Source organism: Notamacropus eugenii, chromosome 3, assembly GCF_028372415.1.
Source record: "Notamacropus eugenii isolate mMacEug1 chromosome 3, mMacEug1.pri_v2, whole genome shotgun sequence".
Taxonomy (NCBI): domain Eukaryota; kingdom Metazoa; phylum Chordata; class Mammalia; order Diprotodontia; family Macropodidae; genus Notamacropus; species Notamacropus eugenii.
This window is the reverse complement of record NC_092874.1, coordinates 297,251,223-297,321,135: the sequence shown is the minus strand read 5'-3', so window position 1 is coordinate 297,321,135 and position 69,913 is coordinate 297,251,223. Positions and strand designations below refer to the sequence as shown.

Sequence of the window (69,913 nt, the reverse complement as noted above, 5' to 3'; positions counted from 1 at the left end):
GAAGGGAGAGTGAGGTTAATAAACCTTTGCCTCTATGCTTCTAACTTAAGGGGGGAGTGGTGGGGGGGAAGAGTTTAAAAAGGAAAGTAAGTTAATCTGGGTCCTACAATTACCTAAAGGTAACCTGTCCAATCCAGTAGGCAGAGATGCAGAGATTTTACAGAGCTCTAGGGAGCCCAGCCTCTTAACAGGCATGACCTGGATGAAGATCCCGACCAGGAGACTGAGAAAGGGCAGTCAAACATGAAGGATGAAAAACAGGTGAGGTTGGACTCATGAAAACCTGGAGAGAAAAGAGTGGGAAGGAGAAGAAGACCCTGGATTCAATCCTGGGTCCGTTACTCTTCTCTCTTCATTCTACTTCACTCAGTGATCTCATCAGCTGCCATGGATTGAATCACCCTCTCCATGCTCATGATTTCTCAAATCTACCTATTCTGCCTAAAACCCTGTGCTGACCTCCAGTCTTTCATCTCTCGTTGCTTTGTTGATGCCACAAATTGGATGTCGTGTAGACATTTTCAACTCAACATGTCCAAAACAGAACTCTTCATCTTCCCCCTATTCTTTCCCCTCCTACCTTCCCTATTACTGTAGAGGGCACCACCATCTTCCAGGCTCCTAACCTTGGCATCATCTTCAAATCCTAACTTCTGTCCAAGGGATTGCCAAAGATTGTCCAATTTACCTCTGCAACATCTCTTGTGGATTTCAGCTTTGCAGCACCTCTCATCAGTTTCACCTCTCCAACATCCCTTGCAGATTTCACCCTTCAACATCTCTCAGATTTCAGCTTTGCAGCATCTCTGATCAGTTTTACCTCTCCAACATCTCTTGTCCATTTCAGCTTTGCAACATTTGTCATCAATTTCACCTCTCTAACATCTCTTGTCCATTTCAGCTTTGCAGCACCTCTCATCAATTTCACCTCTCCAATATCTCTCACAGATTTCATCTTTACAGCATCTCTCATCGGTTTCACCTCTCCAATATGTCATGCAGATTTCACCCTTCAACATCTCTTGCAGATTTCACCTTGGCACCATCTCTCCTCAGGCTCACCTCTGCAGCATCTTTCAAAAACAGAACTTTCTTCTCTGATGCTGCCCCTACCCTAGTCCAGGCCTCATCTCCTGTGCACTGTTGTTTTCTTATGACTCACCATTTATTTTATTTGTACAAAGTAGTGAAGAATCATACCATGGCTGGGGGAAAATGATGTTTTAGGATTTAAACAAGTTCTTTCATTTTGAAACATCTCTTTTGAAGGCTTGGGACTAGTAATTTTAGCTCCAGCATCTTTGGGTTTGGACTCAGCAGGCTTCCCAGCCTTGGAATCACTGGGCTCTGTATCCTTAGAATCGGACTTGGCTGCCGTGGGATCATACTTGGTGACCTTGATGGCAGACTTGGTGACCTTAAGGTCAGTGCGCTTTGTAGCCTTAGAGTCAGGCTTCATGATCCTGAAGCCTGGACGTTTGGTGGCAGCCCTAGGGCCTGGATGCTTAGTGGCCATCTTGTGGCCAGCGTGCTGGGCACTCGCCTCAGGGATCTTAGCCCTAAGAAGTTTGACCTCGAAGGCCTTGGTGGCTTCATGGCTTCTGCTTGGACCTTGGGAATTGTTTGGTTTTTTTGGTTTACATCTTCTTCAGCTCCTTCTTGTGTTTCTTGGCAAAGCATGTGTTTCTCAGAAACTTGGAGTTGACCCATCTCAGAGACATGTATCACCGTGACTTAGGTTTCCTGATGCCATTTCTGTGCCATTTTTGTGATTGGTTGTGGCTAGTATGGTTCTTAGACTTAGCCATCTTTACACAACAACCTTCACTAACAGGCATTCCACCCACTAGAAGAAGTCAAAGCTAGAGACAGGAAAGGTCATGCCTGCACTACTGCAGTATTTCCCGGTGGATGTGCCTCCCTCAAGTCTCTCCCTCCTCCTTCCAGTTGTCAAACTGATTTTCCTGAGGTGCAGGTCTATGCCACTCAACTCCTCAATAAACCTGTGACTCTCTATTGCCTCCAGGATCAAATACAGAATCCTCTCTGAACGAGAGTTCAAAACCCTCCCTAACCTAGCCCTCTCCTGCCTTTCCACTCGTCTCCCACTTCACTCCCCACTTCTTCAATCCAGTGACACTGGCCTCCTGACTCTTCCTTGCACATGACCGTCCATCTTCCATGCTGGGAATGTTGTCCCTCCTTTTCTCTGCTTCCCTAGCTCCCTTCAAGCACCAGTTAAAATCTTACCTTCTACAAGAAGCCTCCCCCAACTCGCCTTCATTCTGTCTTCTGCTGACTTTTTCCTCTTTTTCAGTACATTCTTTGTACTCATTTTTTGCACGTTGTCTCTCTCATCAGATTGTGAGGCCCTTGAGGGCAGGCACCCTGTTTTTGTCTTTCTTTCTATTCCTACCTTTTAACACACCTGGTGCATGATAAGTATTTAATAAATATTTATTGACTGAATGATCCTATTAAAAGCTGCAGAGCGATGGATGGAGGATGAGGACTGAGAGAGGACTGAGAGAGGATCGGACAGTCAAGAAGTCACCAGTTTGGGTGGAATAATGAGGTTGGAGGCCAGACTACAGAGGGTAAAGAGAGTGAAAGAAAGGAAGTGAATGTGCCTCTTGTAGACAATGTACCCAATCAATAAACATTCCTCAATCCGGCAGAGTACATGAGGGACAGAAACATCCAAATGTGGTCAATGGTAACCTCATTTCTTACAGAAACACCAACACATCTGTTGCATTTTTAGTATTTTTGTTGTCTCCTTGGCAGTTTCGTTTTTGATATATACTCTCGGGGTGGTTCAATCTCACACCTAGATTGCTGGAAATTTAGCTTTTCCTTCCACAATTTTTCTTCATGATCTTCCATCGCCCTAATTCAGGTTTTGGGAACGAGGTCATGTTCTAAACCTGTGTTGCCCTTGGTTGCTACATCTCTATTTGATAATGGGATCAGGTGGTGCTTGGCTAAATATTTTCTAGGATATTTTGACCTCCTCTAGGTGGCAATTGCTTTATGTTGATTCAATTTCTGCCCTTTCCTTCCTCTGTTTCCTACTTTTCACCACTTTTCACTTACTTGAGTGGGTCAAGTTGAAGCTATTTGGATTGCATGCCATCTTATCTTTCTCTCTAATTTGGGGGTTTTGTCCTCTGCTTTAACAAGATGATTTGACTGCAAAGATTATTCAGAAATGATTCCCACATCGATAACCAATCATTTCTTATCCATTAAGATACATTTTAGGCTGAGATTGTTTGGCATTTGCCACATCCAGGGATTTCCTACACTCATGTTTTTTGTTTTTGTGTTTTAAATTAATTTATTTATTTAACTTTTAACATTCATTTTCACAAAATTTTGGGTTCCAAATTTTCTCCCCATTTCTCCCCTTCCCCCTAAAACGCCAAGCATTCTAATTGCCCCAATCACCAGTCTGCCCTCTCTTCTTGCCCTTCCCTTGTCCCCATCTTCTCTTTTGTCCTGTAGGGCCAGATAACTTTCTATACCCCATTACCTGTATTACTTATTTCCTAGTAGCAAGAAAAATACTTGACAGTTGTTCCTAAAACTTTGAATTCCAACTTCTCTTCATCCCTCCCTCCCCAACCATTCCCTTTGGGAAGGCAAGCAATTCACTATAGGCCATATCTGTGTAGTTTTGCAAGTGACTTCCATAATAGTCGTGTTGTGTAAGACTAACTATATTTCCCTCCATGCTATCCTGCCCCGCATTGCTTCTATTCTCTCTTTTGATCCTGTCCCTCCCTAAGTGTTGACTTCAAATTGCTCCCTCCTTCCACTGCCCTCCCTTCTATCATCCCTCCCACCCTGCTGATTCCATTCTCCCCCACTTTCCTGTATTGTAGGATAGGTTTTCATACCAAAACGAGTGTGCATTTTATTCCTTCCTTTAGTCGAATGTGATGAGAGTAAGCTTCATGTTTTTCTCTCTCCTCCCCTCTTTTTCCCTCCACTGAAAAGTCTTTTGCTTGCCTCTTTTATGAGAAATAATTTGCCCCATTCCATTTCTCCCTTTCTCCTCCCAATATATTTCTCTCTTGCTGCTTAATTACATTTCTTTAAGATATGATCCCATCCTATTTAATTCACTCTGTGCTCTGTGTGTGCGTGTGTGTGTGTGTGTGTGTGTGTAATCCTACCAACTCCCGAAATACTGAAAAGTTTCAAGAGTTACAAATATTGTCTTTCCATGTAGGAATGTAAACAGTTCAACTTTAGTAAGTCCCTTTGACTTCTCTTTGCTGTTTACCTTTTCATGCTTCTCTTCATTCTTGTGTTTGAAAGTGAGATTTTCTTTTCAGCTCTGGTCTTTTCATCAAGAATGCTTAAAAGTCCTCTATTTTATTGAATGACCATTGTTTCCCCTGAAGTATTATACTCAGTTTTGCTGGGTAGGTGATTCTTGGTTTTGGTCCTACTTCCTTTGACTTTTGGAATATCATATTCCACGCCCTTTGATCCCTTAATGTAGAAGCTGCTAGATCTTGTGTTATCCTGATTGTATTGCCACAATATTTGAATTGTTTCTTTCCAGCTGCTTGCAATATTTTCTCCTTGACCTGGGAACTCTGGAATTTGGCCACAATGTTCCTAGGAGTTTCTCTTTTTGGATGTCTTTCAGGTGGTGATGGGTGGATTCTTTCAATATTTATTTTGCCCTCTCATTCTAGAATATCAGGGCAGTTTTCCTTGACAATTTCATGAAAGATGATGTCCAGGCTCTTGTTTTGATCACGGCTTTCAGGTAGTCCCATAATTTTTAAATTGTCTCTCCTGGATCTATTTTCTAGGTCAGTGTTTTTCCAATGAGGTATTTCATGTTATCTTCCATTTGTTCATTCTTTTGGTTTTGTTTTGTGATTTCTTGGTTTCTCATAAAGTCATTAGCCTCCATCTGTTCCATTCTAATTTTGAAAGAACTATTTTCTTCAGTGAGCTTTTGGACATCCTTTTCCATTTGACTGATTCTGCTTTTTCAAGCATTCTTCTCCTCATTGGCTTTTTGAACCTCTTTTGCCAATTGAGTTAGGCTATTTTTAAAGGTGTTATTTTCTTCAGCATCTTTTTGGGTCTCTTTTAGCAAGGTGTTGACCTGCTTTTCCTGTTTTTCTTGCATCTCTCTCATTTCTCTTCCCAGTTTTCCCTCCACCTCTCTAACTTGATTTCCAAAATCCTTTTTGAGCTCTTCCATGGCCTCAGCCCATTGAATGTTGATTTTGGATGTTTGGGATACAGAAGCCTTGACTTCTATGTCTTTCCCTGATGGTAAGCCTCGTTCTTCCTCATCTGAAAGGATGGGAAGAGATGTCTGTTCACCACGAAAGTAACCTTCTCTGGTCTTATTTTTTTTTCCATTTTTTGGGCATTTTCCCAACGAGTTACTTGACTCTTGGGTCCTTTGTCAAGAGTAGGGTATACTTTGAGAATCTGTGAGATCTCAGTTGCTCCAAGGTGGCACGATCAAGCATGTGCTGCTCTGGATGCAGAAAGGGATTTTTATGTCCAGAATCTTAGCAATTACCTCTCCACAGCCACCTAGCCTCCAGTTCCATCAAGTCAGCACTGGGGGCTGATTTTCAGATAAGCTGTATGGGCAGGTGTAACGGGACGAGTTAGAGCCAACCCCTATCCATTTCAGGACGCCACACTGAGAGCCTGCCTAGATAACCTAGGGGCTTGTCAGTAGGGGTGGAACTAGATGGATTTCAGGAGGAAGGGTCTCGTCTTTGTTTGCAACGTGGCAGTTCTTTGTCCTGGCTCCGGATGTCCAGTGGAGAAGACACCCATATAAGGAAAGGTGATAGGTGATAGGTTCAATGTGAAAGGTGATAGCTGATAGGTTCAACGTAAGGCTTAGGAATGTTTTACATAAAGACTACATATGCATGTGAATGAGATGAAATACACGGAGTCTTCACCACCTTTGTCTCCCGCCCCATTTCATTACTCACGAGATCAAGGCCTCTTGCTGGACAAGAGCCTTGGGTCGCGGTCAGGGGTTCCCGTAAATGGTCTAGGGGACCCCAACAGGCAGGGTCGCCATTCAGTGTGAGACAAAGACCAGCTAGGCCAGGTCCTCCACCCAGGGCTGAGGTAAGACTCAGCTCTTCAGTGCCCCCAGGGGTTTTTACGCTGTATGGGCTGCTGTGCACCCTCTGTGGCTGCTGCCTGCTGCTGGAGCTATAGGAAGGCCCTGCTCCCTTCCTGGCCAACTGAATAAACCACATCACAGATCTTTGGCGCCTGTGGGTTGAGGGATCTGAGAACCTGCTGCTGCAACTGGAGATTCCACAACTGGAAATTCCACTCCTGAGGTGTCCTCCTTCCAGAGTCTCATCGCGTTGCTCCACGCCACATCAGGCGGGCAAGGCCAGGCTGGGCTCCACGCTCTGCTCAGCGTCCAGAACAAACGATGTTTCTGTGGGCCTTTCAGGTCACCGTCGGCTGAAAATCTCCTCCACTCTGTTGTTCTCCACTTCTGCTGCTCCACGATTTGTTGAGAGTCCCTCTCTACAGGTATTTTGTGGGCTGTGTGGGGAGACCCTACATAAGTGTGTTTTTCTAGTCCCCCATCTTGGCTCCGCCCCCCCACTCATGTTTTTTCATATTAACGAAAATCCACCTCTGGTCTCCCTTATCTATAGAAAAAAAACCCCTTATAATAAATATATACAATTCAAATTCCTGCAATTAAATTTTTTTCAATTCTTCTAACTCTTCCTGAAACAAGTATTTCTGCTACATAGATGACTGAACTCTTTCCTTTCCTAATCTTAGGTTACACTTTGCAATGTCTTTTTTGCCATTTTCTCTGCCCACCTTTGCACTGAAATCACCAAATATCAAGGTGTATATTGACTTCATCTGGAGAAATCTACCGTTTTTCTCCATAGAATTTCTTGTCCTCATCTTTTGCTCTGATGTTGACTCCAAAGCTCCAAGGAGGTTTCGGGAGCTGCTGTATTTGTGTTTGGCTAGTGAGATCTGTAAAGTAAGTAGGCTGAATCACCTGAGTCACTTCTTGTTTGTTAGATCCAATGATATCAATCCTTTTCTTGATTTCTCAAAGAGCCTGTGAGCCATCCTTCCATTTCCTGATTTCTGTGGCTTCATTTATAGCAAAAATGTCAATATTGATACACATGCTATCCTCCAATGGAATGCTGAATAGGAATCAATGGAGAAGGATCTCACATTTAAGGAAGTGCAGTTCAACTGAAGTTCAAACTATACCCAAAGGACTATACAACTGTGTTATATGTACCCTTTGACCCAGCAATACCACTACTAGGTCTGTATTCCAAAGAGATCATAAAGAAGGGAAAGGACCCACATGCACAAAAATGTTTATAGCAGCTTTTTGTGAGAGCAAAGTATTGGAAATTGAAGGGATGCTCATCGATTGGGAAATGGCTGAACAAGCTGGGGTGTATGAATGGAGTGGAATACTACTGTGCTATGAGAGTCATGAGTAGGCTGATTTCAGAAAAACCTGGAAAGGCTCACATGAACTCATGCTGAATGAAGTGAGCAGAACTACAAGAACATTGTACACAGTAACAGCCACTTTGTGTGATAAGTAACTTTGATAGACTTCGTTCTTCTGAGAAGTACAAGGCTCTAAGACAATTCCAAAAGACTCGTTGGAAGAAATGACATCGACCTCCAGACAAAGAACTGTGAAGTCTGACTGCAGATTTAAGAGCACTATTTTTCTCTGTTTTTCTTTCTCGTTTTTCCCTTTTCTTCTGATTCTTCTTTCACAACATGACTAATGTGGAAACGCGCGTAATATGATTGTCCACATATAGCCTATATCAGAGCGTTTTCTGTCTTGGGGAAAGGGAAGGGGAGACGAAAGGAGAAAATGATTCTGGAACTCAAAACCTTATAAAAGTGAATGCTGAAAAGAAGTATTTTTTTAAATAGAAAAGAAAATGAGGTTCAAAGCTGCAATTTCATAGCCACCTTCTGCTTCCTTTTCTGACACTGTCTGTTATCACTGGAGTCCTGCAAGAGGGATGCCCACAAATTTTGTCTTTTTGTTTTAGGAATTGCCATGGCCAAAAGTCACCACCTGGTGGCGAGCCCATAGCTAAGACTGCTCAGGATCCTCATGCTCCTATCTCAGCAGCCTCCTCTTGTCCGATGCCTTCCCTGCCCCAGTTGTCAGGGTTCTCGCCATCCTCATACTGACTCATTCATGTACACGGAACAGAAGAGACGCTCTCTGAGGACAGAGGCCACTTCACTGCTCTTTCTGTATCTCAGTCCCTACAATGTAGCAAGAACTTCTCAGATTATACAGAGCTGAATGGACTTACCACCTCCACACTGATCTGGGGCTTCCATTCCCCATTATCCATTGTGGTGTCCGATCCTTCCTATCCCAGAGATCATTCTCCTCAAAAGAGAAAATAGAAGTAAAGGAGAAGATTGTATCAGCTCATTTATGCCAATCCCTTCCTTGTACTTTCTCTTACCTGCAACATAGCTTGCTTGCAATGCACTCGCACGCACGCACACACACAGACACACACACACACACACACACACACACACGCAGAAATTTACACTTGAATCTAAAATATTGAAGCGAGTTAGACCTAATTATGGGAAATCGAATGATTCCAACCATTCTCAAGTTATTTCCATTTTTTTAAGAGCTGGAGCGGGAGGATAAGAAGGTAGTCTAATCGGCAGCCAAATAAAGGATGTTGAGAAATAAAACAGGTATTAAGGTATTTGTGGAATTCACACACGAGGTTTACGTGGACCCACTCCCCGCGCGCGCCCCCGCCCCAGCTCGCCACCGCTTTGCCCCCGCGCCCCATTGTCCGCCCGCCCCACGTTCGCCCCGCGTTCCCCCAATGTTCCTCCCGCGTGTCCACGGTAGCGGCCGACGCGGACGCGATCGCGGCTGGCGGGCGGGGGAGGGTCGGAGCCGTTTCTGCAGGTACCTTCTCTGCATGTACCCGGGCGGGTCAGGGCCGGGAGAGGAGGGGCGGGGGAGGGGCCAGGGCTCGGGCACGGTGCCCTCCTCTGTGCCAGGACACGGCCGCCCCCCCAAACCTGGGCACAGAGGCGGCCCCTCCCCTTGTCTGCCCCCCAAACCTGGGCACAGCTCTCCCGCCAGAGTTGCCCCTGGTGCAGCTGCCTCTGGTTCATCCCCTAACCTCTCCCCCAAATCCCCAGCATCCAGGGATGTCGGTAACCGAGTTGGGTCCCTCGGTGCCAGGCCTGCTTGCCCCCTTGCTTCCTCTCCCCACAAACAACCCCAAAATGGAGTTGCCCAGGCCCGGACTCACTTCCCAGTGCCAAGGCCTGGCATGCCTTTCCACCTCCCTCTGGGCCAAAGTTGTGTTGATTTTCCCAGTGAGTGTGTGCATACACGTGTCTGTGTGACTTGTGTGTATTTGGAGAGGGTGGGAGAGCTGGCAACAGTCCCGTGCCCAGACCTGATGCACCCTGTCCCCTGGCCCCAGATGCCCCCCTTGGCTGGCCAGACTGGGACTCATCACCCACTCTTTGCCTGGTCTTGGCCAGGCTCATCCTCCCAGTGCCAGAGGCCAGCTGCCCTCCAGCTTACCCTCTAACGTGGGGCAACCCCAGCCCGGGGATGATCCTCCCAGGATGAAGGCCCTGCTGCCCCTGGCTCACTGGGTGACCCTGCCGGAGCATCATGGCCCCCTTCCTAGTTCCTCCCTGAAGGAAATCCTCTCAGGCCACTGGCCACTTCCCTCCACTTCCCCTGAACTTTGCAGAGCTGAACCAAACTCAGACTCCCGGCACGTGCAAGTGATCCCTTTTCGTTGGGTTAGCAGCTCCTGAAAAGGACTGTGGAGGGTGTTGTGGGTCATTGCTGGGCAGATGAGAGAAGGCCAGGCTGCTCCACGCTGGAGCTATTGAAAAGTGTCAATGTTTGTGGTTGAAACCTTACCAATCCCCCAGGCCCTTTCTGGGCAGCCTGGAAGAGTCTGTCCATCTCTGGCCCTGCAAATTCTGTTCACAGTCTGGGCAGATCCTGTGTGCTCACCAGCCTGAGCCAACAGGAGTCCATCCCTGTGGGTCAGTGACTGCCAGAGCAAGACAGTAGGTGGCCTTCAGATGAAAGTCACTTGGCTGGGGAGGCATGTGAAGGTTCAAGGCAGGGGGATGGTAGCATCTTGGCCTGACAGTCCCCAGGAGACTGTGGGAGACTAGTGAGATTCTGGGTAAAATCAGCTCTCATTTGCACATAACAGGATGGAGTGGGGTGAGTCAGGATAAAGCAGAGGGATGTAGGGGGCAGGTGCCCCAGGTTCCAACACCACCCTGGCCCTGCTGGTGACCATGTGATGGCAGATGAGGCAGTATCTTTCTAAACTGGGCTTTTATCCTCTCACATGAAAACAAAGGACTCTTCTTGATGAGCGCCACCTTATTGGGGGCCAGTACTGTGACTGCCTCTGAAATCTCCAAGGGCCCTTTCAATACTCATATTCTATGGTTGTAGGTCAGCATAGGAAGTAGTAGCAGAGAGAGAGTTCTGCCTTTACTGGGCCTGCAACCATGCCTTGTGCTGTTCAAAACATGGGGGTTTTTTGAGGGGGGGAGGGCAGAGCAGGGATTAGATTATGATGACAGAGGGTAGGGTTGGCTTTTCCCTTTGACTGTAGAATTCAGAATAGTCAAGAGCTTAGATTCTCTGTCTTTATGATACTGGAATGCTGAAGATAAGGCTACCTGGCAGACCGGGGGCTTTCCTTGGCAATTTGGGGGGTGCCCATACAGCCTTTTCAGGCCTCCCCTGGGATGTGGTTAGGTTTGTATCCACAACAGCCTGACTACTAGCTGTACTGCTTTGTTTGAGGCCTCGGGCAAAGACTCCACCCAAGCATGGGGGAGGGAGGGTGAGAGCTGATGCTGATGCCCGAGTGGGTGGGCATTCAAAGACTCCAGTGGGGCAGACTTGATTACCATGTGGGGGTGGAAGCTAGCAAGGGACATCAGGCCAGCTGTCTGCCTTGGCTGCTGCCGATTTCCCTCTTCCTGTCCTTGCCAAGTGGGCACCCCATCTTCAGAGAAGCTCACGGGTCGACCAAATGGGCTTCCTTAGCCAGGGAGACATGTGGTTTCTTGCTTTTTAGGACAAGTCTAGTAGGAACTCTCCCTGCTAGCCAAACCAGGCCTTCTTGTTCTCCCAACTGGCAGAGACATCCATTGGGGTCTCTGTCCCACGACCCAAGCAAGCATCTTGGAAATGAAAGCAGTAACCCCCAGAATACAGCTTCTGGCAAAGGTCACAGGCCCTCCAAAATCAAGGTTGGGTATATTAGAGATGGTTTTATAGCATGGATAGACTAGGAAACCAAGCTGAGATCCCCTACAACCTGGTCTCGTCTGTAATCTGAGTTAGGGGTGGTCTAATTCATGTTCATGACATCCATGTCTCCTAAGGCTGGGACAGCCTCCCTTTTGTATCAGCCCTCTGTCACTGAAACTTTGCTTGTGCAATCCTTGACAATTCAGAAATCCCTGAGGAGGCAGTGAGGTTGGAGCTGAGGGAGCTGGGGGACAGGAAGGCCCAGGGCCTGCTTTGGAGGCTCTTCCTCCAAAGAGGTATGGGGACCCCTGGAGAATTTACCACTTGTCTGTTTACTCATTTGTAAAATGAGTTCAATAATCCAGTTGTCCATTGAGGGCTCTTACTAAAGAAACACATGACCTAAGGGGTGGGGTTAGTATCTGATGGTTAGCTTGGACCCCATCCACCCTCCAGAATGATCACAGAACTGGGTGCTGTTGGGGATGAGGGGAAACAAAGACATGGAAGGGAAAGCAGGCCTTTCCCTCAGAGTTAACAACTATGGCGAGAAGGAAATTGTGTGTGTGCGAAGCGACCTGAGAACAATCCCAAGGCAAGTGTCAAAACCCCAGATTCAGTAAAGACACCAAGGGAGACATTCCAAATGGAGGCTGGAGAGAGAGTGGGGGCAGCGCTTCACCAGGGAAGCCACCTGCAAGAAGATGTCACGGCCAGCTCAGGCACAAAGCTGGCAGGCTTGGCCCTGGTGAGCAGCCACCCTCAGCGTCTGGGAGACACTTCAGAAACTCTTTAGGAAAGCGCCTCTCTGTCCCAGTGCAGCCAGCTTTCCTTTTGGAGGAATCCATCCCTCCCCTTCAACGTCTCCCCCATCAGGCTCTTCTCAGGGGGTCCCAGAAAATCACACCTAGTCAGTCAGTAAGCACAGCTTCTCATTACTTTTTGCTTCTTCCAGGAATTTCTAGTACTTCTAGAGTGAGATTTTGATGATGTCTCGACGCAGTCAGCGCCTGAGCCATCGTTACCATGTTGATGATGATGGAGGCAGCAGCAGCAGCAGCAGTGGAGGAAGTTCCCTGGTGGCTGGTCAGCACACTGCCTTCAAGGACAGCCCCTTAAGGTAAGCCACTCCACAGCGACCCTAGGTCATCTTCCAGATCACAACCACTCAGGGCAGCCAAGGGCCTGGCCAGCTTCCATGTGCACCTTTCTTTCCTGCCCCCATCTTTGGTGGAAACATCACTCTAGTGCTTTCTTTCCCCACAAATGCGAGAATTTCCTGTCCCCAGCACCGTCTCTTCCCCTTCTACCCCAACCTGGGCTGCTGCTGCCTTCACTCTCTGAGAACAGGAACTAGGGAGGGGTGACTTTGAGCATTGAGAGGGCCAGAAACTGAGGCTTAAAGCTGGGCAGGGAACAACCATCATGTGGCCCAGTACCCACGGTTTCTGGGGTGAGCTGCAGGGCCTAGCAAGAGCATAGGAAGCCATGGGGGTGATGGACCTGTGGGGGAGGAGACAGGTTCAGGTGGCTTTAGCTCCTCTTGTACCTCATCATGGTGGTTCCATTTGGAAAGAGGCCCTGCCTGGCCCATGGGAGCTGGGGATTTGTTCCAATGTTATAAAGGATTCATCTGTTGAAGGACTAAGAACAGAAGAGGGCTTTGGGGATCATTTCTTTTCATCCTAGAAGCTCCTTGAAAGTCTCTTCCTCCTCCAGGCCTTTCTCCCCCTGTTTTTCTCCTGCTTCATCTCCTTCACCCTCTTTCCTTTGCTCTTCATGCTTGGCGCCCCCCAGGACTCTGAAGAGGAAATCTGGCAGTGTGAAACGCCTCTCACCAGCCCCTCACCTGGGCCCTGCTTCCAATCCTCACACTACCTACTACAGTGAATCAGTGGTCAGCGAGTCCTACGTCAGGGGCCCCCGGGTCGCCTCGGTGGACAAAAGCTCCATCCTACAAGATCAGCTGGACAGCGATGTCTACTGGAGTGAACGTGGTGAGCTCTGGCCAGAGCTTGACAAACCCGAGGGCTTGGGCTGGGGAGAAGGAAGGAAGCTCCTCCCTGTCTTCTAAAGATTCCTAAGGAGGCTAGTGTCTGTTGGGAGTTACCTTACTCCTCCAGGTTGGCTCATCTCCCTGGATCCTCCCAGGTGGGAGATCCTTCCATTCTCCTGAAGCCCCTCAGTCCCACAGATGGCACTTTTCCAGATCTGGCTGACAATAACCATGCCTCCTAAGGCAGAAGGCCACCTGGTTTTGTGCAGCCAATGAGCTAAAAATCATCTTTACATGTTTCAGTAAAGTTCCATTACACTTAAAAACATAAAAAGTGTTCTTACCTCATACAGAAATAGGAAGGGGGCCAGATTTTGCCCTTGTGCAGAACTCCATTCCTGCCCTAAACCACATGGGGGGGGGCTTCTGGGTTCAGACCCCCAAAGGGGTGGGAAGTCTGAATTCTGAAAAGTTCTGCCAGGTGTTCCACCTCTGGCAGCTGCTGTTGCTGGAAGCCTGAAGCTCCCTGCTTATCAGGCACCTCCATGCTCTGTGCAGGTGGGGACTTGGTGAGGAGGAGGAGAGGCCCGGGAGGTGCTGAGAAGAGTAAGATCAATGGACTGAATGAGGGCAAAGTCACCTATGATATCTATGGATCTTCCTCAGGATACTCCTCGGAGGATGACTCTGCAGGTAGGCAGCACTTCCTGCCTACTGGAACTCCATCCCCTGGACGCTGCCCTGTGTACTTTGAAGGGTGCCCCATCCAGGGGGGATGGGGAGAACATAGATTTCAGATAAAAGGATAGAGAACTCTGCAGTCTGGCTCCAGGTGGGGGTTTGGAGGTTGGGAGGGCCCAAGCCTCAGCATGGTAATGGGGATGCCTGAGGCCCACTTGTGTCTCCTTCTGGGTGGCTCCTCATGTCTTCACTTTCCTGCAGGGCACACACTTATGGACCAGCCTGGCTCAGCATCCTCATTAAGGAATGCTGCCTCCCAAGTTGGCGCTTTCTTGTGGGTGGCCATCACTTTTCCAGGTGGGTTCTGGGAGTGGGTGGGCACACTGCCCAGGGCAGTCCCTGCTGTGGGCCCATAAGAGCTTCCTCATTCCTACGCTGGGGCACACCAGGCCTGGGTGCTAACCCTAGGACAGTGTGTGGAGACAGGCTTTTATGGCAGGATCCCCAGGCACAGCTAGAAAGCCTTGGGAGATTCAAGGAGCAGCTGCAGAGTGGGCAGGCTGGGAGCAAGCTAACTCTGGGATAGGAGGGCGAAGCCTTTGAACCCCTCTGCTGGGACTTTTACAGGTTGGCTCTTTGGCCTGTTCTACTGGTGGCTGGGCACTACCTGCTACCGCCTGACCACAGCTGCCTCCCTGCTGGACGTCTTTGTCTTAACCAGGTCAGTGAGGCCTCCCTGGGCTCTGCCAGAACCAAAGAACCCATGCTTGAAAAAGCTTCACCACGCTTGAGCTCAGTTCAGCTTTTGAGACTTTTGTGCCATGAATCTTATGACAGAAGGTCAGGTCAGGGTCAGGGGTGTGCTGGAATCAGCTGGAACCAGCTTGAACCTGCTCCTGAGTGTCAGCTACCAGTCAGGGCTCCTCTGGGTATCTAGACTGAAGAAGAAGATGGGACAAGTTGTGTGTGCCTTCACCCCCTTCAGAACTGCTTGTTAACCCTTCCCCAGCACATGCCAATCCCCATGAGCACAGGTGCTGCTCTATTCCTGAGTATCTTGGAGGAGCTGTCCCCTCAGTAGTTCCTGCCTCTCATCTCCACTGACTCTGGTGGCTTCACCTTGGCCAGTTGGAAAGTCCTGAGCTCCCAGGGGTTGTAGTCTCTTCCCAGTCCTTCGGGTAGCCAGGCCATCCTTACAGTTTCTCTGTGGGGGGTCATGTCCAGGTTTCCAGGCAGCCTCCAGGGCTGTGTCCAGGAGCCTCTAGAGCAGGGGTAGGGAACCTGCGCTCTCCAGGCCACATGTAGCCTTCTAGGTCCTGGGGTGCAACCTTTGGACTGAGGCCAAGTTTTACAGAACAAATCCTTTTCTTAAGGAGATTTGTTCTTGGAAGTCTAGATTCAGTCAAAGGGCCACCCTTGAGGACCTCAAGTGCCACATGTGATCTCCAGGCTGCAGGTTCCCTATCTAGCTCTGGATTCTTGGGGCCACAGGCTAGGCCCAGGGAGACTAGCCAAACTTGTCAGGGCTTACTCCTTCCAAGTCCCAATTTGACAAGCACTGAAATGATTTAGCCAAAAGAAGCCTGCCCAATTCACTAGCATATAAGCACATTCCTGAGAGCCCTGGGAGGGAGATGCCTTCCACCAGCCCTGTCACCTTTCATAACAACATTCACACATTTGACCAAGGTCAAATTTTCTCCTTCCACTTGACCTCGAGGGCTGTCCATAAAAGCCCAGAGCTCCCCATCGTAGCTGTCCCAGGGTGGGGGCACACCCTTTGTTGGTTTCCTCAGCAGCTCAGGGAGGGTCGCACAGGAATCTGGTGGGGAAGACCAGGCACTAATGTCTCCTCCTTCATCCCCATGAAATCCAGGAGCTTTTCAACTCTGAAGAAGTTGTTTCTGCTTCTCTTGATGCTGTTGCTTCTGGCTTCGCTGGCTTACGGTGAGCCTTGCTGAGTCCCCAGGGCACCCTGCCAGCCCAGACAGACAAGGGCTTGGGGGCAGGGCTGCTGAACGCAAGTCTGGAAGACAGAGCTTTGAAGGGGAGCCTTTAGCCTTTAGGGGAAAAGGGACCCAGGCCTTGTATGGGAAAGTTCTTGTGCCTGAAATGGGATAGACGGCCTGTGTCTCCTCCTCTTGATCCAATCCCACAAGCCTTTCTTGTGCATCTTCTGTATGCAGGCCTCCCAGACTCATGCTGCATGCCTACTATGACAGTGCTGGCTTTACATGGGTGTTTGATCTGCCCCCTCAGTGGTCACTGTCAAGGCACTTGAGGGTGGGGGAACTGGTAGAAGAGCTGAGTCCACAATGAATGGGTTAGCTGGGCAGGACACAGCCAATGCCAGCTCTGGAGGCCTTTGCCCCTTCTCACTGGGGAGAATGGACAGGGTGGTCCTCCCTGGATGGTCCCAAAAGAGCTGTACTCTGTTCAGGAACCATGACATCACTTACCCCCTACTATGAGATGAAGCCCAGCTTGGGAATGGTGACACCACAAGCTGTCAGTTACCAGGACCTCTATTCAGCTGGCATCTCCTGAAAGCACTCTGATCCTCCAGAAGAGACAGGGCTGTATGTGGACCAGGCTTGGGACCAGGAGGCAGGACTTCTCCATGTCCTCTCCCCAGCTGCTTCTTGTCCCTCATTTTTCTCATAATCCAAAAGTGTGTAATGACTCCTGAAAGGATCATGAGAGATGCCTTTCCTGAAGGGTCTTGCCTTCCAGATCATGGGGCCCATAATGCATGCACCTTCCTTGGGCCAGGGTCTGAGCCCATGTGGATGTGACACTGCCAGACACAGTCCAGGTGTAGGTCCTCATCCTGGACATGTTTCCCTTCTGGTGCCTCAGCCTCTGCCTTCATTAGCCTTTCCTCCCATGTGCTAGGTGCTTGGTATTTTTACCCCTATGGACTACAGACATTCCACCCTGCTATGCTGTCCTGGTGGGCAGCAAAGGGCAGCAACAGGAGAGAGGAGGTGTGGGAAGCAGGAGAATCCACCCCATATTTCCAGGTGAGTGCCTGGGTGAGTGCCAGGAACACTTTGTGCAGGACAGGCAGACAGTCTGCTCACAACCAAGTCTGTTCCAATCAACCCCAGAATCACTCAGTCCACTACCATTTCTTAAGTTGGCCTACTGTGTGTCAGGCACTGTGCTAAGGGATGGGAATTCAAAGAAAGAATTCAAACCCAAACAAACAAGCCCACAGTCCCTGCCCTGAAGGAGTCCCCGAGTCATGAGGAAACAACTAGGTACAATGGAGATCTACCAGGACAGATGGGAGTGAAGCAGTAGAGGGAGTTGGCTATGCTGTTTCTTCTATGGCAGCCATACAGACTATTACCATACCATCTTTGAAGACAGTTCTGGCCTGGCAGGATCTTCCAGGTGGTGTCCTCTCCTAGCGCTGTCTTTGAAACAGCTCTGCAGCACTATGAGGCATCAGAGGAGGGGGAAGCAGGATTAGCCAGAGGAAGCTGCTTTTGTTTCCATTTTGTAATGAACAAAAGTCTGTTTTATTTCCCTTCTCCCTCTCCCACCCATTCAGAAAAATGAAAAGCAAACCACTTGTAACAAATGTGCAGAGTTAAGCAAACCAGTCCCTTTTTGGCCATGTCTAAAAGATCTATGTCTCCTTCTGCCTCCTGAGGCCATCTCTCCGTCAGAAGTTGGGTCATTTTCCAGAAAAGTACTTGGTCACTGCATCGATCAGAGTTCTAAAGTCTTTCAAAGTTGCTTCTTTGTGGTTCTTCTCACTCTGCTCTGCACCAGTTCATACAAAGTCTTCTCAGGTTTCTCTCAATACCACCTATTTCATTGTTTCTTAGAGCACGGTTGTATTCAATCCTTACACCATAATTTATTCAGCTCTTGCCCAGTTCGGGGGCAAGCCAGTAGTTTCCATTTCTTTGTCTTTGCTGTTTGGGTGCCAAGTGTGTGTCATGCAGAAGATAGGTCATTCATCTCAGTGGTGACAGTCTCTTCTTAATGGTCTGTGCTGTGGGGCAAGAGATGAGAATATAAATCCAGGCTATAATGAAGCCTTCATTTAGTAACCTCGATTTATCCATGGATTTCCATCTCCAAACTCATCAATCTTTGCCCCAGGGCCACTCACAAGCAGCATTAGGAGACTCTCTCACCTTGGATATGCAGATCCCTGGGGAGCCAGGGTCAGAAAACCTGGGCTCAAGTTTGAGCTTTGCCACTTGCTAGCTTTGGGACCTGGGGCAGTTCAATGCCAACCTCTCAAGACTCAGCCTCCCGCGTTCCCCCGCTGCCTTCAACTGAAATCATAGTTGCCTCCCCCAAAAGGCCTTCCCTAACACCTTGTCACACAGTGAAGTGATTCTGGAGGGGGGGGGTCTCCAGAAATTGGTAGCAGAGCCCAGACTATCAGAGTTGATCAAGCTGGGAAGACTTGAAGGCTGTGTGCAGATCCTGGTGTCTGCCCACCAGAAGCTTGGCCACCAGGTGATTGGATTTGGGGAGTCATGATGACTTGGGAAGCAGATAAAAAGACCAAACAACTTTTGCCTTCTGCAGCCACCTTCTGTTTGTGGACAGAGGTCAGGGGACCTCAGAGAAGGACAAAGAGTACTTGGTCTCCCTCAGTCCTCACACAGTCCAACCACAGTCTAAGTGGTTGACATTATTCCAGTGTAATCTGAGGGGTGACATGGAGTGGTGGGATAAAGGACATGGCTCTAGAAACAGCAACAGATGAGGTGCTGGATGTCAGATGCACAATGAGGTCCACGATTTTGGACACAGCCAGTGTCAGAATTTGATTTGTCTGACTTCTCATGTCAGCTGCAAGGAGTTTTTTTTTCAGATGTGGGGGGGAAAACAATCAGTGGAATGATCACTCACAGGCAGAAGAATTTGGAGGAGGCAAATCAGCCTCAAGGATTAGATTTCATCACATTTTTAAAGGCAACTAAAAAACCCCATAGTTGCTATTCCAAATGAGCATAAGGCAACAGAGGGCAAAGGAAGTCCAGGAGGAAGCTGAGAAGATCATTTTGTCCTTGTGACCCCAACACTCGGCATAGCCTGTTACACTTAGTGGGAGTGTATCAGTGTTTGTTGGCTGTCATTGTACTAAGTCCACAAAACAACGTGCAAGGGAAGAAGACACAACTATTATTTGTCAGTAAGAAAGTCCCCAGGCACAGGATACATGATCAGCACCAAAAGATGTCACAACGAAACCAAAGGACCATCTTCACGGAATGAGAAATGCTGGTTACACGAATCATTTCAGCATCAAGGACCAGATCAGTGACTGGGCCCCACAAAGGTCAAAATCCAGCAAGTTAGAAGAAAGGGGGACAAAAGGGGAAAAAACATACCGTACAGCTCCAACAGCTCCAGTCCTTCCTCTTCAGATGTGTCAACCACTCAGGCACGGCAAAAGGAACACTGACTCATAGCATCGTTTCCTAAGGATGTTTGACTGCTGCCCCAAAACATCACATTCCAGTGAGAAGGCCAGCAATCCTAGAGGCTGCCTCCCTCAGAGACCAGCGGCTCTTGGCAAGCAAAGAAACCAAAGGCAACACTGGATCTGAAAATAGGCCACTGGCGCAAGAGAAGAAGAGGGTGGTGACTAAAGGATACAAACAGTGGCCCCGTGAAACGGCAAACATCAGGAAGGGCCCTCAGCCTCCCTCTTCAGCTCACTCCTGAGAGTGGAGGCCCCCAAATTCTTGAGTCAGCTCCTTCCCCTCTCAGTGACTCACCTTGTTAGGAAGCTGTTCCTGCCTCTGAAATGTGCCACAACTTCTACCTTGCCAGGACAAGCAAAGCAACTCTAACCCTGTCCATGTCCACAAAGTCTGAAAACCATTTTCACGTCTCCTCATCGTGTTGTGTGTTTCCAAAAGTTTTCTTGATATCATTGGTTTTTACTTAACCTACCTTTCCCAGTGTGTCTTCTCAGAAAGAGAAGCAGGGAATTTGGAAAAACCCTGCAAAGCTTGTGTGATCTACTAGTGAAAATCATTTTGAATTAGGTACATCTTTACACACACACACACACACACACACACACACACACACACACACAAACGCACACATCCCACTGACTTTGAAGACTTGTCTCTAGCTTTTGCTTTCATGTGACCCACCTTGCTCAGTGTATCCTTCCCATTTTGCCCTCCCACAGAGCCAGCCCTTAAGCAAAAGAATAAACCAAAAAGGGGAAGAAAAGTTCAGCAGAACACAGCAGGCGAGCCCAGCATTAGATGCAGGTTCCCTGCCAGTATTTCCCACCCTAGCCAGGACGGGAAGGGAAGAAGATCCTCATGGGTCATGTCTGTTCTTTCCATTTCCATGGTTGTCTGTGGTGCTTGTTTTCTTGTTCTCCTCATTCATTTATTCCACTTTTCCCCAGTTCATGTAAGTCTTCTAATTAAGCAGAGTTGTGGCTTCGTACAGCATAGTCATATTTCCTTGTATCCATAAGCCACTCCTCTGTCAATGAGTTCTTTGCTACCAAAGAACTTTCTTAGTGGTTCAATTGGTATGGCACTGAATAAGTTAATTTAGGTAGTTTTATCATTTTTATGCTACTGGCTTGACCTACCCACGAGGAGTGAGTACATCTCCAACTGTTGAGATCTCTACGTATGAAGAATGTTTTGTAATTGTGTTCATATAGTTCCTGTGTGTGTCTTGGCAGGCAAACTCTCAGGTTGTATACAGTATACAATTGTATACAGTTATTTTCAATGGAATTTCTCTTTCTATCTCTTCCTGCTGGATTTTCTTGATTAATATATAGAAATGCTGATGGTTTTGATGGGCTTCCAACTTTCTTTAAGTAATTGTTTGAACTGGTTTTGTTTTAAACTGGTTTTTTAGATGACTCTCTAGGGTTCTCTTGGTAAACCATTGTATCATCTACCAAAAGAGATAGTTTTGGTTCCTCATTGCAGTTTTTTCCCTTCAGTTTCTTTTCTGCCTTATTGCTATATCTAGCAGTTGCTGTAACTGGTACAACACTGAATAGCAATGGTTGGCAATGGACTTTCTTCCTTTACCGTGATCTTACTGGGAAGGCTTATCCCCATTACATATCATGCTTGCTCTTGGTTTTAGTTAGATAATACTTATTTTAAAGAAGACTCCATTTATTCCTGTGCTTTCTAGTGTTTTTCAACAGGGATGAGGTATTTTGTCAAAAGCTTTGTCTGCACCTGTTGAAATCATATAAATTTGTTGTTTATGTTATTGATATAATCAGTTACATTTATAGTTTTCCTAATAATTGACCCAGGCCCAACTTCTTGGTATCAATCCAGCTTGGTCACAGTGTCACAATATATCTTTGTGATATATTCCTGTAATCTCCTTTCTTAGCATTTAATATTTTTCATCAATATTCATTAAGGAAATTGATCTATAGTTCCCTTTCTTGGGGAGACGTGACTCTCCTTGGTTTGGGTATCAAGATTATATTTTTGTCATAGAAAGAATTTGATAAGATTCTATCTTTACCTGTTTTTCAAATCGTTTATTTAGTGTTGGAATTGATTACTTTTTAATCATTTGGAAAAATTTGATTTAGTCCTGGGGTTTTTTCTTAGAGAGATCATTTATCGCTTGTTTCGTTCCTTTTTCTAAGATGGGGTTATTTAAGGGCTCTGTTAAACAGGACTATTTATATTTGTAAAATTCATTTCATTTAGATTTTCATTTTTATTATTGGCATGTAGTTGGGCAACAAAGCTCCTAGTAATTACTTTTATTTTCTCTTCATAGATTGTAAATTCACTGTTTTCATTTTCTGATGTAATAATTTGGTTTTCTTTTGTAAAAATTAAATTAGCCAAGGATTTATCTATTTAATTGTTTTTCTCAAAGCTTATAGTTTTATTTATTAGTTCATTGGGGTTTTGTTCTTTCAATTTCTTTCATCTTTCTATCGATTCAAGATTTTAATTTTGGTGTTTAATTGGGAAGGGATTAATCTGTTGGTTTTCTAAATATTTTAGTTGCATGTCTAATTCTTTAATCTGTTTCTTTGTCTCTTTGATTGATGTAAGCATTTGAAAATATACATTTCCCTCTAAGTCCTGCATTGACTGCATCCCCAAAATTTAGTTATGTCATTGTCACCATGAAATTGTTAACCATTTCTATGATTTGTTCTTTGACTCATCCATTCTTTAGGATCCATTCTGTAAGATCCATTCTTTTTCTCCAACTCCTCTATTTGTGTATCTTTCTGTTTCAAGCATATTTCTTGTAAATAACATATTGTTGGATTCTGGTTTCTAATCCATTCAACTGTATTCTTCCATTTTATGAGTGAGTTCATCCCATTCCCATTCACAGTTGTGTTCATTAAATGTATATTTTTTTCCATGCTATTCTTTTACACTCATCCTTTTGTTTTTTACTCTGTCCCTTCTTCAGTAGTCTTTTGTTTCTGACCTTTGCCTCCCTTAATCTATCCCGTCATTCTTCCCTCCCCCTCACCTTTCTCTTAGACGCTTTTCCTCCTACTTCTCCTTGCGTAAAATGAATCTCTCCATCTCATTGTGTGTGTATGTGTATTCTTCCCTCTTTCAACCAGTTCAGATGAGAATAAGGTTCGTGTTGCCTGTTCCCCTCTTCTGTCCCTCCCATTGTATAAACTCTTTCTAGTGCACCCCATTTATGAGATAACTTTCCCCATTCTTTCTCTCCTTCCCCACAACCTTCCAGTGCATTTCTCTTCTCCACCCTTCCATTCTTTTGAGATCCTCACAACATAATACAGTCATTCAGGTCACTATCTATTTAGACTGCTTCTAGGACCCGTGGTGATCATAAAATTCTGAAGTGGTTACATGTATCATCTTGCCACACAAGGGATCTAAACAATTTGCCCTTTTTTAGTGACTTGTGATTTCTCACTCATGTTCACCTTATTATTCTTCTCCTGAGTTCTGTGTTTGAATGTCAAATTTTCTATTCTGTTCTGGTCTTTTCATCAGGAATGCTTGAAAGTTCTCTATTTCAGGAAGGGTCCTTATTCCCCTGTAGGACGATACACAGTTTTGCTGGGTAGTTTAATCTTATTGTGGGCTCTAATCCTAGATCTTTTCCACTCCAGAATATGATATCCCAAGCCCTGTACTCCTTTAATGTGGAAGCTTCTAAATCTCATGTGTCCTGACAGTACTGGATTATTTCTCTCTGGCTATTTGCAGAATTTTCTCCTTGACCTGGCAGTTCTGGATTTAGAACAGTTGCTGGGAGTTTTCATGTAGGGGTTTCTTTCAGGAAATGATTTGTGGTTTCAAGTTCTACTTTGCCCTCTGATTCTAACACATCTGGGCATTTTCCTTTGTAATATCTTAAAATATTATGTTGAGCTCCTTTTTTGTTCCTGGCTTTTGGATAGACAAATGACTCTCCAATTCTCTCTCCTCAATCCATTTCTAGGTCATTGGAGTTTTGTATGAGATCCTATACATTTTCTCTTGAATTGATTTTATTTTTTGTTGTTGTCTCCTAGAGTTATTAGCTTCTATTTGCTCAGTTCTAATTTTTAAGGAATTCAGTATTTTTGTGCCTCTTTTACTAATTATTCATTCTTTTCTCATATCTTTCTTGTACCGCTTTTAAAAAATTTTTCCTCTTCCACTCTTAAAATCACTTTTTGTTCATTTTTATCTCATTCTTTAACTCTTCTAGGAATTCTTGTTCAACTCTTATCCAATCTACCCTTTTTCTTGGAGGATTTGCTTAAAGATATCTTCAAGTCATTGGCTTCTTCTGTCTTTCTGTCTTGAGCCATAGTAGCCCTTTGTGGTCAGGTTCAGTTTTGTTTACTCATTCTTCCAGCCTATTTCTTGACTATGAACTTGATGTTGGCATTGGGCTCAGCTCACCTCTGGGCTTTCTTAGTTCAGTCCGCAAACTTTCAGTGCTTCCATAGTGGTGATATCTGTTCACTGCTATTCTTGTCTGAGTTGTGCATGTTCCTGACTCAGGTTTAGGTCTTCTGGCTTGCGGGTGCTGGAGTTTCTGTAGAATGTTATTGGACTCAGTCATTGTTAGCACACTTTGAGGTTCTGCAGGTTCAGAGGGACCGAACTTATTGACTCTTCTTGCGTCTGGGTCTCCTACCCGAGGTATCCCACTGCAGGACTAAAAGTGAACATTGAGCCCCCAGCTGTGCTCTGGGGCTCAGGTCCAGAACCTCTTTGCAGAACCCCTTTCTTGATCAGTGCTCAGCTAGGGCCTCGCTCACTCATAACTGCTCCTCTCAGCCCTACGTCTGTAGCCTAGAAGAGTCATTTGGCCCCCTTCATGCTCCCAGGATAGCCTGGGATCTGCTCCTGCTCAGGGATTCAGTTCTAGCCCTTTTACCATCCTTGGGCAATGAAATGCTTCCCACTGTCCTGGCTGCCATTATGTTGGGCTCCTGGCCAGCCCCCACCTCAGTGTCCACAGCTCTCTTATTTCTTAAGCTTCCCTGGGCTGGAGAAATGACGCACAGGGATGTTTTCTTGGCTTTCCTCATGAGAATGTGGTCTGGCACATTATCTAGATGGTTAGAGAGGAGGTGGGCTGGGCTCATCAAAAATGCCCACCCTCCCTCTGTTCTCTTGGTTCTGCCCCTGTGCTGTGTGGTTGGTGGGGAGGGGACCTTCTGCATGCTTAGCCTCCTTTGTACCTCTTGGGGAGGTCTCTGACCTGGCTTTTTGCCCTGAGCTCTCTCAGCTTCTTCGACATTTCGACCCTGGTGACCCTGGCCCTCCCTCATCACTCTCCTGGCTCACTGCCGCAGTGTCCTGAGTGGCCTCCCTGCCTCCAGTCTGTTCTGCACTCTGCTCTCAAAGGAACTTTCCTTAAGAACAGAGCAGACCAAGTGACTTCCCTCCTCAGTCAATGGCAGGGCCTCCCCTTTGCCCCCCAGAGGAAAACAGCCCCACCCTGTCTTTCCAGCCTTAGCCTCATTGGTCTTCTGTACTCCTTTCACACTCGGTGACCCTACCCAAATGGCTGCCCCCATGCTGAGAATTCATTCTGGTGCTCTTTCTTCCAGTCAGCCTGTCAACCCACATGTATTTATTAAGCACTTCCTCAGTGCCGGGTCCCGGCCTAGGGGACACAGGTACACAAAATGAAACCATTCCCATTGACCAGGAACTTCCATTCTCAGGCGGAGACCAACAATGCTTACGTTTTTGTAAATAGCGTAAGTGTGAAATGAAGAAATCTGCCGACAGCAGTTAAACGACCTGGTGGCTTTTAATGTCCTTGTCTCCTCCATTCAAATGGAAGTTCTTCGTACACAAGAAAGGTTTCCTTCTTGGTCCTTGTGTTCTCAGCACTCAGCCCCACCTCGGGCACACAGTGGTGCTTAACAAATGCCCAGTGCTCCTTGTTCCTCCTCCTAAGAGACTTTTCATCTTTGTGTGTTTTCCTCCTTGTTCCCAAGGCTGAACAGCATGTCCTGTCCAAGGTTCATGCCCTAGAAAGGCGGCTGGAAACTCTGGCTTCTGAATACTCTGCACGTTGGCAGAAGGAGGCCATCAGGCTGGAGTTGCTGGAGCTGCAGGGGGCCAGTGGGAATGGAGGTGGAAAAAGCCTGAGCCACGAGGATATTTCAACTCTCCTGGAGGGCCTGATGAGCCAATGGGAACCCACCCTGAAGAAGGACTTCCGTAGGGACACCACTGCCCACATCCAGGTGAGGAGAACGCTCTGCTAAGAAGACCAGGTCGGCAAGCCCAGCTAGTGGAAGGCATAGAGGTCTTGAGGTGAGGCAGCACTCTGGGCTTGGCAGGACCTGCCAAGTTCTCTGGGTCTTGTTGAACGCCTGTCTCCTTTTTTGTGGTCTCCAGGAAGCACTCACCACTCTCAGGGCAGAACATCGGCAAGATTTGGATAATGTTCTAAAGAAGATTTCTCAGGCATCCCAGGTAATCCAGAAGCTCTGACGCTTCTGGAGGCAGAGACACAGGGGATGGAGGGTGGGTGGGGGGGGGGGCGGGGGAAAGGGTGCGGGGAGGGGGGGAGAGGGGGCAGAGACGTCTTGGGGGAGGTCACTTGTAGCTGGAAATGTTGGTGCTGCTGTCAGTAGACCTAACACTTGCTTACAGGTTTCTGGCCAGATTCCGTACTTGTATGGGAGCATATTCGATTGACTCATTGTCCCTGAGAGCTCCTGTCTGAGGACTCTGGATCCCCTTGTCCGAAGGATAAGCAGAGAGCTTACTGATCTAAAGCAACCTAAGCCTCCTCCTGTAGCTCCTTTCTGGAACCCCTTTCCTGTACTGAGCACATCCATGCATGAAGACTAGGGAGGGATAAGATTGTCAATGAGAAGACTGTAACTCAACAGCTGAGTTTGAAACTCTTTTCAGGGACTGAGAAGTGACCTCACCACTCTAGGGAAAGTGGTTCATGCCTAATCTCAGCTGAGTTGGGGTCTCTCTCAGATGCCTCCTCTTGGTGGGATGATAAGGGAGGAGTCCAGTCTTTGAAAGGTCTAGCCCAAACTCAAGGTCAAGATTTCTGGAGCCCAACAGTTTGCAGAGACTCAGATCCTCCTTAGCAGACAGAGGGTCCACCCAGAGGAGACAATGAGTCCCCAGAGTGTGGTTTGGTGTTTTCATCAGTCTCATTGTGCCATCATCTTCCTTACAGGAGCTGGAAAGCTGGGTGCTCCAGCTAAAATCTGAATGGCAGAGGTAAGGCCCCAAACTAACTGGCAAAGAGAAGAGGAGGGAAGGAAGGCTAGAAAACTAGACCAGAGAAAGCACCACTGAGATTCTCTGGGGGGGTGTCAGTAGAGCCAGAATACTTGGGTTAGCATGTCCATAGGATTAATCCCAGCTGGTAAGGACCTCAGAGAGCAAATGAGGGTCCTGAGGCCTGGGAGGGAAATGACTTGCCCAGGGTCACACAGGGAGTAAATGTCAGGGAAGACTTGCACCCAGATCTCTGGTTCTGTTCTTTCCCTTTGATAGTGGTTCTGCTTGACTCTATCCTGTGTCACTAGCCAGTGGCTGCCCTTCCCTTTTCCTTTTGTCACTGTCTAGTTTGGCCCAAGAAGCCCTCCAGGAAAACATATTAAAGGCTATGGGTCCACTGGAGGCCCAGCTGGCTGGCCTGAGACAGGAACTGGCAGCCGTGAGCCAGAGACAGGCTGCAGCGGCAGAGGAAGTAGACCTTTGGCCACAGAAGATGGCAGCCCTGCGCAGTGATGTGAGTCCTCCAGTCCACCACTTAGACCACATGTGCCCCTCTCTCCAAGGTGGGCTGCCTGAGCATCTGCCCAGGGAGACCCAACCCTCTAAGGTGTCCACTGGGGTCCAATGAGATCTTTTTTGGTAGACCTGAAAGCAGTGGAAAAATGCCAGTCACTTGGTTCACAACCGTCCCTTCCCTGGCACCAGGAAGACATGCATAGGCTCTGAGCTCTCAGAGTCTTTCTAGACACCCCCTCCCCAGGTCCCCTGTCCCGGCCCTCTTTCTTCCTTACCTCTACTGTTTTGTGGATGGTCTCTGGTGGTTTCTAGGTGGAGTCTCAGTTCCCAGCCTGGATCAGTCAGTACCTTCTTCGAGACAAGGGCGCTAAGGCTGGGCTTCTTCAGCTGGAGGAGGTACAGGCCCAACTTCGGGACCTGGAGCACAGAATCCTCACTCAGGTGGCAGAAGGGCAGGTCAAATCTGCCAGTGAAGCTGCTGCCAGCCTGAGGCTGACCCTTCACAAGGAAGGAGTGACTGGGGTCACAGAGGAGGTGAGGCCTGCCCCATTCCCTGTCTGCCTGTCGGAGGTCATGGGTTTGCCCTGAGAGGAGCCTCCAGGGAAGGAAGGGGAAGCCCTGGCAGAGCAGGTAGCACACGTGGCCCTCTGGTGAAAGGGCTGGGCCAGTTCTGCAGGCAGCTAGGCCCATGAGTCCATCCATGCCTGTCTTTTAGGATGTGCACCAGATTGTGAATGAGGCCCTGAAGAGATACAGTGAAGACCGCATTGGGCTAGTGGATTATGCCCTGGAGTCCTCAGGTAGGTAGCCTGTAGAAAGCCAGAGGGCTGGGGACATGATGGTTGCCCATTAAGGGACAGCAGGAATTAAAAACTCATGATGCCCCTTATGGGACGGGGCAGTTGAAGGGCTGATGCCCTGGCAGTGACCCCTCATCTTCAGGACTACCTCTGTGTCCTGCCAGCCCTCAGCTGCCCCCACCTCACTTCTCTCCCTCTTGTTCTTTCAGGGGCCAGCATCATCAGTAGCCGCTGCTCAGAGACCTATGATACCAAGACGGCCCTTCTCAGTCTGTTTGGCATCCCCTTGTGGTACTATTTCCAGTCCCCAAGAGCCATCCTCCAGGTATGACAGAACAAAGGGCCCCCAGCTTGGCTCTCTGCCATCTCCCACCTTCTGTGGGGGCTGGGCTCTCAAGGTGGGAGGATTACACAATGGAAATCTATTCCATTGGCTGCCCACCTGACTTGTCACCTGACTTGTCTTCTGCCCACAGCCAGATGTTTACCCTGGCAACTGCTGGGCATTCCGGGGCCCCCAGGGCTTTGCTGTGGTTCGATTATCTGCCCGCATCCACCTCACTGCTGTCACCTTGGAGCATGTACCCAAAGCCCTGTCTCCCATCAGCAACATCCCTAGCGCCCCCAAGGATTTTGTCATCTTGGTGAGTATCTGAGCCTTGCAGCTCTCCATTCCAGTATGCCTGACAGCCATTTCTTAACAGCAGCATTGTGAGGTGAGGAATGGAAGGATGTGCCCATTTTACAGCTGGGATATTGAGGCTGGTCTCTGGACTCCACAACCAGCCCTTTCCCTGCTCCCCCTCTTCTTAGAGAGAAGCCAGAAGAGGACAGCTGACAGCAGTCAAGATTTCAATGCTGTCTCAGGGTCCTTTTATACAACTCCTTTATACATGGGTGCCTCCATGGCCAGGTGTCCCATGGGGGAGCTGAGTGGGGATGATGAGCACCATTCCCTACAGTCACCTCCTTAGGGCAGAGTTGGAATGTCCTCATAAGGAGGATGTGGGTGAAAAAAGTGGAGCCAGAGGAGAAGAAGAAACGTGTAGGGGAACAGGATGCTTCAGGACCTAAATCCTGATAGATGAAGAAACTGAGGCACCTACAATTAAATTGTGTGTCCCAAAGCCATTCAGCAGCTTAGGGGAAGAGGCAGAGAAGGAGGCCAGGGGCTTGGAGGGAAAAGGATCTGTCTACTGAGTTAGTGAGAGATGCTGGAAGGTGAGGGGACCAAAGAAGGAAACATCATGGTGGCTTTTGCTTTCTCCCCTTTACTCTCCCCAATGTATCCCCCCCTACACCCCCTTCCTCCTCCTCTTCCACCTTCTCCTCCACAACCTCCCCTTCCTTTGCCTCCCTGGATAGATCTGGATTCATGTCTTAACAGCATGACCTTTCCTCTAACCCCCTCCCATCCATCCATCCATCCATCCATCCATCCATCCATCCATCCATCCATCCATCCCTTCCCTTTGCTTTTCCTTCTCTGTAGGGGCTAAATGAAGATTCACAGTCGGAAGGGGTGGCCCTCGGGCACTTTACCTATGATAATGCTGGGGAGTCCATTCAGACCTTCCACTTTCAGGTATGGAGGGCTGGCCCCACAGTGTCCCAGGGAGGCTGGTGCTCTTGAAGGCTAGATCACCAGCCATGGGGATGCTGTGGCTTTGCTAGGAGCTGCAGTTTGAGCCAGGACCCCATGGTTCTGATAGCAACCTGAGGGATAACATTCAGCCACTGAAGAAGGCCTGGGGGGGACGGGCTCTGGGGTCAGGATGTCCACCAAGGGATCACGAGCCTTCCTGACCCCAGTCTCCTCTTCCCACAGGGCAATGACACAGCCCCATACCAGGTGGTCGAACTTCGGATCTTAAGCAACTGGGGTCACCCTGAGTACACCTGCATTTACCGCTTCCGGGTCCATGGGAAGCCTGCCAATTAGCCTCTCCCCCCCAGGGCCTTTCCCCTCTTTCCCCCTTCAGCCCCTCCCCTCCCCCAGCAAGCACTTCATCCCACTTTCTCGCCCTCTCCCACACTTCATCCCTTATGGCCACTGTGGCTTCTGGGAGAGATACAAGGTGGGAGCCTACCACCATGGAGCAGTTTGGCCCCACCCTGCCCTCTCTGATGGAGAGGAGATCACCAGCTCAGCTATTTGTTTCACTCCCCATCCTCTTGAGGGTCAGGTGGCCCAGCTCCCTACCAGGCCCTGCCTGCCCTCAGGAGGTGTATACACAGTTTTGTATGATATGTTGAAGGTGTGAGTCAAGACATCATGAGGGCCTTATTATGCTCAGCAGCACTCAGAACCACAGCTTAGGCCACCTTAGCTTACCTTGCCCAAGAGTCTAGGTCAAAGAACTTGGTTTATTGAGGGCATGACAACTTGGGCAGTTCCAAAGGGCAGACTGGTAGACAGTCTGTCTTGGGCATGCCCCAGCAGGTGGCTAAAGCTCCCGTCCATGGTAGCATGCATAGTTCTCTTTACCATGGGGCATGATGGGGGCAGTCTTTGAAATCTGAAGTATCTGGGACTGGCCACAATTCCCTGGTGTTAAGTTTATTGGGATAGAGTTGGGGTTAGTTTTTTGGAGTTAAGGCTGGGATGGGAGGGGAAGGCAAATTCTTTGGCCCTGCGGGCCCATTGTATTATGTATATAGATAGATATTTATATTTATACATAGATCTCTTTGTTCTTTGTTATCAGACAGAAAAGCTACGGGCTTCATTTCCGGCTTCCTCCCCCTGGGGCCCAGGGTGATATTCACTCCAGCTCCAGCTTGGGGTGGGGGGCAGGCTGTCAGGCACGGATCCTCACAGTGACATTGCCATCCTTCCTGCCTTTTACTGTAGGAGGGAAGGCAGGCCTTCACACCACAGGGCTGGCCACTGGTCCCTGAAGCAAGCAGGGGCACTCACTCATCTGCAGGCTTTGGGGGTCACCAGCAGACAGTGGCAGGCTGACCCTAGCTGGCCCTCAACCCAGTTTGCTCCCTCTGCTTCTGTTCGCTTACCAGGAAGCTGGCGTCTGAGCAGCCCTGCATAGGAACCTACAGATGGGGTCTTAGTTCTTCCCCATCACAAAGGCTACTGTTTAATTCTTTACTTTGATTTTTTAATCAACAAATTCTAATTTATGCCTATGCAAATATAAATTTTCCCTGGGATCTGTGGCTTCTCCTTGTCCACCTGTTGCTCTTGAGGCCAACTTGGAGTAGTGGGGAAAAGAAGGTGGTATTCTGGTAGAAACTCCCTGGTTAAAGGGTGGCTTCCTTGCTGCTGAGTGAGGCCTGGGAGGGATTGTCCTGGGCATCGAGAGGGAGCTAAGCCCAGGCCTGGGCTGGGAGAAGCAAAGCTGGGTAAGGGAACCAGAGGAGGCTTTCTCATTTCTGCCTACTCCTTTAAAGCTCACCCAAGGCCTCTCCTGGTCTTAATCCTCCCTCAGTGCGCCCAAATTGATGTTTTATACTTCCTTGTGTGTGTCTGCATATCCATACATAAACACACACCTATCCAGACAGACATTCCTCTGTGTGCCTGCTCCATCTTTCAGGAGCAGGACAGCTTTCTAAGGAAAAGAGCTTTGTGTCTGCCTTGGTCTCCCCCATAGCTAGCACAAGGCCTGCCACCCAGCAGACACTTTATCTGAGCATTGCTATTCACTTCAACTCAGGTGTAAAGAAAGAATATACTCTACAGCCTTCTCAACAAGGGGTCACCAGCATGCCTTTGACAGCTCCAGCAAGGGTTAAACACATCACAAACTGCCAGCCGTCCTCTTCCACTTTCAGACAGCTCAAGTTGTTGGGAAATTTGTCCTGAAATCAGGCTGAAATCTATCTTTGGGCATCTTCCACCCACTATTCCTCGTTCTTTCATCCTGGGTCAAGCAGAACACGCTAATCCCCCTTCCACATCACTTTTCAAATAGTAGCATTAGAGAGTGGCTACTGCGTGCCAGCCACTGTGCCGAGCACTTTACAAATATCTCCTTTGATCCACACAACAACCCTGTGAGGTAGGCACCATTTCTAGACCCATTTTGCAGATGAGGAAATGTAGGCACAGAGGTGAAATGACTTGTCCAGGGTCACACAGCTGGTAAGTATCTGAGGGAGAATTTGAACTTGGATCTTCCTGCTTCCAGGTGCAGAGTTCCATCTCCTGTGCCACCTGAAGACAGTTCTCATGGTCCTCTGACAGCTTCTCAAGGGCCTTACACCATGTTCTTGGAGCCCTTCATCATTCTGTTCACCCTTCTCTGAATGCACCTCACCTTGGTCATTTCTTTCCCACACTGTGATGCTCAGGCCTGAACACTGCCCTCTAGCTGTGGTCTCCTCAGGACAGACTTGGGCTGACCTGTTACTGACCCCCCTTCCTAGATCGTAGGCCTCTCCATGCCCCTCAGGAAGGCACTGGTCATTCCAACCATCAAGTTTAACTAGTGATTCACACAGACACTGCTATCCCCTAAAATCCCCAAATCCTTTAACAGGAGCCATGGCTGCATCACCCTCCCCCACTCATTGGTTTTTCTTTTCTAATTCTTGTTGAGGACTCTGCTTTTACCTCCACTGGATATTTTCATTTGGATAGAATCCTAAATTTTAGCTAGCTGAAACCTCCTCCATCCTATCAGTCATGTGACATCTCCACCCCTCCCTCCCAGCTCTAGCATTGGCACATTTGGACAAGCACACCTTGTGCTATTTCACTGAAGTCGTTGATAAAAATGCTGAACAAGCACGGAGAAAAGGGGAGATCCCTGGGGCAATCAGGACAATTCCCCTGAGACCTCCCAGGGAGCTGGCATCAGCTCATTAGCCAGCACTCGACAGGTAGGGCAATGTAACCCGTTAACCCTTTCCAAATCCACCTGTCATCTGAGATTCAGACTTTGCTAAAATCTGACTGCACTTTGCAGAATTGCTCTGATCCAAGCAAAGACTAGCAGCTCATCAGACACCATTTTACAAGGGATCTGGGATCTTGGCAGCGTAGGCAGGAAATGCACATTTTTATCCTGTGCAGTTCTGCCCTCCTGTCACGAAAACAAACTGCTTCGTGGACCAAAGGAGAGATAGTGCTCAGAGTCTGAAAAAGTGCTTGTTCAACTGAGGTTGGAAATGGCTTTCTTGATGGAGCAGTTCCCACCTGCTTGATGAACTCATGCACCTTATATAAAGCAGTGAACAGGAAGGGAGAGTTCAGGATTCTCTGTCCAGAGTCACTTGCCCATAATGTCTCATTGAGGCACAAAGCACAAATGGGGCAAGAACATAAAATCAGGGTTACCTAAGGGACATTTAGAATAGGCTGGAGCTCACCTTGAGATGGGAGAGAAGGGAGAGTGAGGTTAATAAACCTTTGCCTCTATGCTTCTAACTTAAGGGGGGAGTGGTGGGGGGGAAGAGTTTAAAAAGGAAAGTAAGTTAATCTGGGTCCTACAATTACCTAAAGGTAACCTGTCCAATCCAGTAGGCAGAGATGCAGAGATTTTACAGAGCTCTAGGGAGCCCAGCCTCTTAACAGGCATGACCTGGATGAAGATCCCGACCAGGAGACTGAGAAAGGGCAGTCAAACATGAAGGAAGAAAAACAGGTGAGGTTGGACTCATGAAAACCTGGAGAGAAAAGAGTGGGAAGGAGAAGAAGACCCTGGATTCAATCCTGGGTCCGTTACTCTTCTCTCTTCATTCTACTTCACTCAGTGATCTCATCAGCTGCCATGGATTGAATCACCCTCTCCATGCTCATGATTTCTCAAATCTACCTATTCTGCCTAAAACCCTGTGCTGACCTCCAGTCTTTCATCTCTCGTTGCTTTGTTGATGCCACAAATTGGATGTCGTGTAGACATTTTCAACTCAACATGTCCAAAACAGAACTCTTCATCTTCCCCCTATTCTTTCCCCTCCTACCTTCCCTATTACTGTAGAGGGCACCACCATCTTCCAGGCTCCTAACCTTGGCATCATCTTCAAATCCTAACTTCTGTCCAAGGGATTGCCAAAGATTGTCCAATTTACCTCTGCAACATCTCTTGTGGATTTCAGCTTTGCAGCACCTCTCATCAGTTTCACCTCTCCAACATCCCTTGCAGATTTCACCCTTCAACATCTCTCAGATTTCATCTTTGCAGCATCTCTGATCAGTTTTACCTCTCCAACATCTCTTGTCCATTTCAGCTTTGCAACATTTGTCATCAATTTCACCTCTCCAACATCTCTTGTCCATTTCAGCTTTGCAGCACCTCTCATCAATTTCACCTCTCCAATATCTCTCACAGATTTCATCTTTACAGCATCTCTCATCGGTTTCACCTCTCCAATATGTCATGCAGATTTCACCCTTCAACGTCTCTTGCAGATTTCACCTTGGCACCATCTCTCCTCAGGCTCACCTCTGCAGCATCTTTCAAAAACAGAACTTTCTTCTCTGATGCTGCCCCTACCCTAGTCCAGGCCTCATCTCCTGTGCACTGTTGTTTTCTTATGACTCACCATTTATTTTATTTGTACAAAGTAGTGAAGAATCATACCATGGCTGGGGGAAAATGATGTTTTAGGATTTAAACAAGTTCTTTCATTTTGAAACATCTCTTTTGAAGGCTTGGGACTAGCAATTTTAGCTCCAGCATCTTTGGGTTTGGACTCAGCAGGCTTCCCAGCCTTGGAATCACTGGGCTCTGTGTCCTTAGAATCAGACTTGGCTGCCGTGGGATCAGACTTGGTGACCTTGATGGCAGACTTGGTGACCTTAAGGTCAGTGCGCTTTGGAGCCTTAGAGTCAGGCTTCATGATCCTGAAGCCTGGACGTTTGGTGGCAACCCTAGGGCCTGGATGCTTAGTGGCCATCTTGTGGCCAGCATGCTGGGCACTCGCCTCAGGGATCTTAGCCCTAAGAAGTTTGACCTCGAAGGCCTTGGTGGCTTCATGGCTTCTGCTTGGACCTTGGGAATTGTTTGGTTTTTTTGGTTTACATCTTCTTCAGCTCCTTCTTGTGTTTCTTGGCAAAGCATGTGTTTCTCAGAAACTTGGAGTTGACCCATCTCAGAGACATGTATCACCGTGACTTAGGTTTCCTGATGCCATTTCTGTGCCATTTTTGTGATTGGTTGTGGCTGGTATGGTTCTTAGACTTAGCCATCTTTACACAACAACCTTCACTAACAGGCATTCCACCCACTAGAAGAAGTCAAAGCTAGAGACAGGAAAGGTCATGCCTGCACTACTGCAGTATTTCCTGGTGGATGTGCCTCCCTCAAGTCTCTCCCTCCTCCTTCCAGTTGTCAAACTGATTTTCCTGAGGTGCAGGTCTATGCCACTCAACTCCTCAATAAACCTGTGACTCTCTATTGCCTCCAGGATCAAATACAGAATCCTCTCTGAACGAGAGTTCAAAACCCTCCCTAACCTAGCCCTCTCCTGCCTTTCCACTCATCTCCCACTTCACTCCCCACTTCTTCAATCCAGTGACACTGGCCTCCTGACTCTTCCTTGCACATGACCGTCCATCTTCCATGCTGGGAATGTTGTCCCTCCTTTTCTCTGCTTCCCTAGCTCCCTTCAAGCACCAGTTAAAATCTTACCTTCTACAAGAAGCCTCCCCCAACTCGCCTTAATTCTATCTTCTGCTGACTTTTTCCTCTTTTTTCAGTACATTCTTTGTACTCATTTTTTGCACATTGTCTCTCTCATCAGATTGTGAGGCCCTTGAGGGCAGGCACCCTGTTTTTGTCTTTCTTTCTATTCCTACCTTTTAACACACCTGGTGCATGATAAGTATTTAATAAATATTTATTGACTGAATGATCCTATTAAAAGCTGCAGAGTGATGGATGGAGGATGAGGACTGAGAGGGGACTGAGAGAGGATCGGACAGTCAAGAAGTCACCAGTTTGGGTGGAATAATGAGGTTGGAGGCCAGACTACAGAGGGTAAAGAGAGTGAAAGAAAGGAAGTGAATGTGCCTCTTGTAGACAATGTACCCAATCAATAAACATTCCTCAATCCAGCAGAGGACATGAGGGACAGAAACATCCAAATGTGGTCAATGGTAACCTCATTTCTTACACAAACACCAACACATCTGTTGCATTTTTAGTATTTTTGTTATCTCCTTGGCAGTTTCGTTTTTGATATATACTCTCGGGGTGGTTCAATCTCACACCTAGATTGCTGGAAATTTAGCTTTTCCTTCCACAATTTTTCTTCATGATCTTCCATCGCCCTAATTCAGGTTTTGGGAACGAGGTCATGTTCTAAACCTGTGTTGCCCTTGGTTGCCACATTTCTCTATTTGATAATGGGATCAGGTGGTGCTTGGCTAAATATTTTCTAGGATATTTTGACCTCCTCTAGGTGGCAATTGCTTTATGTTGATTCAATTTCTGCCCTTTCCTTCCTCTGTTTCCTACTTTTCACCACTTTTCACTTACTTGAGTGGGTCAAGTTGAAGCTATTTGGATTGCATGCCATCTTATCTTTCTCTCTAATTTGGGGGTTTTGTCCTCTGCTTTAACAAGATGATTTGACTGCAAAGATTATTCAGAAATGATTCCCACATCGATAACCAATCATTTCTTATCCATTAAGATACATTTTAGGCTGAGATTGTTTGGCATTTGCCACATCCAGGGATTTCCTACACTCATGTTTTTTGTTTTTGTGTTTTAAATTAATTTATTTATTTAACTTTTAACATTCATTTTCACAAAATTTTGGGTTCCAAATTTTCTCCCCATTTCTCCCCTTCCCCCTAAAACGCCAAGCATTCTAATTGCCCCAATCACCAGTCTGCCCTCTCTTCTTGCCCTTCCCTTGTCCCCATCTTCTCTTTTGTCCTGTAGGGCCAGATAACTTTCTATACCCCATTACCTGTATTTCTTATTTGCTAGTAGCAAGAAAAATACTTGACAGTTGTTCCTAAAACTTTGAATTCCAACTTCTCTTCATCCCTCCCTCCCCAACCATTCCCTTTGGGAAGGCAAGCAATTCACTATAGGCCATATCTGTGTAGTTTTGCAAGTGACTTCCATAATAGTCGTGTTGTGTAAGACTAACTATATTTCCCTCCATCCTATCCTGCCCCGCATTGCTTCTATTCTCTCTTTTGATCCTGTCCCTCCCTAAGTGTTGACTTCAAATTGCTCCCTCCTTCCACTGCCCTCCCTTCTATCATCCCTCCCACCCTGCTGATCCCATTCTCCCCCACTTTCCTGTATTGTAGGATAGGTTTTCATACCAAAACGAGTGTGCATTTTATTCCTTCCTTTAGTCGAATGTGATGAGAGTAAGCTTCATGTTTTTCTCTCTCCTCCCCTCTTTTTCCCTCCACTGAAAAGTCTTTTGCTTGCCTCTTTTATGAGAAATAATTTGCCCCATTCCATTTCTCCCTTTCTCCTCCCAATATATTTCTCTCTTGCTGCTTAATTTCATTTCTTTAAGATATGATCCCATCCTATTTAATTCACTCTGTGCTCTGTGTGTGTGTGCGTGCATGTGTCTGTGTGTGTGTGTGTGTGTGTGTGTGTGTGTGTGTAATCCTACCAATTCCCCAAATACTGAAAAGTTTCAAGAGTTACAAATATTGTCTTTCCATGTAGGAATGTAAACAGTTCAACTTTAGTAAGTCCCTTTGACTTCTCTTTGCTGTTTACCTTTTCATGCTTCTCTTCATTCTTGTGTTTGAAAGTCAGATTTTCTTTTCAGCTCTGGTCTTTTCATCAAGAATGCTTGAAAGTCCTCTATTTTGTTGAAAGACCATTGTTTCCCCTGAAGTATTATACTCAGTTTTGCTGGGTAGGTGATTCTTGGTTTTGGTCCTACTTCCTTTGACTTTGGGAATATCATATTCCACGCTCTTTGATCCCTTAATGTAGAAGCTGCTAGATCTTGTGTTATCCTGATTGTATTGCCACAATATTTGAATTGTTTCTTTCCAGCTGCTTGCAATATTTTCTCCTTGACCTGGGAACTCTGGAATTTGGCCACAATGTTCCTAGGAGTTTCTCTTTTTGGATGTCTTTCAGGTAGTGATCAGTGGATTCTTTCAATATTTATTTTGCCCTCTCATTCGAGAATATCAGGGCAGTTTTCCTTGATAATTTCATGAAAGATGATGTCCAGGCTCTTGTTTTGATCACGGCTTTCAGGTAGTCCCATAATTTTTAAATTGTCTCTCCTGGATCTATTTTCTAGGTCAGTGTTTTTCCAATGAGGTATTTCATGTTATCTTCCATTTGTTCATTCTTTTGGTTTTGTTTTGTGATTTCTTGGTTTCTCATAAAGTCATTAGCCTCCATCTGTTCCATTCTAATTTTGAAAGAACTATTTTCTTCAGTGAGCTTTTGGACATCCTTTTCCATTTGACTGATTCTGCTTTTTCAAGCATTCTTCTCCTCATTGGCTTTTTGAACCTCTTTTGCCAATTGAGTTAGGCTATTTTTAAAGGTGTTATTTTCTTCAGCATCTTTTTGGGTCTCTTTTAGCAAGGTGTTGACCTGCTTTTCCTGTTTTTCTTGCATCTCTCTCATTTCTCTTCCCAGTTTTCCCTCCACCTCTCTAACTTGATTTTCAAAATCCTTTTTGAGCTCTTCCATGGCCTCAGCCCCTTGAATATTGATTTTGGACGTTTGGGATACAGAAGCCTTGACTTCTATGTCTTTCCCTGATGGTAAGCCTCGTTCTTCCTCATCTGAAAGGATGGGAAGAGATATCTGTTCACCAAGAAAGTAACCTTCTCTGGTCTTATTTTTTTTTCCATTTTTTGGGCATTTTCACAACCAGTTACTTGACTCTTGGGTCCTTTGTCAAGAGTAGGGTATACTTTGAGAATCTGTGAGATCTCAGTTGCTCCAAGGTGGCACGATCAAGCATGTGCTGCTCTGGACGCAGAAAGGGATTTTTATGTCCAGAATCTTAGCAATTACCTCTCCACAGCCACCTAGCCTCCAGTTCCATCAAGTCAGCACTGGGGGCTGATTTTCAGATAAGCTGTATGGGCAGGTGGAACGGGACGAGTTAGAGCCAACCCCTATCCATTTCAGGACGCCACACTGAGAGCCTGCCTAGATAACCTAGGGGCTTGTCAGTAGGGGTGGAACTAGATGGATTTCAGGAGGAAGGGTCTCGTCTTTGTTTGCAACGTGGCAGTTCTTTGTCCTGGCTCCGGATGTCCAGTGGAGAAGACACCCATATAAGGAAAGGTGATAGGTGATAGGTTCAATGTGAAAGGTGATAGCTGATAGGTTCAACGTAAGGCTTAGGAATGTTTTACATAAAGACTACATATGCATGTGAATGAGATGAAATAAACGGAGTCTTCACCACCTTTGTCTCCCGCCCCATTTCATTACTCACGAGATCAAGGCCTCTTGCTGGACAAGAGCCTTGGGTCGCGGTCAGGGGTTCCCGTAAATGGTCTAGGGGACCCCAACAGGCAGGGCCGCCATTCAGTGTGAGACAAAGACCAGCTAGGCCAGGTCCTCCACCCAGGGCTGAGGTAAGACTCAGCTCTTCAGTGCCCCCAGGGGTTTTTACGCTGTATGGGCTGCTGTGCACTCTCTGTGGCTGCTGCCTGCTGCTGGAGCTATAGGAAGGCCCTTCTCCCTTCCTGGCCAACTGAATAAACCACATCACAGATCTTTGGCGCCTGTGGGTTGAGGGATCTGAGAACCTGCTGCTGCAACTGGAGACTCCACAACTGGAAATTCCACTCCTGAGGTGTCCTCCTTCCAGAGTCTCATCGCGTTGCTCCACGCCACATCAGGCGGGCAAGGCCAGGCTGGGCTCCACGCTCCGCTCAGCGTCCAGCACAAACGATGTTTCTGTGGGCCTTTCAGGTCACCGTAGGCTGAAAATCTCCTCCAGTCTGTTGTTCTCCACTTCTGCTGCTCCATGATTTGTTGAGAGTCCCTCTCTACAGGTATTTTGTGGGCTGTGTGGGGAGACCCTACATAAGTGTGTTTTTCTAGTCCCCCATCTTGGCTCCGCCACCCCACTCATGTTTTTTCATTTAAACGAAAATCCACCTCTGGTCTCCCTTATCTATGGGAAAAAAAACCCTTATAATAAATATATACAATTCAAATTCCTGCAATTAAATTTTTTTCTTTTCTTCTAACTCTTCCTGAAACAAGTATTTCTGCTACATAGATGACTGAACTCTTTCCTTTCCTAATCCTAGGTTACACTTTGCAATGTCTTTTTTGCCATTTTCTCTGCCCACCTTTGCACTGAAATCACCAAATATCAAGGTGTATCTTGACTTCATCTGGAGAAATCTACCATTTTTTTCATAGAATTTCTTGACCTCATCTTTTGCTCTGATGTTGACTCCAAAGTTCCAAGGAGGTTTCGGGAGCTGCTGTATTTGCGTTTGGCTAATGAGATCTGTAAAGTAAGTAGGCTGAATCACCTGAGTCACTTCTTGTTTGTTAGATCCAATGATATCAATCCTTTTCTTGATTTCTCAAAGAGCCTGTGAGCCATCCTTCCATTTCCTGATTTCTGTGGCTTCATTTATAGCAAAAATGTCAATATTGATACACATGCTATCCTCCAATGGAATGCTGAATAGGAATCAATGGAGAAGGATCTCACATTTAAGGAAGTGCAGTTCAACTGAAGTTCAAACTATACCCAAAGGACTATACAACTGTGTTATATGTACCCTTTGACCCAGCAATACCACTACTAGGTCTGTATTCCAAAGAGATCATAAAGAAGGGAAAGGACCCACATGCACAAAAATGTTTATAGCAGCTTTTTGTGAGAGCAAAGTATTGGAAATTGAAGGGATGCTCATCGATTGGGAAATGGCTGAACAAGCTGGGGTGTATGAATGGAGTGGAATACTACTGTGCTATGAGAGTCATGAGTAGGCTGATTTCAGAAAAACCTGGAAAGGCTCACATGAACTCATGCTGAGTGAAGTGAGCAGAACTACGAGAACATTGTACACAGTAACAGCCACTTTGTGTGATAAGTAACTTTGATAGACTTCGTTCTTCTGAGAAGTACAAGGCTCTAAGACAATTCCAAAAGACTCGTTGGAAGAAATGACATCGACCTCCAGACAAAGAACTGTGAAGTCTGACTGCAGATTTAAGAGCACTATTTTTCTCTGTTTTTCTTTCTCGTTTTTCCCTTTTCTTCTGATTCTTCTTTCACAACATGACTAATGTGGAAACGCGCGTAATATGATTGTCCACATATAGCCTATATCAGAGCGTTTTCTGTCTTGGGGAAAGGGAAGGGGAGACGAAAGGAGAAAATGATTCTGGAACTCAAAACCTTATAAAAGTGAATGCTGAAAAGAAGTATTTTTTTAAATAGAAAAGAAAATGAGGTTCAAAGCTGCAATTTCATAGCCACCTTCTGCTTCCTTTTCTGACACTGTCTGTTATCACTGGAGTCCTGCAAGAGGGATGCCCACAAATTTTGTCTTTTTGTTTTAGGAATTGCCATGGCCAAAAGTCACCACCTGGTGGCGAGCCCATAGCTAAGACTGCTCAGGATCCTCATGCTCCTATCTCAGCAGCCTCCTCTTGTCCGATGCCTTCCCTGCCCCAGTTGTCAGGGTTCTCGCCATCCTCATACTGACTCATTCATGTACACGGAACAGAAGAGACGCTCTCTGAGGACAGAGGCCACTTCACTGCTCTTTCTGTATCTCAGTCCCTACAATGTAGCAAGAACTTCTCAGATTATACAGAGCTGAATGGACTTACCACCTCCACACTGATCTGGGGCTTCCATTCCCCATTATCCATTGTGGTGTCCGATCCTTCCTATCCCAGAGATCATTCTCCTCAAAAGAGAAAATAGAAGTAAAGGAGAAGATTGTATCAGCTCATTTATGCCAATCCCTTCCTTGTACTTTCTCTTACCTGCAACATAGCTTGCTTGCAATGCACTCGCACGCACGCACACACACACACACACACACACACACACACACGCAGAAATTTACACTTGAATCTAAAATATTGAAGCGAGTTAGACCTAATTATGGGAAATCGAATGATTCCAACCATTCTCAAGTTATTTCCATTTTTTTAAGAGCTGGAGTGGGAGGATAAGAAGGTAGTCTAATCGGCACCCAAATAAAGGATGTTGAGAAATAAAACAGATATTAAGGTACTTGTGGAATTCACACACGAGGTTTACGTGGACCCACTCCCCGCGCGCGCCCCCGCCTCAGCTCGCCACCGCTTTGCCCCCGCGCCCCATTGTCCGCCCGCCCCACGTTCGCCCCGCGTTCCCCCAATGTTCCTCCCGCGTGTCCACGGTAGCGGCCGACGCGGACGCGATCGCGGCTGGCGGGCGGGGGAGGGTCGGAGCCGTTTCTGCAGGTACCTTCTCTGCATGTACCCGGGCGGGTCAGGGCCGGGAGAGGAGGGGGCGGGGGAGGGGCCACGGCTCGGGCACGGTGCCCTCCTCTGTGCCAGGACACGGCCGCCCCCCCAAACCTGGGCACAGAGGCGGCCCCTCCCCTTGTCTGCCCCCCAAAACTGGGCACAGCTCTCCCGCCAGAGTTGCCCCTGGTGCAGCTGCCTCTGGTTCATCCCCTAACCTCTCCCCCAAATCCCCAGCATCCAGGGATGTCGGTAACTGAGTTGGGTCCCTCGGTGCCAGGCCTGCTTGCCCCCTTGCTTCCTCTCCCCACAAACAACCCCAAAATGGAGTTGCCCAGGCCCGGACTCACTTCCCAGTGCCAAGGTCTGGCATGCCTTTCCACCTCCCTCTGGGCCAAAGTTGTGTTGATTTTCCCAGTGAGTGTGTGCATACACGTGTCTGTGTGACTTGTGTGTATTTGGAGAGGGTGGGAGAGCTGGCAACAGTCCCGTGCCCAGACCTGATGCACCCTGTCCCCTGGCCCCAGATGCCCCCCTTGGCTGGCCAGACTGGGACTCATCACCCACTCTTTGCCTGGTTTTGGCCAGGCTCATCCTCCCAGTGCCAGAGGCCAGCTGCTCTCCAGCTTACCCTCTAACGTGGGGCATCCCCAGCCCGGGGATGATCCTCCCAGGATGAAGGCCCTGCTGCCCCTGGCTCACTGGGTGACCCTGCCGGAGCATCATGGCCCCCTTCCTAGTTCCTCCCTGAAGGAAATCCTCTCAGGCCACTGGCCACTTCCCTCCACTTCCCCTGAACTTTGCAGAGCTGAACCAAACTCAGACTCCCGGCACGTGCAAGTGATCCCTTTTCTTTGGGTTAGCAGCTCCTGAAAAGGACTGTGGAGGGTGTTGTGGGTCATCGCTGGGCAGATGAGAGAAGGCCAGGCTGCTCCACGCTGGAGCTATTGAAAAGTGTCAATGTTTGTGGATGAAACCTTGCCAATCCCCCAGGCCCTTTCTGGGCAGCCTGGAAGAGTCTGTCCATCTCTGGCCCTGCAAATTCTGTTCACAGTCTGGGCAGATCCTGTGTGCTCACCAGCCTGAGCCAACAGGAGTCCATCCCTGTGGGTCAGTGACTGCCAGAGCAAGACAGTAGGTGGCCTTCAGATGAAAGTCACTTGGCTGGGGAGGCATGTGAAGGTTCAAGGCAGGGGGATGGTAGCATCTTGGCCTGACAGTCCCCAGGAGACTGTGGGAGACTAGTGAGATTCTGGGTAAAATCAGCTCTCATTTGCACATAACAGGATGGAGTGGGGTGAGTCAGGATAAAGCAGAGGGATGTAGGGGGCAGGTGCCCCAGGTTCTAACACCACCCTGGCCCTGCTGGTGACCATGTGATGGCAGATGAGGCAGTATCTTTCTAAACTGGGCTTTTATCCTCTCACATGAAAACAAAGGACTCTTCTTGATGAGCGCCACCTTATTGGGGGCCAGTACTGTGACTGCCTCTGAAATCTTCAAGGGCCCTTTCAATACTAATATTCTATGGTTGTAGGTCAGCATAGGAAGTAGTAGCAGAGAGAGAGTTCTGCCTTTACTGGGCCTGCAACCATGCCTTGTGCTGTTCAAAACATGGGGGTTTTTTGAGGGGGGGAGGGCAGAGCAGGGATTAGATTATGATGACAGAGGGTAGGGTTGGCTTTTCCCTTTGACTGTAGAATTCAGAATAGTCAAGAGCTTAGATTCTCTGTCTTTATGATACTGGAATGCTGAAGATAAGGCTACCTGGCAGACCGGGGGCTTTCCTTGGCAATTTGGGGGGTGCCCATACAGCCTTTTCAGGCCTCCCCTGGGATGTGGTTAGGTTTGTATCCACAACAGCCTGACTACTAGCTGTACTGCTTTGTTTGAGGCCTCGGGCAAAGACTCCACCCAAGCATGGGGGAGGGAGGGTGAGAGCTGATGCTGATGCCCGAGTGGGTGGGCATTCAAAGACTCCAGTGGGGCAGACTTGATTACCATGTGGGGGTGGAAGCTAGCAAGGGACATCAGGCCAGCTGTCTGCCTTGGCTGCTGCCGATTTCCCTCTTCCTGTCCTTGCCAAGTGGGCACCCCATCTTCAGAGAAGCTCACGGGTCGACCAAATGGGCTTCCTTAGCCAGGGAGACATGTGGTTTCTTGCTTTTTAGGACAAGTCTAGTAGGAACTCTCCCTGCTAGCCAAACCAGGCCTTCTTGTTCTCCCAACTGGCAGAGACATCCATTGGGGTCTCTGTCCCACGACCCAAGCAAGCATCTTGGAAATGAAAGCAGTAACCCCCAGAATACAGCTTCTGGCAAAGGTCACAGGCCCTCCAAAATCAAGGTTGGGTATATTAGAGATGGTTTTATAGCATGGATAGACTAGGAAACCAAGCTGAGATCCCCTACAACCTGGTCTCGTCTGTAATCTGAGTTAGGGGTGGTCTAATTCATGTTCATGACATCCATGTCTCCTAAGGCTGGGACAGCCTCCCTTTTGTATCAGCCCTCTGTCACTGAAACTTTGCTTGTGCAATCCTTGACAATTCAGAAATCCCTGAGGAGGCAGTGAGGTTGGAGCTGAGGGAGCTGGGGGACAGGAAGGCCCAGGGCCTGCTTTGGAGGCTCTTCCTCCAAAGAGGTATGGGGACCCCTGGAGAATTTACCACTTGTCTGTTTACTCATTTGTAAAATGAGTTCAATAATCCAGTTGTCCATTGAGGGCTCTTACTAAAGAAACACATGACCTAAGGGGTGGGGTTAGTATCTGATGGTTAGCTTGGACCCCATCCACCCTCCAGAATGATCACAGAACTGGGTGCTGTTGGGGATGAGGGGAAACAAAGACATGGAAGGGAAAGCAGGCCTTTCCCTCAGAGTTAACAACTATGGCGAGAAGGAAATTGTGTGTGTGCGAAGCGACCTGAGAACAATCCCAAGGCAAGTGTCAAAACCCCAGATTCAGTAAAGACACCAAGGGAGACATTCCAAATGGAGGCTGGAGAGAGAGTGGGGGCAGCGCTTCACCAGGGAAGCCACCTGCAAGAAGATGTCACGGCCAGCTCAGGCACAAAGCTGGCAGGCTTGGCCCTGGTGAGCAGCCACCCTCAGCGTCTGGGAGACACTTCAGAAACTCTTTAGGAAAGCGCCTCTCTGTCCCAGTGCAGCCAGCTTTCCTTTTGGAGGAATCCATCCCTCCCCTTCAACGTCTCCCCCATCAGGCTCTTCTCAGGGGGTCCCAGAAAATCACACCTAGTCAGTCAGTAAGCACAGCTTCTCATTACTTTTTGCTTCTTCCAGGAATTTCTAGCACTTCTAGAGTGAGATTTTGATGATGTCTCGACGCAGTCAGCGCCTGAGCCATCGTTACCATGTTGATGATGATGGAGGCAGCAGCAGCAGCAGCAGTGGAGGAAGTTCCCTGGTGGCTGGTCAGCACACTGCCTTCAAGGACAGTCCCTTAAGGTAAGCCACTCCACAGCGACCCTAGGTCATCTTCCAGATCACAACCACTCAGGGCAGCCAAGGGCCTGGCCAGCTTCCATGTGCACCTTTCTTTCCTGCCCCCATCTTTGGTGGAAACATCACTCTAGTGCTTTCTTTCCCCACAAATGCGAGAATTTCCTGTCCCCAGCACCGTCTCTTCCCCTTCTACCCCAACCTGGGCTGCTGCTGCCTTCACTCTCTGAGAACAGGAACTAGGGAGGGGTGACTTTGAGCATTGAGAGGGCCAGAAACTGAGGCTTAAAGCTGGGCAGGGAACAACCATCATGTGGCCCAGTACCCACGGTTTCTGGGGTGAGCTGCAGGGCCTAGCAAGAGCATAGGAAGCCATGGGGGTGATGGACCTGTGGGGGAGGAGACAGGTTCAGGTGGCTTTAGCTCCTCTTGTACCTCATCATGGTGGTTCCATTTGGAAAGAGGCCCTGCCTGGCCCATGGGAGCTGGGGATTTGTTCCAATGTTATAAAGGATTCATCTGTTGAAGGAATAAGAACAGAAGAGGGCTTTGGGGATCATTTCTTTTCATCCTAGAAGCTCCTTGAAAGTCTCTTCCTCCTCCAGGCCTTTCTCCCCCTGTTTTTCTCCTGCTTCATCTCCTTCACCCTCTTTCCTTTGCTCTTCATGCTTGGCGCCCCCCAGGACTCTGAAGAGGAAATCTGGCAGTGTGAAACGCCTCTCACCAGCCCCTCACCTGGGCCCTGCTTCCAATCCTCACACTACCTACTACAGTGAATCAGTGGTCAGCGAGTCCTACGTCAGGGGCCCCCGGGTCGCCTCGGTGGACAAAAGCTCCATCCTACAAGATCAGCTGGACAGCGATGTCTACTGGAGTGAACGTGGTGAGCTCTGGCCAGAGCTTGACAAACCCGAGGGCTTGGGCTGGGGAGAAGGAAGGAAGCTCCTCCCTGTCTTCTAAAGATTCCTAAGGAGGCTAGTGTCTGTTGGGAGTTACCTTACTCCTCCAGGTTGGCTCATCTCCCTGGATCCTCCCAGGTGGGAGATCCTTCCATTCTCCTGAAGCCCCTCAGTCCCACAGATGGCACTTTTCCAGATCTGGCTGACAATAACCATGCCTCCTAAGGCAGAAGGCCACCTGGTTTTGTGCAGCCAATGAGCTAAAAATCATCTTTACATGTTTCAGTAAAGTTCCATTACACTTAAAAACATAAAAAGTGTTCTTACCTCATACAGAAATAGGAAGGGGGCCAGATTTTGCCCTTGTGCAGAACTCCATTCCTGCCCTAAACCACATGGGGGGGGGGCTTATGAGTTCAGACCCCCAAAGGGGTGGGAAGTCTGAATTCTGAAAAGTTCTGCCAGGTGTTCCACCTCTGGCAGCTGCTGTTGCTGGAAGCCTGAAGCTCCCTGCTTATCAGGCACCTCCATGCTCTGTGCAGGTGGGGACTTGGTGAGGAGGAGGAGAGGCCTGGGAGGTGCTGAGAAGAGTAAGATCAATGGACTGAATGAGGGCAAAGTCACCTATGATATCTATGGATCTTCCTCAGGATACTCCTCGGAGGATGACTCTGCAGGTAGGCAGCACTTCCTGCCTACTGGAACTCCATCCCCTGGACGCTGCCCCGTGTACTTTGAAGGGTGCCCCATCCAGGGGGGATGGGGAGAACATAGATTTCAGATAAAAGGAGAGAGAACTCTGCAGTCTGGCTCCAGGTGGGGGTTTGGAGGTTGGGAGGGCCCAAGCCTCAGCATGGTAATGGGGATGCCTGAGGCCCACTTGTGTCTCCTTCTGGGTGGCTCCTCATGTCTTCACTTTCCTGCAGGGCACACACTTATGGACCAGCCTGGCTCAGCATCCTCATTAAGGAATGCTGCCTCCCAAGTTGGCGCTTTCTTGTGGGTGGCCATCACTTTTCCAGGTGGGTTCTGGGAGTGGGTGGGCACACTGCCCAGGGCAGTCCCTGCTGTGGGCCCATAAGAGCTTCCTCATTCCTATGCTGGGGCACACCAGGCCTGGGTGCTAACCCTAGGACAGTGTGTGGAGACAGGCTTTTATGGCAGGATCCCCAGGCACAGCTAGAAAGCCTTGGGAGATTCAAGGAGCAGCTGCAGAGTGGGCAGGCTGGGAGCAAGCTAACTCTGGGATAGGAGGGCGAAGCCTTTGAACCCCTCTGCTGGGACTTTTACAGGTTGGCTCTTTGGCCTGTTCTACTGGTGGCTGGGCACTACCTGCTACCGCCTGACCACAGCTGCCTCCCTGCTGGACGTCTTTGTCTTAACCAGGTCAGTGAGGCCTCCCTGGGCTCTGCCAGAACCAAAGAACCCATGCTTGAAAAAGCTTCACCACCCTTGAGCTCAGTTCAGCTTTTGAGACTTTTGTGCCATGAATCTTATGACAGAAGGTCAGGTCAGGGTCAGGGGTGTGCTGGAATCAGCTGGAACCAGCTTGAACCTGCTCCTGAGTGTCAGCTACCAGTCAGGGCTCCTCTGGGTATCTAGACTGAAGAAGAAGATGGGACAAGTTGTGTGTGCCTTCACCTCCTTCAGAACTGCTTGTTAACCCTTCCCCAGCACATGCCAATCCCCATGAGCACAGGTGCTGCTCTATTCCTGAGTATCTTGGAGGAGCTGTCCCCTCAGTAGTTCTTGCCTCTCATCTCCACTGACTCTGGTGGCTTCACCTTGGCCAGTTGGAAAGTCCTGAGCTCCCAGGGGTTGTAGTCTCTTCCCAGTCCTTTGGGTAGCCAGGCCATCCTTACAGTTTCTCTGTGGGGGGTCATGTCCAGGTTTCCAGGCAGCCTCCAGGGCTGTGTCCAGGAGCCTCTAGAGCAGGGGTAGGGAACCTGCGCTCTCCAGGCCACATGTAGCCTTCTAGGTCCTGGGGTGCAACCTTTGGACTGAGGCCAAGTTTTACAGAACAAATCCTTTTCTTAAGGAGATTTGTTCTTGGAAGTCTAGATTCAGTCAAAGGGCCACCCTTGAGGACCTCAAGTGCCACATGTGATCTCCAGGCTGCAGGTTCCCTATCTAGCTCTGGATTCTTGGGGCCACAGGCTAGGCCCAGGGAGACTAGCCAACCTTGTCAGGGCTTACTCCTTCCAAGTCCCAATTTGACAAGCACTGAAATGATTTAGCCAAAAGAAGCCTGCCCAATTCACTAGCATATAAGCACATTCCTGAGAGCCCTGGGAGGGAGATGCCTTCCACCAGCCCTGTCACCTTTCATAACAACATTCACACATTTGACCAAGGTCAAATTTTCTCCTTCCACTTGACCTCGAGGGCTGTCCATAAAAGCCCAGAGCTCCCCATCGTAGCTGTCCCAGGGTGGGGGCACACCCTTTGTTGGTTTCCTCAGCAGCTCAGGGAGGGTCGCACAGGAATCTGGTGGGGAAGACCAGGCACTAATGTCTCCTCCTTCATCCCCATGAAATCCAGGAGCTTTTCAACTCTGAAGAAGTTGTTTCTGCTTCTCTTGATGCTGTTGCTTCTGGCTTCGCTGGCTTACGGTGAGCCTTGCTGAGTCCCCAGGGCACCCTGCCAGCCCAGACAGACAAGGGCTTGGGGGCAGGGCTGCTGAACGCAAGTCTGGAAGACAGAGCTTTGAAGGGGAGCCTTTAGCCTTTAGGGGAAAAGGGACCCAGGCCTTGTATGGGAAAGTTCTTGTGCCTGAAATGGGATAGACGGCCTGTGTCTCCTCCTCTTGATCCAATCCCACAAGCCTTTCTTGTGCATCTTCTGTATGCAGGCCTCCCAGACTCATGCTGCATGCCTACTATGACAGTGCTGGCTTTACATGGGTGTTTGATCTGCCCCCTCAGTGGTCACTGTCAAGGCACTTGAGGGTGGGGGAACTGGTAGAAGAGCTGAGTCCACAATGAATGGGTTAGCTGGGCAGGACACAGCCAATGCCAGCTCTGGAGGCCTTTGCCCCTTCTCACTGGGGAGAATGGACAGGGTGGTCCTCCCTGGATGGTCCCAAAAGAGCTGTACTCTGTTCAGGAACCATGACATCACTTACCCCCTACTATGAGATGAAGCCCAGCTTGGGAATGGTGACACCACAAGCTGTCAGTTACCAGGACCTCTATTCAGCTGGCATCTCCTGAAAGCACTCTGATCCTCCAGAAGAGACAGGGCTGTATGTGGACCAGGCTTGGGACCAGGAGGCAGGACTTCTCCATGTCCTCTCCCCAGCTGCTTCTTGTCCCTCATTTTTCTCATAATCCAAAAGTGTGTAATGACTCCTGAAAGGATCATGAGAGATGCCTTTCCTGAAGGGTCTTGCCTTCCAGATCATGGGGCCCATAATGCATGCACCTTCCTTGGGCCAGGGTCTGAGCCCATGTGGATGTGACACTGCCAGACACAGTCCAGGTGTAGGTCCTCATCCTGGACATGTTTCCCTTCTGGTGCCTCAGCCTCTGCCTTCATTAGCCTTTCCTCCCATGTGCTAGGTGCTTGGTATTTTTACCCCTATGGACTACAGACATTCCACCCTGCTATGCTGTCCTGGTGGGCAGCAAAGGGCAGCAACAGGAGAGAGGAGGTGTGGGAAGCAGGAGAATCCACCCCATATTTCCAGGTGAGTGCCTGGGTGAGTGCCAGGAACACTTTGTGCAGGACAGGCAGACAGTCTGCTCACAACCAAGTCTGTTCCAATCAACCCCAGAATCACTCAGTCCACTACCATTTCTTAAGTGTGGCCTACTGTGTGTCAGGCACTGTGCTAAGGGATGGGAATTCAAAGAAAGAATTCAAACCCAAACAAACAAGCCCACAGTCCCTGCCCTGAAGGAGTCCCCGAGTCATGAGGAAACAACTAGGTACAATGGAGATCTACCAGGACAGATGGGAGTGAAGCAGTAGAGAGAGTTGGCTATGCTGTTTCTTCTATGGCAGCCATACAGACTATTACCATACCATCTTTGAAGACAGTTCTGGCCTGGCAGGATCTTCCAGGTGGTGTCCTCTCCTAGCGCTGTCTTTGAAACAGCTCTGCAGCACTATGAGGCATCAGAGGAGGGGGAAGCAGGATTAGCCAGAGGAAGCTGCTTTTGTTTCCATTTTGTAATGAACAAAAGTCTGTTTTATTTCCCTTCTCCCTCTCCCACCCATTCAGAAAAATGAAAAGCAAACCACTTGTAACAAATGTGCAGAGTTAAGCAAACCAGTCCCTTTTTGGCCATGTCTAAAAGATCTATGTCTCCTTCTGCCTCCTGAGGCCATCTCTCCGTCAGAAGTTGGGTCATTTTCCAGAAAAGTACTTGGTCACTGCATCGATCAGAGTTCTAAAGTCTTTCAAAGTTGCTTCTTTGTGGTTCTTCTCACTCTGCTCTGCACCAGTTCATACAAAGTCTTCTCAGGTTTCTCTCAATACCACCTATTTCATTGTTTCTTAGAGCACGGTTGTATTCAATCCTTACACCATAATTTATTCAGCTCTTGCCCAGTTCGGGGGCAAGCCAGTAGTTTCCATTTCTTTGTCTTTGCTGTTTGGGTGCCAAGTGTGTGTCATGCAGAAGATAGGTCATTCATCTCAGTGGTGACAGTCTCTTCTTAATGGTCTGTGCTGTGGGGCAAGAGATGAGAATATAAATCCAGGCTATAATGAAGCCTTCATTTAGTAACCTCGATTTATCCATGGATTTCCATCTCCAAACTCATCAATCTTTGCCCCAGGGCCACTCACAAGCAGCATTAGGAGACTCTCTCACCTTGGATATGCAGATCCCTGGGGAGCCAGGGTCAGAAAACCTGGGCTCAAGTTTGAGCTTTGCCACTTGCTAGCTTTGGGACCTGGGGCAGTTCAATGCCAACCTCTCAAGACTCAGCCTCCCGCGTTCCCCCGCTGCCTTCAACTGAAATCATAGTTGCCTCCCCCAAAAGGCCTTCCCTAACACCTTGTCACACAGTGAAGTGATTCTGGAGGGGGGGGGGTCTCCAGAAATTGGTAGCAGAGCCCAGACTATCAGAGTTGATCAAGCTGGGAAGACTTGAAGGCTGTGTGCAGATCCTGGTGTCTGCCCACCAGAAGCTTGGCCACCAGGTGATTGGATTTGGGGAGTCATGATGACTTGGGAAGCAGATAAAAAGACCAAACAACCTTTGCCTTCTGCAGCCACCTTCTGTTTGTGGACAGAGGTCAGGGGACCTCAGAGAAGGACAAAGAGTACTTGGTCTCCCTCAGTCCTCACACAGTCCAACCACAGTCTAAGTGGTTGACATTATTCCAGTGTAATCTGAGGGGTGACATGGAGTGGTGGGATAAAGGACATGGCTCTAGAAACAGCAACAGATGAGGTGCTGGATGTCAGATGCACAATGAGGTCCACGATTTTGGACACAGCCAGTGTCAGAATTTGATTTGTCTGACTTCTCATGTCAGCTGCAAGGAGTTTTTTTTTCAGATGTGGGGGGGAAAACAATCAGTGGAATGATCACTCACAGGCAGAAGAATTTGGAGGAGGCAAATCAGCCTCAAGGATTAGATTTCATCACATTTTTAAAGGCAACTAAAAAACCCCATAGTTGCTATTCCAAATGAGCATAAGGCAACAGAGGGCAAAGGAAGTCCAGGAGGAAGCTGAGAAGATCATTTTGTCCTTGTGACCCCAACACTCGGCATAGCCTGTTACACTTAGTGGGAGTGTATCAGTGTTTGTTGGCTGTCATTGTACTAAGTCCACAAAACAACGTGCAAGGGAAGAAGACACAACTATTATTTGTCAGTAAGAAAGTCCCCAGGCACAGGATACATGATCAGCACCAAAAGATGTCACAACGAAACCAAAGGACCATCTTCACGGAATGAGAAATGCTGGTTACACGAATCATTTCAGCATCAAGGACCAGATCAGTGACTGGGCCCCACAAAGGTCAAAATCCAGCAAGTTAGAAGAAAGGGGGACAAAAGGGGAAAAAACATACCGTACAGCTCCAACAGCTCCAGTCCTTCCTCTTCAGATGTGTCAACCACTCAGGCACGGCAAAAGGAACACTGACTCATAGCATCGTTTCCTAAGGATGTTTGACTGCTGCCCCAAAACATCACATTCCAGTGAGAAGGCCAGCAATCCTAGAGGCTGCCTCCGTCAGAGACCAGCGGCTCTTGGCAAGCAAAGAAACCAAAGGCAACACTGGATCTGAAAATAGGCCACTGGCGCAAGAGAAGAAGAGGGTGGTGACTAAAGGATACAAACAGTGGCCCCGTGAAACGGCAAACATCAGGAAGGGCCCTCAGCCTCCCTCTTCAGCTCAGTCCTGAGAGTGGAGGCCCCCAAATTCTTGAGTCAGCTCCTTCCCCTCTCAGTGACTCACCTTGTTAGGAAGCTGTTCCTGCCTCTGAAATGTGCCACAACTTCTACCTTGCCAGGACAAGCAAAGCAACTCTAACCCTGTCCATGTCCACAAAGTCTGAAAACCATTTTCATGTCTCCTCATCGTGTTGTGTGTTTCCAAAAGTTTTCTTGATATCATTGGTTTTTACTTAACCTACCTTTCCCAGTGTGTCTTCTCAGAAAGAGAAGCAGGGAATTTGGAAAAACCCTGTAAAGTTTGTGTGATCTACTAGTGAAAATCATTTTGAATTAGGTACATCTTTACACACACACACACACACACACACACACACACACAAACGCACACATCCCACTGACTTTGAAGACTTGTCTCTAGCTTTTGCTTTCATGTGACCCACCTTGCTCAGTGTATCCTTCCCATTTTGCCCTCCCACAGAGCCAGCCCTTAAGCAAAAGAATAAACCAAAAAGGGGAAGAAAAGTTCAGCAGAACACAGCAGGCGAGCCCAGCATTAGATGCAGGTTCCCTGCCAGTATTTCCCACCCTAGCCAGGACGGGAAGGGAAGAAGATCCTCATGGGTCATGTCTGTTCTTTCCATTTCCATGGTTGTCTGTGGTGCTTGTTTTCTTGTTCTCCTCATTCATTTATTCCACTTTTCCCCAGTTCATGTAAGTCTTCTAATTAAGCAGAGTTGTGGCTTCGTACAGCATAGTCATATTTCCTTGTATCCATAAGCCACTCCTCTGTCAATGAGTTCTTTGCTACCAAAGAACTTTCTTAGTGGTTCAGTTGGTATGGCACTGAATAAGTTAATTTAGGTAGTTTTATCATTTTTATGCTACTGGCTTGACCTACCCACGAGGAGTGAGTACATCTCCAACTGTTGAGATCTCTACGTATGAAGAATGTTTTGTAATTGTGTTCATATAGTTCCTGTGTGTGTCTTGGCAGGCAAACTCTCAGGTTGTATACAGTATACAATTGTATACAGTTATTTTCAATGGAATTTCTCTTTCTATCTCTTCCTGCTGGATTTTCTTGATTAATATATAGAAATGCTGATGGTTTTGATGGGCTTCCAACTTTCTTTAAGTAATTGTTTGAACTGGTTTTGTTTTAAACTGGTTTTTTAGATGACTCTCTAGGGTTCTCTTGGTAAACCATTGTATCATCTACCAAAAGAGATAGTTTTGGTTCCTCATTGCAGTTTTTTCCCTTCAGTTTCTTTTCTGCCTTATTGCTATATCTAGCAGTTGCTGTAACTGGTACAACACTGAATAGCAATGGTTGGCAATGGACTTTCTTCCTTTACCGTGATCTTACTGGGAAGGCTTATCCCCATTACATATCATGCTTGCTCTTGGTTTTAGTTAGATAATACTTATTTTAAAGAAGACTCCATTTATTCCTGAGCTTTCTAGTGTTTTTCAACAGGGATGAGGCATTTTGTCAAAAGCTTTGTCTGCACCTGTTGAAATCATATAAATTTGTTGTTTATGTTATTGATATAATCAGTTACATTTATAGTTTTCCTAATAATTGACCCAGGCCCAACTTCTTGGTATCAATCCAGCTTGGTCACAGTGTCACAATATATCTTTGTGATATATTCCTGTAATCTCCTTTCTTAGCATTTAATATTTTTCATCAATATTCATTAAGGAAATTGATCTATAGTTCCCTTTCTTGGGGAGACGTGACTCTCCTTGGTTTGGGTATCAAGATTATATTTTTGTCATAGAAAGAATTTGATAAGATTCTATCTTTACCTGTTTTTCAAATCGTTTATTTAGTGTTGGAATTGATTACTTTTTAATCATTTGGAAAAATTTGATTTAGTCCTGGGGTTTTTTCTTAGAGAGATCATTTATAGCTTGTTTCGTTCCTTTTTCTAAGATGGGGTTATTTAAGGGCTCTGTTAAACAGGACTATTTATATTTGAAAAATTCATTTCATTTAGATTTTCATTTTTATTATTGGCATGTAGTTGGGCAACAAAGCTCCTAGTAATTACTTTTATTTTCTCTTCATAGATTGTAAATTCACTGTTTTCATTTTCTGATGTAATAATTTGGTTTTCTTTTGTAAAAATTAAATTAGCCAAGGATTTATCTATTTAATTGTTTTTCTCAAAGCTTATAGTTTTATTTATTAGTTCATTGGGGTTTTGTTCTTTCAATTTCGTTCATCTTTCTATCGATTCAAGATTTTAATTTTGGTGTTTAATTGGGAAGGGATTAATCTGTTGGTTTTCTAAATATTTTAGTTGCATGTCTAATTCTTTAATCTGTTTCTTTGTCTCTTTGATTGATGTAAGCATTTGAAAATATACATTTCCCTCTAAGTCCTGCATTGACTGCATCCCCAAAATTTAGTTATGTCATTGTCACCATGAAATTGTTAACCATTTCTATGATTTGTTCTTTGACTCATCCATTCTTTAGGATCCATTCTGTAAGATCCATTCTTTTTCTCCAACTCCTCTATTTGTGTATCTTTCTGTTTCAAGCATATTTCTTGTAAATAACATATTGTTGGATTCTGGTTTCTAATCCATTCAACTGTATTCTTCCATTTTATGAGTGAGTTCATCCCATTCCCATTCACAGTTGTGTTCATTAAATGTATATTTTTTTCCATGCTATTCTTTTACACTCATCCTTTTGTTTTTTACTCTGTCCCTTCTTCAGTAGTCTTTTGTTTCTGACCTTTGCCTCCCTTAATCTATCCCGTCATTCTTCCCTCCCCCTCACCTTTCTCTTAGACGCTTTTCCTCCTACTTCTCCTTGCGTAAAATGAATCTCTCCATCTCATTGTGTGTGTATGTGTATTCTTCCCTCTTTCAACCAGTTCAGATGAGAATAAGGTTCGTGTTGCCTGTTCCCCTCTTCTGTCCCTCCCATTGTATAAACTCTTTCTAGTGCACCCCATTTATGAGATAACTTTCCCCATTCTTTCTCTCCTTCCCCACAACCTTCCAGTGCATTTCTCTTCTCCACCCTTCCATTCTTTTGAGATCCTCACAACATAATACAGTCATTCAGGTCGCTATCTATTTAGACTGCTTCTAGGACCCGTGGTGATCATAAAATTCTGAAGTGGTTACATGTATCATCTTGCCACACAAGGGATCTAAACAATTTGCCCTTTTTTAGTGACTTGTGATTTCTCACTCATGTTCACCTTATTATTCTTCTCCTGAGTTCTGTGTTTGAATGTCAAATTTTCTATTCTGTTCTGGTCTTTTCATCAGGAATGCTTGAAAGTTCTCTATTTCAGGAAGGGTCCTTATTCCCCTGTAGGACGATACACAGTTTTGCTGGGTAGTTTAATCTTATTGTGGGCTCTAATCCTAGATCTTTTCCACTCCAGAATATGATATCCCAAGCCCTGTACTCCTTTAATGTGGAAGCTTCTAAATCTCATGTGTCCTGACAGTACTGGATTATTTCTCTCTGGCTATTTGCAGAATTTTCTCCTTGACCTGGCAGTTCTGGATTTAGAACAGTTGCTGGGAGTTTTCATGTAGGGGTTTCTTTCAGGAAATGATTTGTGGTTTCAAGTTCTACTTTGCCCTCTGATTCTAACACATCTGGGCATTTTCCTTTGTAATATCTTAAAATATTATGTTGAGCTCCTTTTTTGTTCCTGGCTTTTGGATAGACAAATGACTCTCCAATTCTCTCTCCTCAATCCATTTCTAGGTCATTGGAGTTTTGTATGAGATCCTATACATTTTCTCTTGAATTGATTTTATTTTTTGTTGTTGTCTCCTAGAGTTATTAGCTTCTATTTGCTCAGTTCTAATTTTTAAGGAATTCAGTATTTTTGTGCCTCTTTTACTAATTATTCATTCTTTTCTCATATCTTTCTTGTACAGCTTTTTAAAAATTTTTCCTCTTCCACTCTTAAAATCACTTTTTGTTCATTTTTATCTCATTCTTTAACTCTTCTAGGAATTCTTGTTCAACTCTTATCCAATCTACCCTTTTTCTTGGAGGATTTGCTTAAAGATATCTTCAAGTCATTGGCTTCTTCTGTCTTTCTGTCTTGAGCCATAGTAGCCCTTTGTGGTCAGGTTCAGTTTTGTTTACTCATTCTTCCAGCCTATTTCTTGACTATGAACTTGATGTTGGCATTGGGCTCAGCTCACCTCTGGGCTTTCTTAGTTCAGTCCGCAAACTTTCAGTGCTTCCATAGTGGTGATATCTGTTCACTGCTATTCTTGTCTGAGTTGTGCAAGTTCCTGACTCAGGTTTAGGTCTTCTGGCTTGCGGGTGCTGGAGTTTCTGTAGAATGTTATTGGACTCAGTCATTGTTAGCACACTTTGAGGTTCTGCAGGTTCAGAGGGACCGAACTTATTGACTCTTCTTGCGTCTGGGTCTCCTACCCGAGGTATCCCACTGCAGGACTAAAAGTGAACATTGAGCCCCCAGCTGTGCTCTGGGGCTCAGGTCCAGAACCTCTTTGCAGAACCCCTTTCTTGATCAGTGCTCAGCTAGGGCCTCGCTCACTCATAACTGCTCCTCTCAGCCCTACGTCTGTAGCCTAGAAGAGTCATTTGGCCCCCTTCATGCTCCCAGGATAGCCTGGGATCTGCTCCTGCTCAGGGATTCAGTTCTAGCCCTTTTACCATCCTTGGGCAATGAAATGCTTCCCACTGTCCTGGCTGCCGTTATGTTGGGCTCCTGGCCAGCCCCCACCTCAGTGTCCACAGCTCTCTTATTTCTTAAGCTTCCCTGGGCTGGAGAAATGACGCACAGGGATGTTTTCTTGGCTTTCCTCATGAGAATGTGGTCTGGCACATTATCTAGATGGTTAGAGAGGAGGTGGGCTGGGCTCATCAAAAATGCCCACCCTCCCTCTGTTCTCTTGGTTCTGCCCCTGTGCTGTGTGGTTGGTGGGGAGGGGACCTTCTGCATGCTTAGCCTCCTTTGTACCTCTTGGGGAGGTCTCTGACCTGGCTTTTTGCCCTGAGCTCTCTCAGCTTCTTTGCCATTTCGACCCTGGTGACCCTGGCCCTCCCTCATCACTCTCCTGGCTCACTGCCGCAGTGTCCTGAGTGGCCTCCCTGCCTCCAGTCTGTTCTGCACTCTGCTGTCAAAGGAACTTTCCTTAAGAACAGAGCAGACCAAGTGACTTCCCTCCTCAGTCAATGGCAGGGCCTCCCCTTTGCCCCCCAGAGGAAAACAGCCCCACCCTGTCTTTCCAGCCTTAGCCTCATTGGTCTTCTGTACTCCTTTCACACTCGGTGACCCTACCCAAATGGCTGCCCCCATGCTGAGAATTCATTCTGGTGCTCTTTCTTCCAGTCAGCCTGTCAACCCACATGTATTTATTAAGCACTTCCTCAGTGCCGGGTCCCGGCCTAGGGGACACAGGTACACAAAATGAAACCATTCCCATTGACCAGGAACTTCCATTCTCAGGCGGAGACCAACAATGCTTACGTTTTTGTAAATAGCGTAAGTGTGAAATGAAGAAATCCGCCGACAGCAGTTAAACGACCTGGTGGCTTTTAATGTCCTTGTCTCCTCCATTCAAATGGAAGTTCTTCGTACACAAGAAAGGTTTCCTTCTTGGTCCTTGTGTTCTCAGCACTCAGCCCCACCTCGGGCACAAAGTGGGTGCTTAACAAATGCCCAGTGCTCCTTGTTCCTCCTCCTAAGAGACTTTTCATCTTTGTGTGTTTTCCTCCTTGTTCCCAAGGCTGAACAGCATGTCCTGTCCAAGGTTCATGCCCTAGAAAGGCGGCTGGAAACTCTGGCTTCTGAATACTCTGCACGTTGGCAGAAGGAGGCCATCAGGCTGGAGTTGCTGGAGCTGCAGGGGGCCAGTGGGAATGGAGGTGGAAAAAGCCTGAGCCACGAGGATATTTCAACTCTCCTGGAGGGCCTGATGAGCCAATGGGAACCCACCCTGAAGAAGGACTTCCGTAGGGACACCACTGCCCACATCCAGGTGAGGAGAACGCTCTGCTAAGAAGACCAGGTCAGCAAGCCCAGCTAGTGGAAGGCATAGAGGTCTTGAGGTGAGGCAGCACTCTGGGCTTGGCAGGACCTGCCAAGTTCTCTGGGTCTTGTTGAACGCCTGTCTCCTTTTTTGTGGTCTCCAGGAAGCACTCACCACCCTCAGGGCAGAACATCGGCAAGATTTGGATAATGTTCTAAAGAAGATTTCTCAGGCATCCCAGGTAATCCAGAAGCTCTGACGCTTCTGGAGGCAGAGACACAGGGGATGGAGGGCGGGGGGGGGGGGGGCGGGGGAAAGGGTGAGGGGAGGGGGGGAGAGGGGGCAGAGACGTCTTGGGGGAGGTCACTTGTAGCTGGAAATGTTGGTGCTGCTGTCAGTAGACCTAACACTTGCTTACAGGTTTCTGGCCAGATTCCATACTTGTATGGGAGCATATTCGATTGACTCATTGTCCCTGAGAGCTCCTGTCTGAGGACTCTGGATCCCCTTGTCCGAAGGATAAGCAGAGAGCTTACTGATCTAAAGCAACCTAAGCCTCCTCCTGTAGCTCCTTTCTGGAACCCCTTTCCTGTACTGAGCACATCCATGCATGAAGACTAGGGAGGGATAAGATTGTCAATGAGAAGACTGTAACTCAACAGCTGAGTTTGAAACTCTTTTCAGGGACTGAGAAGTGACCTCACCACTCTAGGGAAAGTGGTTCATGCCTAATCTCAGCTGAGTTGGGGTCTCTGTCAGATGCCTCCTCTTGGTGGGATGATAAGAGAGGAGTCCAGTCTTTGAAAGGTCTAGCCCAAACTCAAGGTCAAGATTTCTGGAGCCCAACAGTTTGCAGAGACTCAGATCCTCCTTAGCAGACAGAGGGTCCACCCAGAGGAGACAATGAGTCCCCAGAGTGTGGTTTGGTGTTTTCATCAGTCTCATTGTGCCATCATCTTCCTTACAGGAGCTGGAAAGCTGGGTGCTCCAGCTAAAATCTGAATGGCAGAGGTAAGGCCCCAAACTAACTGGCAAAGAGAAGAGGAGGGAAGGAAGGCTAGAAAACTAGACCAGAGAAAGCACCACTGAGATTCTCTGGGGGGTGTCAGTAGAGCCAGAATACTTGGGTTAGCATGTCCATAGGATTAATCCCAGCTGTAAGGACCTCAGAGAGCAGATGAGGGTCCTGAGGCCTGGGAGGGAAATGACTTGCCCAGGGTCACACAGGGAGTAAATGTCAGGGAAGACTTGCACCCAGATCTCTGGTTCTGTTCTTTCCCTTTGATAGTGGTTCTGCTTGACTCTATCCTGTGTCACTAGCCAGTGGCTGCCCTTCCCTTTTCCTTTTGTCACTGTCTAGTTTGGCCCAAGAAGCCCTCCAGGAAAACATATTAAAGGCTATGGGTCCACTGGAGGCCCAGCTGGCTGGCCTGAGACAGGAACTGGCAGCCGTGAGCCAGAGACAGGCTGCAGCGGCAGAGGAAGTAGACCTTTGGCCACAGAAGATGGCAGCCCTGCGCAGTGATGTGAGTCCTCCAGTCCACCACTTAGACCACATGTGCCCCTCTCTCCAAGGTGGGCTGCCTGAGCATCTGCCCAGGGAGACCCAACCCTCTAAGGTGTCCACTGGGGTCCAATGAGATCTTTTTGGTAGACCTGAAAGCAGTGGAAAAATGCCAGTCACTTGGTTCACAACCGTCCCTTCCCTGGCACCAGGAAGACATGCATAGGCTCTGAGCTCTCAGAGTCTTTCTAGACACCCCTCCCCAGGTCCCCTGTCCCGGCCCTCTTTCTTCCTTACCTCTACTGTTTTGTGGATGGTCTCTGGTGGTTTCTAGGTGGAGTCTCAGTTCCAGCCTGGATCAGTCAGTACCTTCTTCGAGACAAGGGCGCTAAGGCTGGGCTTCTTCAGCTGGAGGAGGTACAGACCCAACTTCGGGACCTGGAGCACAGAATCCTCACTCAGGTGGCAGAAGGGCAGGTCAAATCTGCCAGTGAAGCTGCTGCCAGCCTGAGGCTGACCCTTCACAAGGAAGGAGTGACTGGGGTCACAGAGGAGGTGAGGCCTGCCCATTCCCTGTCTGCCTGTCGGAGGTCATGGGTTTGCCCTGAGAGGAGCCTCCAGGGAAGGAAGGGGAAGCCCTGGCAGAGCAGGTAGCACACGTGGCCCTCTGGTGAAAGGGCTGGGCCAGTTCTGCAGGCAGCTAGGCCCATGAGTCCATCCATGCCTGTCTTTTAGGATGTGCACCAGATTGTGAATGAGGCCCTGAAGAGATACAGTGAAGACCGCATTGGGCTAGTGGATTATGCCCTGGAGTCCTCAGGTAGGTAGCCTGTAGAAAGCCAGAGGGCTGGGGACATGATGGTTGCCCATTAAGGGACAGCAGGAATTAAAAACTCATGATGCTCCTTATGGGACGGGGCAGTTGAAGGGCTGATGTCCTGGCAGTGACCCCTCATCTTCAGGACTACCTCTGTGTCCTGCCAGCCCTCAGCTGCCCCCACCTCACTTCTCTCCCTCTTGTTCTTTCAGGGGCCAGCATCATCAGTAGCCGCTGCTCAGAGACCTATGATACCAAGACGGCCCTTCTCAGTCTGTTTGGCATCCCCTTGTGGTACTATTTCCAGTCCCCAAGAGCCATCCTCCAGGTATGACAGAACAAAGGGCCCCCAGCTTGGCTCTCTGCCATCTCCCACCTTCTGTGGGGGCTGGGCTCTCAAGGTGGGAGGATTACACAATGGAAATCTATTCCATTGGCTGCCCACCTGACTTGTCACCTGACTTGTCTTCTGCCCACAGCCAGATGTTTACCCTGGCAACTGCTGGGCATTCCGGGGCCCCCAGGGCTTTGCTGTGGTTCGATTATCTGCCCGCATCCACCTCACTGCTGTCACCTTGGAGCATGTACCCAAAGCCCTGTCTCCCATCAGCAACATCCCTAGCGCCCCCAAGGATTTTGTCATCTTGGTGAGTATCTGAGCCTTGCAGCTCTCCATTCCAGTATGCCTGACAGCCATTTCTTAACAGCAGCATTGTGAGGTGAGGAATGGAAGGATGTGCCCATTTTACAGCTGGGATATTGAGGCTGGTCTCTGGACTCCACAACCAGCCCTTTCCCTGCTCCCCCTCTTCTTAGAGAGAAGCCAGAAGAGGACAGCTGACAGCAGTCAAGATTTCAATGCTGTCTCAGGGTCCTTTTATACAACTCCTTTATACATGGGTGCCTCCATGGCCAGGTGTCCCATGGGGGAGCTGAGTGGGGATGATGAGCACCATTCCCTACAGTCACCTCCTTAGGGCAGAGTTGGAATGTCCTCATAAGGAGGATGTGGGTGAAAAAAGTGGAGCCAGAGGAGAAGAAGAAACGTGTAGGGGAACAGGATGCTTCAGGACCTAAATCCTGATAGATGAAGAAACTGAGGCACCTACAATTAAATTGTGTGTCCCAAGCCATTCAGCAGCTTAGGGGAAGAGGCAGAGAAGGAGGCCAGGGGCTTGGAGGGAAAAGGATCTGTCTACTGAGTTAGTGAGAGATGCTGGAAGGTGAGGGGACCAAAGAAGGAAACATCATGGTGGCTTTTGCTTTCTCCCCTTTACTCTCCCCAATGTATCCCCCCCTACACCCCCTTCCTCCTCCTCTTCCACCTCCTCCTCCACAACCTCCCCTTCCTTTGCCTCCCTGGATAGATCTGGATTCATGTCCTAACAGCATGACCTTTCCTCTAACCCCCTCCCATCCATCCATCCATCCATCCATCATCCATCCATCCATCCATCCCTTCCCTTTGCTTTTCCTTCTCTGTAGGGGCTAAATGAAGATTCACAGTCGGAAGGGGTGCCCCTCGGGCACTTTACCTATGATAATGCTGGGGAGTCCATTCAGACCTTCCACTTTCAGGTATGGAGGGCTGGCCCCACAGTGTCCCAGGGAGGCTGGTGCTCTTGAAGGCTAGTTCACCAGCCATGGGGATGCTGTGGCTTTGCTAGGAGCTGCAGTTTGAGCCAGGACCCCATGGTTCTGATAGCAACCTGAGGGATAACATTCAGCCACTGAAGAAGGCCTGGGGGGGACGGGCTCTGGGTCAGGATGTCCACCAAGGGATCACGAGCCTTCCTGACCCCAGTCTCCTCTTCCCACAGGGCAATGACACAGCCCCATACCAGGTGGTCGAACTTCGGATCTTAAGCAACTGGGGTCACCCTGAGTACACCTGCATTTACCGCTTCCGGGTCCATGGGAAGCCTGCCAATTACCCTCTCCCCCCCAGGGCCTTTCCTCTCTTTCCCCCTTCAGCCCCTCCCCTCCCCCAGCAAGCACTTCATCCCACTTTCTCGCCCTCTCCCACACTTCATCCCTTATGACCACTGTGGCTTCTGGGAGAGATACAAGGTGGGAGCCTACCACCATGGAGCAGTTTGGCCCCACCCTGCCCTCTCTGATGGAGAGGAGATCACCAGCTCAGCTATTTGTTTCACTCCCCATCCTCTTGAGGGTCAGGTGGCCCAGCTCCCTACCAGGCCCTGCCTGCCCTCAGGAGGTGTATACAGAGCTATGTATGATATCTTGAAGGTGTGAGTCAAGACATCATGAGGGCCTTATTATGCTCAGCAGCACTCAGAACCACAGCTTAGGCCACCTTAGCTTACCTTGCCCAAGAGTCTAGGTGAAAGAACTTGGTTTATTGAGGGCATGACAACTTGGGCAGTTCCAAAGGGCAGACTGGTAGACAGTCTGTCTTGGGCATGCCCCAGCAGGTGGCTAAAGCTCCCGTCCATGGTAGCATGCATAGTTCTCTTTACCATGGGGCATGATGGGGGCAGTCTTTGAAATCTGAAGTATCTGGGACTGGCCACAATTCCCTGGTGTTAAGTTTATTGGGATAGAGTTGGGGTTAGTTTTTTGGAGTTAAGGCTGGGATGGGAGGGGAAGGGCAAATTCTTTGGCCCTGCGGGCCCATTGTATTATGTATATAGATAGATATTTATATTTATACATAGATCTCTTTGTTCTTTGTTATCAGACAGAAAAGCTACGGGCTTCATTTCTGGCTTCCTCCCCCTGGGGCCCAGGGTGATATTCACTCCAGCTCCAGCTTGGGGTGGGGGGCAGGCTGTCAGGCACGGATCCTCACAGTGACATTGCCATCCTTCTTGCCTTTTACTGTAGGAGGGAAGGCAGGCCTTCACACCACAGGGCTGGCCACTGGTCCCTGAAGCAAGCAGGGGCACTCACTCATCTGCAGGCTTTGGGGGTCACCAGCAGACAGTGGCAGGCTGACCCTAGCTGGCCCTCAACCCAGTTTGCTCCCTCTGCTTCTGTTCGCTTACCAGGAAGCTGGCGTCTGAGCAGCCCTGCGTAGGAACCTACAGATGGGGTCTTAGTTCTTCCCCATCACAAAGGCTACTGTTTAATTCTTTACTTTGATTTTTTAATCAACAAATTCTAATTTATGCCTATGCAAATATAAATTTTCCCTGGGATCTGTGGCTTCTCCTTGTCCACCTGTTGCTCTTGAGGCCAACTTGGAGTAGTGGGGAAAAGAAGGTGGTATTCTGGTAGAAACTCCCTGGTTAAAGGGCGGCTTCCTTGCTGCTGAGTGAGGCCTGGGAGGGATTGTCCTGGGCATCGAGAGGGAGCTAAGCCCAGGCCTGGGCTGGGAGAAGCAAAGCTGGGTAAGGGAACCAGAGGAGGCTTTCTCATTTCTGCCTGCTCCTTTAAAGCTCACCCAAGGCCTCTCCTGGTCTTAATCCTCCCTCAGTGCGCCCAAATTGATGTTTTATACTTCCTTGTGTGTGTCTGCATATCCATACATAAACACACACCTATCCAGACAGACATTCCTCTGTGTGCCTGCTCCATCTTTCAGGAGCAGGACAGCTTCCTAAGGAAAAGAGCTTTGTGTCTGCCTTGGTCTCCCCCATAGCTAGCACAAGGCCTGCCACCCAGCAGACACTTTATCTGAGCATTGCTATTCACTTCAACTCAGGTGTAAAGAAAGAATATACTCTACAGCCTTCTCAACAAGGGGTCACCAGCATGCCTTTGACAGCCTCCAGCAAGGGTTAAACACGTCACAAACTGCCAGCCGTCCTCTTCCACTTTCAGACAGCTCAAGTTGTTGGGAAATTTGTCCTGAAATCAGGCTGAAATCTATCTTTGGGCATCTTCCACCCACTATTCCTCGTTCTTTCATCCTGGGTCAAGCAGAACACGCTAATCCCCCTTCCACATCACTTTTCAAATAGTAGCATTAGAGAGTGGCTACTGCGTGCCAGCCACTGTGCCGAGCACTTTACAAATATCTCCTTTGATCCACACAACAACCCTGTGAGGTAGGCACCATTTCTAGACCCATTTTGCAGATGAGGAAATGTAGGCACAGAGGTGAAATGACTTGTCCAGGGTCACACAGCTGGTAAGTATCTGAGGGAGAATTTGAACTTGGATCTTCCTGCTTCCAGGTGCAGAGTTCCATCTCCTGTGCCACCTGAAGACAGTTCTCATGGTCCTCTGACAGCTTCTCAAGGGCCTTACACCATGTTCTTGGAGCCCTTCATCCTTCTGTTCACCCTTCTCTGAATGCACCTCACCTTGGTCATTTCTTTCCCACACTGTGATGCTCAGGCCTGAACACTGCCCTCTGGCTGTGGTCTCCTCAGGACAGACTTGGGCTGACCTATTACTGACCCCCCCTTCCTAGATCGTAGGCCTCTCCATGCCCCTCAGGAAGGCACTGGTCATTCCAACCATCAAGTTTAACTAGTGATTCACACAGACACTGCTATCCCCTAAAATCCCCAAATCCTTTAACAGGAGCCATGGCTGCATCACCCTCCCCCACTCATTGGTTTTTCTTTTCTAATTCTTGTTGAGGACTCTGCTTTTACCTCCACTGGATATTTTCATTTGGATAGAATCCTAAATTTTAGCTAGCTGAAACCTCCTCCATCCTATCAGTCATGTGACATCTCCACCCCTCCCTCCCAGCTCTAGCATTGGCACATTTGGACAAGCACACCTTGTGCTATTTCACTGAAGTCGTTGATAAAAATGCTGAACAAGCACGGAGAAAAGGGGAGATCCCTGGGGCAATCAGGACAATTCCCCTGAGACCTCCCAGGGAGCTGGCATCAGCTCATTAGCCAGCACTCGACAGGTAGGGCAATGTAACCCGTTAACCCTTTCCAAATCCACCTGTCATCTGAGATTCAGACTGTGCTAAAATCTGACTGCACTTTGCAGAATTGCTCTGATCCAAGCAAAGACTAGCAGCTCATCAGACACCATTTTACAAGGGATCTGGGATCTTGGCAGCGTAGGCAGGAAATGCACATTTTTATCCTGTGCAGTTCTGCCCTCCTGTCACGAAAACAAACTGCTTCGTGGACCAAAGGAGAGATAGTGCTCAGAGTCTGAAAAAGTGCTTGTTCAACTGAGGTTGGAAATGGCTTTCTTGATGGAGCAGTTCCCACCTGCTTGATGAACTCATGCACCTTATATAAAGCAGTGAACAGGAAGGGAGAGTTCAGGATTCTCTGTCCAGAGTCACTTGCCCATAATGTCTCATTGAGGCACAAAGCACAAATGGGGCAAGAACATAAAATCAGGGTTACCTAAGGGACATTTAGAATAGGCTGGAGCTCACCTTGAGATGGGAGAGAAGGGAGAGTGAGGTTAATAAACCTTTGCCTCTACGCTTCTAACTTAAGGGGGGAGTGGTGGGGGGGAAGAGTTTAAAAAGGAAAGTAAGTTAATCTGGGTCCTACAATTACCTAAAGGTAACCTGTCCAATCCAGTAGGCAGAGATGCAGAGATTTTACAGAGCTCTAGGGAGCCCAGCCTCTTAACAGGCATGACCTGGATGAAGATCCCGACCAGGAGACTGAGAAAGGGCAGTCAAACATGAAGGAAGAAAAACAGGTGAGGTTGGACCCATGAAAACCTGGAGAGAAAAGAGTGGGAAGGAGAAGAAGACCCTGGATTCAATCCTGGGTCCGTTACTCTTCTCTCTTCATTCTACTTCACTCAGTGATCTCATCAGCTGTCATGGATTGAATCACCCTCTCCATGCTCATGATTTCTCAAATCTACCTATTCTGCCTAAAACCCCTTGCTGACCTCCAGTCTTTCATCTCTCGTTGCTTTGTTGATGTCACAAATTGGATGTCGTGTAGATATTTTCAGCTCAACATGTCCAAAACAGAACTCTTCATCTTCCCCCTATTCTTTCCCCTCCTACCTTCCCTATTACTGTAGAGGGCACCACCATCTTCCAGGCTCCTAACCTTGGCATCATCTTCAAATCCTAACTTCTGTCCAAGGGATTGCCAAAGATTGTCCAATTTACCTCTGCAACATCTCTTGTGGATTTCAGCTTTGCAGCACCTCTCATCAGTTTCACCTCTCCAACATCCCTTGCAGATTTCACCCTTCAACATCTCTCAGATTTCATCTTTGCAGCATCTCTGATCAGTTTTACCTCTCCAACATCTCTTGTCCATTTCAGCTTTGCAACATTTGTCATCAATTTCACCTCTCCAACATCTCTTGTCCATTTCAGCTTTGCAGCACCTCTCATCAATTTCACCTCTCCAATATCTCTCACAGATTTCATCTTTACAGCATCTCTCATCGGTTTCACCTCTCCAATATGTCATGCAGATTTCACCCTTCAACGTCTCTTGCAGATTTCACCTTGGCACCATCTCTCCTCAGGCTCACCTCTGCAGCATCTTTCAAAAACAGAACTTTCTTCTCTGATGCTGCCCCTACCCTAGTCCAGGCCTCATCTCCTGTGCACTGTTGTTTTCTTATGACTCACCATTTATTTTATTTGTACAAAGTAGTGAAGAATCATACCATGGCTGGGGGAAAATGATGTTTTAGGATTTAAACAAGTTCTTTCATTTTGAAACATCTCTTTTGAAGGCTTGGGACTAGTAATTTTAGCTCCAGCATCTTTGGGTTTGGACTCAGCAGGCTTCCCAGCCTTGGAATCACTGGGCTCTGTGTCCTTAGAATCAGACTTGGCTGCCGTGGGATCAGACTTGGTGACCTTGATGGCAGACTTGGTGACCTTAAGGTCAGTGCGCTTTGGAGCCTTAGAGTCAGGCTTCATGATCCTGAAGCCTGGACGTTTGGTGGCAACCCTAGGGCCTGGATGCTTAGTGGCCATCTTGTGGCCAGCATGCTGGGCACTCGCCTCAGGGATCTTAGCCCTAAGAAGTTTGACCTCGAAGGCCTTGGTGGCTTCATGGCTTCTGCTTGGACCTTGGGAATTGTTTGGTTTTTTTGGTTTACATCTTCTTCAGCTCCTTCTTGTGTTTCTTGGCAAAGCATGTGTTTCTCAGAAACTTGGAGTTGACCCATCTCAGAGACATGTATCACCGTGACTTAGGTTTCCTGATGCCATTTCTGTGCCATTTTTGTGATTGGTTGTGGCTGGTGTGGTTCTTAGACTTAGCCATCTTTACACAACAACCTTCACTAACAGGCATTCCACCCACTAGAAGAAGTCAAAGCTAGAGACAGGAAAGGTCATGCCTGCACTACTGCAGTATTTCCTGGTGCATGTGCCTCCCTCAAGTCTCTCCCTCCTCCTTCCAGTTGTCAAACTGATTTTCCTGAGGTGCAGGTCTATGCCACTCAACTCCTCAATAAACCTGTGACTCTCTATTGCCTCCAGGATCAAATACAGAATCCTCTCTGAACGAGAGTTCAAAACCCTCCCTAACCTAGCCCTCTCCTGCCTTTCCACTCGTCTCCCACTTCACTCCCCACTTCTTCAATCCAGTGACACTGGCCTCCTGACTCTTCCTTGCACATGACCGTCCATCTTCCATGCTGGGAATGTTGTCCCTCCTTTTCTCTGCTTCCCTAGCTCCCTTCAAGCACCAGTTAAAATCTTACCTTCTACAAGAAGCCTCCCCCAACTCGCCTTCATTCTGTCTTCTGCTGACTTTTTCCTCTTTTTCAGTACATTCTTTGTACTCATTTTTTGCACATTGTCTCTCTCATCAGATTGTGAGGCCCTTGAGGGCAGGCACCCTGTTTTTGTCTTTCTTTCTATTCCTACCTTTTAACACACCTGGTGCATGATAAGTATTTAATAAATATTTATTGACTGAATGATCCTATTAAAAGCTGCAGAGCGATGGATGGAGGATGAGGACTGAGAGAGGACTGAGAGAGGATCGGACAGTCAAGAAGTCACCAGTTTGGGTGGAATAATGAGGTTGGAGGCCAGACTACAGAGGGTAAAGAGAGTGAAAGAAAGGAAGTGAATGTGCCTCTTGTAGACAATGTACCCAATCAATAAACATTCCTCAATCCAGCAGAGGACATGAGGGACAGAAACATCCAAATGTGGTCAATGGTAACCTCATTTCTTACACAAACACCAACACATCTGTTGCATTTTTAGTATTTTTTTGTCTCCTTGGCAGTTTCGTTTTTGATATATACTCTCGGGGTGGTTCAATCTCACACCTAGATTGCTGGAAATTTAGCTTTTCCTTCCACAATTTTTCTCCGTTTTTATAAAGGCAGAGGGGATCTTTCTTCATGATCTTCCATCGCCCTAATTCAGGTTTTGGGAACGAGGTCATGTTCTAAACCTGTGTTGCCCTTGGTTGCCACATTTCTCTATTTGATAATGGGATCAGGTGGTGCTTGGCTAAATATTTTCTAGGATATTTTGACCTCCTCTAGGTGGCAATTGCTTTATGTTGATTCAATTTCTGCCCTTTCCTTCCTCTGTTTCCTACTTTTCACC

General features: G+C 47.9%; 2 protein-coding genes and 1 pseudogene across 2 annotated transcripts; 2 read left to right on the top strand and 1 right to left on the bottom strand.

Moving 5' to 3' along the window:
- Positions 1 to 12,336: 12,336 nt before the first annotated feature.
- Positions 12,337 to 29,995, top strand: LOC140532084 (SUN domain-containing protein 2-like). Its single transcript, XM_072650630.1, has 17 exons — positions 12,337 to 12,467; positions 13,145 to 13,344; positions 13,902 to 14,036; positions 14,286 to 14,381; positions 14,652 to 14,745; positions 16,211 to 16,307; positions 16,952 to 17,047; positions 25,480 to 25,731; positions 25,886 to 25,963; positions 26,691 to 26,734; positions 27,086 to 27,251; positions 27,566 to 27,787; positions 27,969 to 28,053; positions 28,263 to 28,378; positions 28,530 to 28,697; positions 29,546 to 29,638; positions 29,882 to 29,995. Exons 1-17 carry the CDS (start codon positions 12,337 to 12,339, stop codon positions 29,993 to 29,995), a joined length of 2,187 nt encoding a protein of 728 aa, XP_072506731.1.
- Positions 29,996 to 34,563: 4,568 nt separating this feature from the next.
- LOC140532083 (large ribosomal subunit protein eL29-like) lies at positions 34,564 to 35,206 on the bottom strand (annotated as a pseudogene).
- A 10,549-nt stretch (positions 35,207 to 45,755) lies between these two features.
- LOC140532082 (SUN domain-containing protein 2-like) lies at positions 45,756 to 64,416 on the top strand. The gene is made up of 19 exons (XM_072650628.1): positions 45,756 to 45,886; positions 46,564 to 46,763; positions 47,322 to 47,456; positions 47,706 to 47,801; positions 48,072 to 48,165; positions 49,631 to 49,727; positions 50,372 to 50,467; positions 58,895 to 59,146; positions 59,301 to 59,378; positions 60,105 to 60,148; positions 60,498 to 60,712; positions 60,976 to 61,196; positions 61,377 to 61,461; positions 61,671 to 61,786; positions 61,938 to 62,105; positions 62,944 to 63,036; positions 63,126 to 63,368; positions 63,433 to 63,528; positions 64,306 to 64,416. The coding sequence occupies exons 1-19, from the start codon at positions 45,756 to 45,758 to the stop codon at positions 64,414 to 64,416; spliced, it is 2,571 nt and encodes an 856-aa protein (XP_072506729.1).
- The last annotated feature ends 5,497 nt before the right edge of the window (positions 64,417 to 69,913 follow it).

What these genes read in the sequence shown, in the direction of transcription:
- LOC140532084 (XM_072650630.1), top strand. Translation starts at nt 12,337, where the DNA reads ATGTCTCGACGCAGTCAGCGCCTGAGCCATCGTTACCATGTTGATGAT. An exon ending in CTCGGAGGATGACTCTGCAG is followed by an intron (nt 14,037 to 14,285) that starts GTAGGCAGCACT and finishes ACTTTCCTGCAG; the next exon opens with GGCACACACTTATGGACCAG. An exon ending in TGGCAGCCCTGCGCAGTGAT is followed by an intron (nt 27,252 to 27,565) that starts GTGAGTCCTCCA and finishes GGTGGTTTCTAG; the next exon opens with GTGGAGTCTCAGTTCCCAGC.
- LOC140532082 (XM_072650628.1), top strand. Translation starts at nt 45,756, where the DNA reads ATGTCTCGACGCAGTCAGCGCCTGAGCCATCGTTACCATGTTGATGAT. An exon ending in GGTGGCCATCACTTTTCCAG is followed by an intron (nt 47,802 to 48,071) that starts GTGGGTTCTGGG and finishes GGACTTTTACAG; the next exon opens with GTTGGCTCTTTGGCCTGTTC. An exon ending in CACTGTCAAGGCACTTGAGG is followed by an intron (nt 49,728 to 50,371) that starts GTGGGGGAACTG and finishes TATGGACTACAG; the next exon opens with ACATTCCACCCTGCTATGCT.